Source organism: Phaethon aethereus (genome assembly GCF_964289735.1).
Source record: "Phaethon aethereus genome assembly, chromosome: 2".
Classification (NCBI taxonomy): Eukaryota; Metazoa; Chordata; class Aves; order Phaethontiformes; family Phaethontidae; genus Phaethon; species Phaethon aethereus.
The window spans coordinates 47,294,803-47,366,891 of record NC_138582.1 but is presented as its reverse complement, the minus strand read 5'-3'; the positions used below and the strand labels follow the sequence as shown (position 1 = coordinate 47,366,891).

The window sequence follows — 72,089 nt, the reverse complement described above, 5'->3', positions numbered from 1 at the left end:
TACACGAAGCAATAATTTTTATTTTCTCATTCACCTTCCAATTATCTTCTTTCAGACTTCAAGAGACTGGCAGAAACGTTCCTCTTCCCTTCTTTTTCAAAAGGTTTGCATTTGCCGGAAAAAACAGAATTTGACATTTTACCAATGTAACTGAGGGAGAAAATGGCAAAATGAAAACAAGTCTAGGTTCATTCAGAGGCTACACTGATACTCGAGGGCAAAGAAAAACGTTATTCAACAGGAACTTGAAGTACATAAAGCAATAAGCCCGAGGTCCCTAACAAAGGCTTCTGGCACTGACAGAGTTTAAATGGTAAGGTTTAATAAATATGTGATTAATTAAATTGGACCAGATTTTGCTATAGAACGTTCTGAAGTGTTCAGAAACTTTCCACTGTCCCCTTTTACAAATTTTAGTCGTAGAAACTGAAACAGCTATATTATTTCAGTAGCTGGAATATGAATATAGTCAAGAAGAATGGTCCACTAATTAAGGTATCTTTTGGGAAATTGAGAGACTGGATGTTTACACCTCAAAGTCCAACTGTTAGTGAGAAGAAAGTGGTAACAAAAATGTAGGAGTGATTTAGATCACTCAATCATGGTATTATGAAAATTGTTGCCTATAGAGGCTATCACTCACAGTCCTGAGAGAGGATCTGTGTTTTCTCATCTCAACGGGAAAATTTTCCGTGTTATACTTGGTATTATTATTCATGAAAGGATTAAAAAGGGTATACCTACAATTTATGTGTTGAAAGCATAATTTGAAACACCTTCATGTAATATCTCTGTTCCTTTTTTCCTAAGGTATCAGGAAAGGAACAGTAAGGAACAGGTATCTGAACTAGCAAAGCAGCCACTATAACATTACTGAGTATCTTTTGGGAATACTAAGAGATAAGTGATGTCCTGGAGGAGCAGAGGAGAAAGAAATATAGTGTCTGTCTTTAAGCAAAGAGGGAAAGAAGACTTGAAAAATTAAATCCAGCTGGCCTCATATCAATACTGGGAAAGATACTGAAACAATTTACTGAGCAGTCAATTATAAGTACTTATGGATGATAAGAAAAAGCCAATATGGATTTATCAGGGAAAAAAATGTCAAGTAATTCTAATTACTTTCTTTGACAAGGTAACTGTCCTTGTGAATAAAAGGATGCAGTAGGTACAATATATATTAATCTTGCATTTTGATCCATCCTCATATAACCTTCTCACAAGCGAATTAAAGAAAAATTACCTAAGTGAAAGTACGACAAAGTGTCTGAAAATCAGTGTTTGAGAACAGGTGTGAGTAGTTCACTACTAAAATGGGTAGTTGGTAAATCTATTCTGGTCAGTGTTTTGGATGATTGTATAGGCTGTCATTACAAATTCTTGTGTGTCCCGAGAGTGAGTGAGATTGTAAGTGCTTTTAAGACATAACTGAATTTAAAAATTACTGTGAAAAATTGGAAGAATGATCTGAAACCACTGAAATGAGATTCAATAATGATTAGTGGGAAGTGCTGTTTCCAGGGAGGGAAAATCACACACACAGATACAGAGCAGGGAGTAACAGGCCAGACAGCAGTGCTGCAGAGAAGGAGTTGAGGGTGATAGGAGTACAGACCAAGTATGACTCAATAATATAATGTCTTTTTTGGAACAGCAACTTTATTCTGTGGTAAATTAAAAGAAATGCCATGTGTCAGGCAGAGGTAGGTATTCCATCCTACTTGGCACTTCGAGGTCTCTACTGGGGAACTTGACCGAACTTTGGGCACCACTTTTTCAGAGGGATGTAGACAAATTGGCGAGTGTCCAGAAGAGAGCAACAGGAATGATAAGCGGTTTAGAAAACATGACCTATGAGGAAAGATTGAAGGAATTGGGTTTGTTTAGTCTACAACAGAAGAGCCTGAGAGGGACATGATAACAGTCTTCAAGTATGTAGAAGGTTGTTGTAAAGAAGACAGTGATCAATTATACTCCAAGTCCCCTGACAAAGCACAAAAAAAGGATTACTTTAATTTGAAATAAAGTAGGTTAAGGTTAAATATTGAACACCCTCCCCCCCTGCCCCCAAATCAACATCCTTTTACCCCTCTGAGGATAACTAAGCACTTGAACAGGGTACATAGGAAGTTTCAAGAGTTTTTAAAGAATTCATGAATAAAATAAATACGGGCCAGGGTATTTTCAAACTTCAGGGATGAACAGGTATTTTCAAAACTGAAATACAGGCATTTCCAAACTTCAGGGATGAACTAGATAAAGTACTGGGGCTCCTTTTATCCTATATTATCTGATTTCTATGAAATATGGAAAAATCTGCTCTGCAAAAGAGTTACCTGACCCTCAGCTTCAGCAGTGTCAGAATTAATGAGTTTCCTAGTTTATGCTAGGGTCATTTACTTTAATTGCACATCTGAATTTGTCTTCTGGTTTTGTCTCTGAAAAAGAAGGTACAGTGGTTTAAAAGGATTGCAAGTACTTATTTAAAGAAAAAACCCCAAAACCAAACCTGTGTGTGTAGTAAGCCATTACTACCAATGTTATCAAAAGTTTTTTATGAAGTTAAGTAAATGAGACCTTTAAAGTCTTAAGCTTATCTCTTAAAGTGGAAAGGGCATCAGTGACCTAGTGGGTGTACTTATTTCCCAGAGAGCATTAATTTATTTTTCTGTTTCTGATATACTCATAACTATGGAATTGTCCCTCTAGAATATAAAATATGAAAAAAAATCATAATATCATCTGATCTTCCCAGCACGTTAGCAAGGAAGATATCAGTGAAGGTGAGCTAAACTTAGATTATGTATTGTGGAAACTGATAGGCTGATATTCCCTTCTGCTGAATCTGCTTTGAGAGTACTGTTCCAGCAAAGAGATGGCAGGACAAGTGAGAAAAGATAGCATCTGAAACCACCACAGGATGACCTGCCAGGGCTAAGCTGCCAAAAGCTTATGGCTGAGTTCTTGCCATAGGTTCAGGCAGTATAAAACCAAGGTATCTAATTCTCTTTTTTTGATAGTTTTACACCAGTCAGTACAGTTATTTGTAATTTATAATATTGCGCTTAATTTCAACTGAGGTTAGCTAAGGAAAAGGAGATGATATTTAATTTGTTACAGGGTAATACCTACAGATGGGATTGAAAGGGACCTCCTGGGTGACAGAATCCAACCCCCTGTTACTGCAAATTATCAGGTCTATTTAATGACAGCTGTCTTAAAACTCACTATGAACAGCAGTAAGAAGCTGAGCTAAGTGCATGTCTAGTATTTCCCAACTGTGACTACTGGTCAAAAGCAGGGAAGGTAGTGATAGACACTTAAACGAATGTTTCTCATTTCTAGGTTGTTACATTAAATGAATGAAATTATTGGAGGGAGCCAACTAAAAGGGGTTAGGAAAGCATCTCAATAAACAACAAATAACGGGCATAAGAAGGAAAGTTTTGTTTATAGCTGAGGTGTCTGACATCATTTGGTCTCAGCAATCCATTTATATTCGTGATTGCAAGTATGTGCATGTAATTACAACCAGAGTGGGTACAATTTTGGTTAAAAATGCTTTTCAGATTTTTCAGGTATGTTTGCATAAACTTTCCATCTAATCTGGATGGAGTCCTCTATTATTTAACTTCTCTCATGTTTTACCTGCTTAAAATGCTGTATCTACACTTCCTCACCCTCTGGGGATTATGAAACCCCTAGTAGATATAGCGTCTATATAGGGTATCACTGACAAAAGAGTCAGTAATTAAAAGTGGTCTCCAACCTTGAGCTAGTATAAGGCCTCCCTCTTTCCAGTGCCCTCCTAAAGGTCTACTTTAGCCTACCTATGAGAAATCAGCCATTTACAAATGATTAGGTGGTTAGAGTTACAATTTATCTATAGCAAAAGAGCACAATAATATTGCATCCTCAATTCAGAGACACAGACTTAAACTTTGTCTATTTTAACCTGCAAGCTCCACAGAAACTGTCTTTTACCTCATGTATTACAGAGTATTGCAAAACTGCTAGGCATGACATTGCTGGAGGAGCTGGTTTTTCAGTGATATTGAAATCATTGCACTTACCCACCACGATCCTGAAAGCATCCCTCAGAAACCATGCTGGAGTAGGTGTCCTCGTGGACTTTCAGCTCTCATCTTTCTGACCCTGCTTGAAACCCCTCACTGACTCACGTATTTCAACTCCTTTCATTGTCTGTTCCTTGGTCACTATCCTAGGGCCACTGTTCTCTACATGCCCATATCCACACTTTTCCTTGAGTGTACTGTATTCTTCCTCCAAGTTTAGCTGGCTATTCCTTCCCCCCACATGGACTGCAAAACACCTCTCCCTTGTAAAGAGATAGCACCATATCCCATAGCCAGATCTGCTAATCCTCATCACATGACATGGTTAAAGTATAGGCATCAGCGTTATTCATGACATTTTCCTTTTACATGCTGTTTGGCATAACCTTCTTCTCCCCAAGAAGTCATACCCAGAAGGTCTTCAAGTATCTGAGATATTATAGCTATGTTTATGCTGATAAATATGTCATGGACCGTTCTCTTGCCCCTGTCACACTGGATATGGTGCTATGTCTCCTCTGAGCATATGGTTTCCCAGTGGATCTGAGATATAACCATTACTTTAAGTGTATTCTTTTCAGGTATGTTCAGTAAGGTGAGGGCTAAGTTTCTGCCCATCAGAATCAGGGTTTCACAGTGTGAAAATTGTGGGCTTGTGTTGCATGTCTTGGTGCAAAGATGTGTAGAGAGTATCTGCCTGTGCAGAGAGTATTAGAGGACAGTACAGACAGTACAGAATCTGTTGTACTCTCACCCACATTACCTGCTGGGGCTGCTCCTTGCCACATGTGTTCTCCCGTCATTCATGCCTGGGCATTATTATTGAAAACTGGTAGTTGGCACAGGCCAAAATAGGGCCAGAAGAGGTACTAATAAATAAGCAAAATGAATGATAATAGTCCAGTAATCAAGTTCCCTCCCTGGCCCTGATTTATTTAGCAGTATAGATATAGTCTATGGTTTGGACGTGCTGTACGAAGCATTATCTGTTTTATTTTTGCTCTAATGTACTAAGGCAATGTGTAACATATCAGACACTAACATTTTTTAAGATATTTTCAGCCACCAGATTTTTTTTATGACAGTAATAACAATAATTAAGAAATGAGTGCCAAAATGAAGCTCATGTTTTCATGTTATAACTATTCTCCAAATCAGGCAAATGTCCTGTGCTAGGAAATAAGAACCAAAGGGTGGCAGAGTTCATGGACCGTAACTCTTGCTTTGAGCTGGAGACCTCTCTAGACATGTTTATTATCATTTTGTACTGATTCAACTGCAGGTTTAGCAGCAAACTAAAAAGCTGTCTTGTTTAAAGGAAGATGTAACTCATTTTATGAACAAGAACCGCAAACAGCTGCTTCCATATGTTGCTACTATCAGGACAAATTCTTTGTTAAATAACATCTTTAAGATTAAACTGTGTGCTGAAAATAAACACAACAAAAGCGTGAGATGATTGAGAAGAACAGTGACCCACTCCAGGAGAAAATGCACTTTGTTTCAGTTGGTGGTGACTCTGCATGACCCAGACAGAGCGTTCTAACATTGTCTATCGCTGCATTCTGCACTATTTTGACATATAATATAAATGCCTGTGATAAGGGGTAAAAGGCACATTGGCCCATCTGTGCTAGTTTTAAACCTGTTTGTCCTACTTTATTTTGGGATGTTCTAACCTCCTTTTATTTTTTAAAGTGAATTTTTAACATAGTTTGGACCTACTTCTGCTTTCTGTTGTATCTCTATTAGAAAATGTTTTAAGTGCAACCCTCTGTCAGCCAGATTGAAACACGGTTCACGAAGGTGTCATCATACTCTCTTTGAAGTTGAAGGGAGATGCATCTGTGTTGAATGAGAGCAGGATCAAATCACCTAAGCAAATGGTTGGCTATTCAGATGGTCCCAAGGAAGCTAAATATGGTTTGAGACCTTCTGTAAAGGACACAAAGCTCTGGCTTCAGTTTTAATGATGAAGTATCTTCCCTTCATAACAGCTGAAGCTTGAATCCCCTGCCCTCATTCTCATGTCCCCAGATTTACTCTTACCCTTACGGATCTTTCTTCTCTAACAAATCCATAAAGGAAAGTGAGATTTGCACGCTCAGTTAGGGCTGTCTAGTTCTCGCAGTCTGCTCCTAGTAACCTCTGATCACCCGCTCCTTGCTATACTTTCACGCTAGTGTCTCTTCTTGAGTTTCTATACCTTGCTTCAAAGGGTTTTGTAACACAGCCTAAGGAATCATCTATGTTTGGCATGTAATGTGCTATCACTTATCAATCATTAAATGTCATTTATATGCACATCTTTTATGCAGGGAAAACTTTGCTTCAAAACTGCTGCTTGAAAATTAACTGAAGAAGGTGTAGGGGGGCTAGTGTATGATTATAGATGCTTGCCCAAAAATATACACATGCCAATTAACTAAGTTTCATGATTTTTTTCCCAGACATTTTCAAAAGAGAATTAAATTTGCTTTTGTATTATTGGTTTGCAATATTTTCATGATATAAAAAACTTTTCTTTTACTTTTGGAGGTATATGTTTACTTTTTGGGATGGATGGATGGATGGATGGATGGATGGATGGATGGATGGATGGATGGATGGGAAATCTTGAAAAGATGAGCCACCTACTGACAGTGCAAAGAGCCTGAAATAGTAGCTTTCATGGGTCTGACTTCCCATGTCAGCATCACACTGATTCCTACTGTGGCACCCATCTCAGCACAGCACGCTGGACGGTTTCTTCAGGTCCCTCCCAAGCCCACATTTCTACCAATGCATGATTTCAGAAATGACTTCAGGCACAGTATGTTGCTGGGTTACAGGAACCCCCTCTCTGAGTGTGTTAAAGGCACTATGCAGCCATTTAGCCTTAGCCACAGTATTCAATCGTTTTTAGGATGATCACAGGCGGCATATTTATTACTGTGGGTTATGTCATCTGCCGACTTCTGTTTTGCCAGATTTTGGTTCTTAATCATATCAGTCTTTCTGTATGTTGTATCTGTGCAATCGAATGCATGTCATTTACACTCCTCCTATCTGAACTGAGAACACACATTTCAGGCTTGTATGTATCCAGGCAAAGTGAGCAAAGGAGAAACCAAATGTTAGTAACTACTGCTTTCTGTGTCTCATACGGAAGATTTATCTTGATATACAGTTTTGTGCTGTTTTAAACAGGGAAGTGACAGTTAAAAAAAATCCACTTCGGTGGATGTTATTGAAAGAACTTAAATGCATGTTATGATTAACTTGCCAAAGCTACTAGGAGTAAACACATCCTTAATGTAGACTAGAACGTCTTCACATAAAACTGTTTCCCACATTACCCTCCCTCCCCTTCACCTCCCAAGTTTCATCCTAGCCCAAGGCAGTAAAATCCGTAGGGTGGGGGTTTCCTTAAACACATTGTATATGAGAGTATGTGACTTATCATCTCTGTGCCTCATTTACAGTGAGACTTAGCAGCTGCTTTGCAACCATGTGATACATTGAGCTTTGTATAATAGTTCACTTGAAGGTCTTTGCACAGTTCAGGCATGTCAGCTGAGTACCTTCAAGCAGTGCAGGGACTTGTAATTAGAGTGGCCCGAGGCTGCTCGCCTTTCTGAGGGGCTTTGTCTTCCCCGTGGATCCCAGTGGCATCCTGTTTCCAGAGGCTCACCATCCAAGCGCTCCAGCGCAGGCTCGGCGGGCGGCAAGGGGATCTGAGGTATGTCAGGAACTGAAAACAGGTATGAGAGTTCAAGCCTAGACAAAGGTCTTGTTAGTCATTTGAACACAAAGCATGCAGCACCTTGCCTCTCTGCTGGATCCCGCAGCAGGTAAAGAACGAACCGCCCTGTGCTTTACCTCAGAGAAGTTATGCCCCAGTCCCTTTCCAAAATAAACAATCCACTGTGTTTATCTGTAATGACTTTTGTCACTTTAAGCAAGTTGACTGATGCAGACATTCTTGGGAGGATGTCAAAGGAAGAAACATACTCTTTTCTAAGTCAGCCTTTTAAATGACCGCATCACTTCTGTAACACTCTGAGTGCATTATACCCTGCCTGAAGTTCCCATTCATTTTTCCCTGAGCGTTTTTGGAAGCACAGATTGAACAATTTGGAAGGGATAGGCCCGAACTTCCTATTTCTGCCTTTCCATTTCTGTCATGCCCTAAGACAGAGGGGGAAAAAACAAAGAAAAAAACCAAACCTGAGATTTTTATATGGAAGTGCACAATTTTTGCCACTTAAATTTGCAAGGGGATATTGAAGCCCAGAGGATTTTAAAGAGGAAAGCAACAAGACATTGCTAAAACAGCTGCTCTAGGAAACAGATAATTGGGTTTTACCTCAAAAGAGGGTTACTTTTGATGGTTGGGGTAGGAGGGAAAGGTTCCTCACAAGTATAAGCTGTCACACTGTTTTCACCTGTTACTCTTCTGCACTGACTCTGTAGAAAGTATAAATCAGTGTATAAGAAATGACAGATCTGACTGTATGGAAGCATGTCTGACTGCTCTTGTACCTCTCTCTCATGACTCACTGCAGAAGAAATATGTCTAGTGCCCACACTTACTGCTACATGAGAAAACATGATTTTTCTGTAGAGGTGCAGAGAATCACCATTGTGTTTGGCTGGCACTCACGAGGCACGACAACTCTCCCTTCCCACCACCTCCTACACCCACTGCCTGCTGCACCTGGCCATCCCATCACCTTCGGAGGGGTGGGAGTGTGGTGAGTGGTCACCAAAGTGACTGAGGATGGCACAGAGGTTATCCCCTTTTTAAATAAACCTGGAGAATGGTCATTTTTTAGGAATGAAGAAACGGGTCCCCTGTCACTGCTGCCAAGAGGTACATGGCTCTCCTTCTTCTGCCTCTCTGGAAGAGTAGGGCTGAGGACACCACATGCTCATATCCACTACAGCATATAGCCCTTGTAGCTATATTTATCCCTCTAAAAAAAGAGCGCCATGGACCACCCTCTGGCCCCAAGCCTGCTCAGGCTCAGCTGTCCTCAGAGCAGGAGGGTCTGCTGGGCTATAGCTCTACTAGCAAATGAGATGGTTGGATTAATGAGAAGTGGATTGGCCGCACCACTGCTTCATGAGGCTGGTCCTTGGCTCTGAGCAGTGCCCACCAGCCCTGTCAGACAATTGCCAGAGATGGTCCAGAGGTCATCATGGCCCAAGACTGTTCCCAGTAGGCCAGCTGGGTGCAGCCCACTTCTTCTGGTGCGAATGTGATAGGGGTGCTCTTCCTTGCCAGTTGGCCTCAGAGCCAGAGACAGGTCCCAGGCATGTTTAATTACTGGTATGTGTAGCTGGAGTTTGCACCCCTGCATCTCGGAGAGCAACCTTGGGTTTCCTCTGGGCCATGAGGTGTCCCTGTGACCTTAAGACATAATTATCATGTCACTCTTGGTTATTCAGTTCAAAGTATCTGAAATAGTTGAGGGCTATGTCGCAAGCGAAAACCAGTGTTTTTGAACGTATGCACAGCATACCCAGAGGTATGCCAGGAGGGCACAGGGAGCACTTTAAAGTGCAGCGACTGCTGGGTTAGAGTTGGAGTCATGGAGGAGGTGGAGGGAGACAAATGTGGTGCCGTCTTATCCACACGGCCCTTTGGAATTGATCCCTGAGGGGAACTATCCCTTACTTCCTCCAACACATGCACTATCACCTGCTGCTGCCTTTGCTGCTCCAGCTTGTTGCTGCTGTTGCTTTTCTTGATGTTGCCTCTGCCACTGCTGCCCTGGGTCTGCTGCAGCCTCCAGCGAGCCGGGCAGCGGCAGACGCACCGACGCACTGCAGGCACACAGGGCTCTCTTCACTTTTCCTTGCAGTTGTGCAAGCTCAGCCCATGAGCTGGGCTTGCTGGACAATACAAACCTGACATCAGGTTTATGTTGCTGGCACTCCGAGTAACAGCTGGGGTTGCTACCAGCCCTAAGCTCCTTGCAGCCATGAGAGAATTGCTTGTTAGAGTAAAGCTGGATAATTCAGTATTAATTTTGGAGTGTCTACATTGTGTTCTTGTCATGGCAGTCTAAACAGACATGAGAAACATTCAGCAAGCTTGCTTGGGCTTTTCTTCTGCCTCTAGAAACAGCCTACTAGAAACAGCCCAAACCACTGGGATTGTTTAGCTAGATCTGCGTTTGGATACTGTAATTCACTCATGCTAATATTGTTGTTCACATCCACCAATAATACTCAGTAATATTGATAGATTTTGGCCTGGTAGATCCCTTGTATATTAAAAAAAAGGGAAGCCTGATGAAAAGATTTCCCTGCCTGTCCCTCTGGGTTTATAACTAAAAGTTTTGACTTCAGGCTTTACATTCTCTCTAGTATTTTGAAATCAGTATCTCCTTTTATTAACCTGAATGTTCTGGAGCTTACCTAATTACCTATGACATAAGAATATTGTCACATGGCCAGTTTTCTTCTTAGAGATAGTATTTTATGAAGTTCTACATGTGCATTGCCGAATCACTTCTTGTTTTTCAGTGCTCTTGGAAAAAAGCATTGTATCAAACTCATCACAGAATTAAACTTGCAGGTTCCCAGGCACAGGGTTCATCTAGCAAGCTTGCATCCAGCTCATGTTATTTTAACACTGAATGTGTCTGTGATTGTGCTCTGGCTGGTGTCAGTGACAAAATCCCATTTCCTTTAAATAGGAAAGTAAGATGGGGCCCAAAATGCTAATTCTGTTGTCTTTCTTAATGGGCTTCAGTTTAACCCTACAGCACTGAAGACTTTTTCGTTTCCTATGGCCCAACTTTATCTCTTCATCTCAATAATCCAAGTTTACATGACTCCCTTTTTCGTCCCATCAACAAAGGATTACGCTGAATTACGGCTTTGTTACTAAAGGGGAATTGTGTGTTTGAGGTATATTTTTCATGAGGCATTTTGGCCAAGTGGATGAGGTATTAATATGAGAAACTATAAACAAATCTTGGTTTTCTAAACTGCGGATAGAGTGATTGGCTTAATTTGTTTCTATACACTGCCATCTTGAAAACTAAACTGAAGCATCCAAATTAAACAGGAGATGTAAATATTAGCCAGATGTTCCCTGGTGTCAGAACTCTTTTTTGTTTCTTTTTTTTCTATTAATTGGGTACACTTTTTTACATCTAACATAATGACCTATGTTTTAGATTTTGGTCCTGGCCTAATGGCTTTTTATCGTATGATTATGATATCATCCAATCATGTAAGCGTCATGAGATGCTGTTCAGCTTTTCTGAAGCACATGAGTGTCAAACTGCTTAGTTTAGGCTGAACCATTTGTCTGACTGTCTTAATGTGGAGAGTGAATGTGCTGTTAATTTAGGAAATGCCAGCTGAGGCTGAGGGTTTAGTGAGCCAAGCAAAACAGAGCACTGACCACAGATTGAAACATTACAGAGTTCCTTAATGGTTCTGTCAAAAAGAAATATAACACTTTTTTTCCCCCCTACAGAAGTTGCAATAGTCTTCTGGTGCAAGTAGCAACCAGTAGGATTTTAACATTGATAAACATGGATGGAAAAGACAGGCACTTGACTTAGCTTTTGGTTAATGCTTTTTCCTGAAGACATTTGTTTGAGTTTGATGATAGTGGAGCTTTTGGTCCATTCCTCACATTTAATAGTGCTGGGCAAATGACTGTAGCTACCAGTAAATCAGGATTTAGCAGATACAGATGGAAGATTTTCAATATAATTAAAATTGTAACGCTGACTTTATGGGTTTAATGCAAATGAGAAAAGCAAAATGGTATCTCTCTATTTTTTTCTGTTACCTCAATATAACCTTGCTCAGAAATACGGTCCTTTTTAATTTCCCTCAGCGTAGGTCTGGATTTGTGAAATGCTGAGAACATTTGAAGATCTTTGAATCTTCTGTTAAGCACTGACAATTAAACTTCCATGAATTTGGCACTAGAGCTTGAACAGTTATAGGTTCTGCTGAGAGGGTTTGCTGCAACAATCCTTACTGTAAGACCCTTTTGTTCTTGAGATGTACATCTGCTAGGGCCCTTGTCCTCCCCCGTCTTTTGTTTCAGTCTTGGTTTTTGTTTACTGATCTCTTTGAAACATTGCTGAGCTTGGTTGGGACAAGAAATTGTTTTCTGATGTCTGCTTAGCACCCTGAGGACTTTGGTGGGTGAAGGAGACAAAACTTAATAAGTAAAACTATTATTATTATTCTTTATCTATCCAAAGCTTTGTTAGAGGAAAGAGGCTTGCCTGTGAACTCTTCTCTGCAGAAATTCTCATCACTTAGGCCATTTAAAAATAGATTGGACAAAGCACGAGGGAACACACTGCAGAGGGCAAGTCTGCACTGTTAGTGAAAGGGGCTAGATGACTTTCCCATATCTATGTTTTTTATTATAGCAAGGTAACATGCTACTACTGTGTCCTCTAAGGCAACAAAACAGTATAAATTAATCTCAAATGCATGTCTGCCCTCAGATTTCAACCACAGTCAAGCAACTACACTGAAAATTTCATCTGGAAATGACCGACTAAGAACACTGCTATTAGTGAATTGCAAGATATCCTTCACAGTAAAAAACACCAGTGTTTGAAAGTAAGGCTTTTAAGGTCCTTCCAACTTATGGGAAAGCATTTTCCAAATCATACTTGTGAACATAATGTAAATGGCTTCTTTTTCCCTTCTCTGACAAAAGATGTGAATTGCCTCCAGTGACATTGTCTCCATCTGTCTTGCTGCTATATGAAGTACCCAGCCCTGTAAGACAAAGGAGGTGGAGGCCACTTCCACTCCCAGAAGGCTCTCATCACATTGCAGTATCAGGCTTTATTTTGGTTTATTACTTTATTGTCTGGAGAATGTGAAAGAGATCAGGCTGTATTTCTTGTAGAGGAAAGGATGTCTGTGTTGAAACAAGTGCACCAGAATGAATGGATCAAAATCTAGAGAAGCCTTTAATTTCAGTTACTGAAGTCACTTTATATTCTGTAAAGCATGTTTTATAGCAGTTAAAATAAGCAGAGTAAGCCTTTAAAATCTCCATGTTTGTTTGGCCTCATACATTAAGCAAAAGCCCATCAGTATGTTTGCATTTTGAGTAGCCCCTAGTACAGCTGACTGAAAATATGGGACTTCATGCCGGTGAATTAACCGTTCTGAACAATCCCCAACATGCAAAGCACTCTAGATGAATTAGCAACATGAGCAGGTGCTACAGAAGAGTAACTGGCCAGAATTCTCACAACCTCCCTCATTCCTTTCTCACAATCTCTCTTTATTTCATGTCTACAATGATGTTTCAAGATCTTAACGGCTGGGCCCACCTCTTCATATGCCCAGCAAGATTTGTACTTCACTACTGGTGACTATTAAGTAGTAGCTCCCAGTTCCTCAGCAGTCTTAAGGAAAAGCACTGTCACTCCTTGGCTGATCAGAAGTGCATTTAATTAATATTTAATCTTCATTTATGGTATCTACACAACGTTTTCTGAGATACCATGTTGCATCTTCCAGACCTGGAGTCCCCAACAACCCAAAATATATCCTCAGTCAAAATGTGGTTTGTTCTGGTCTTGTCAAAAAATTACACAGGTAAGGAAATACTTTATTTCACCCTTCGTATAGAGACAGAATATTTGTTTTCCATTTCATATTTTGCAGTCTCTATGCAATATAATTATTTTTGTTAAATATTTTATGGTTCTTTAATCATTCAGAAATACTTCAAGAATCCCCTTGTGATTAAAGTGTGATGAGACTGTCCCTTTAAAAGCCTCTCTATTCAACCATTATTTCTGCAATGGTAATTTTAAATATAACAGCACTTCTATTATCCCAGGTTTGCAATCACAACAGCTGTATATCGGTGTTTCACTTGTATTATTAGTCAAGAATTGCTGCTATCACCAAAACCCTGTGATAACAGAAACTCTGTTACAGTATCATTAGTTCCACATTAAAACATTTACAAGTCAAAGATAAATCACTGGGTGGAAAAAGAAAAAAAAAAAGACAAACAGCCAACCAAAAACCAAATACATGAGGAATGAAGGTCCTGTGAGAAAAATTGCATAGATATGAGGTGGACATAACACTGACCCTCATAACAGTGGCATAACACTTGTGCATATCACCTTGGGTGGCTTCACAACTGCCCTGAGTGGAAGATGTAAAGCAGTCTCGCTTACGTATCTCCCAAGAGTGCTCTGAAGCTGAACTGAGTAATGTCTGGACTATTTTCTGAAACTATCCAAGATAGGGGTTGAAATTCATCCCTGTTCAAAATGCCGTAACCACTTCAATTAAGGTTTTTGCATTCCCCTGGCAGCACCTTTCCCATGTACTCAGGGCAGTTCTGGGGATGAAAGGTGCAAAGGAGCCAAAGGCCACCGGAAGGGGTGCGAGCTCTTAACTTACCCACATCTTCCCATTTCAACATGCTGGACAAATGGTGTGAATTATCTACAGGCTTTATTCTAGCCATAAGCTGCATTGCTGCCCAATGCCGCAGCCATAGCTTGGAGACTGGATTTCAGAGGTTTATAAGTATTTTGCGGAAAATATCCTGGAATTAACTTCCAAACAGGTGGTGAATAGAAAAGACTACAACATTGCTGAGAGAAGAGTTTTTAATGTTTAGGAAAAAGACAATTCAGGATTTAAAAGTGAAAGCTTTTAAGTAGGTGATTTATTGGTATTCTCAAGGGGATGTGTGATTTCTGTTTGTTGATCATTTATTTTATATTATATTTATATTGGCCAGGAAGGAATTCCCACTTCCTTTTCTCCCTTGATGTATACCTTGGCCTCTAGGTTGTTTGTTTGTTTGCATTCTTTTGAAGCATTTAGAGACTGGCCATGGCTAGAGACAGGTGAAAGGGTGCATTAATAGCAGCATCCAGGTGCTTGCATGGGTTGTGGTCCTCACACAGCATCAAACCCATGTGCCGATTTGGCCTCAAAATCCATTGCCCTCTTCCCCCAGGTTGCAGTGACAGGGAATTTTCAGTGTTTATGTTTTGCTTTCCTCCGTAGTGGATTTAATCCCACAAATCACCTGCTGTGACAAGGACTATGGACAATGGCAATGCCTTTAGTTAACCTCCTCATTCTCTTGTCACATCAATCATGTCTTTTAGTCCCTTTCTGTTGGTCTTAAGTTTGCAATAGAATTATAAGAACAGTTCTGAATGGATGAAAATATAGAAAGGCCTTTTGTTTGGCTGCAGTTTCTGAAACCACTTTATGTTTTATGACCATGAAATCTGTACAAGAAATCCCTATCATTTGACAACTTTGCTCTCTTAGAACCTGCATCATGGTATCCCCAAAGAAAGCATAAACCTCTTCCACTTTTAATAAAGGAGTCTTAACCATGTTTGGGGAAAAAAAAGTTCTCTGAGAACCTGGACTAGTCAAATAAGGCAGAATTAATGTATTTGTTACTACTACTGCTTTGGCTGCCTTACAAAAATATAACAAACACCGCTGACCTTAACAAAGCCAACAGGAGTTCAGTATGAGATACAGAAAATGACGAAAAACAGAAAATGTTTTGTTACATTTTGCAATGTAAATTCTCATTAGAAGCTTGTCCCTGCCATGTGATATTGATTGTTGTACAGACACAAAACGACACTTCCTATGACTTAAGCCAATAACTACATCAAGGATAAGTTTATCAGCAAGAGTTAGTCAAGGCTTTTGTGAGTTTATGTCTCTGTAGCTACTAACTAACATTTAGAGAAATTCTGTGGTCAGTTGCCATTAGTATTTCACTGAAAAACACAACAAAGACTTTTAAAAGCCAGTATAAATAGGCACATGTATGCACATTAAAGTAAAACAAAAAATCCTGTTGCAAGACGGAAGTGGGGAGTTTTAATTTATGATAACTGAAGGAATTTGAGATTACTACTGACAGGATTTCCTTCTTTAATAAGATCACAGTAATATAAATAGAGGTGACATATAGCTTCACTGAGAACTATAAAGTCCAGGTCTGTCTTATGCAGTCATTTGTGGCAGTTGTTTGCAGATGGGAAAATGTAGGAGTAAAGCGAGGAGCTGCAGACAAATCTTAACGTCTGCACAGGATTCCAGGCCTTAAGGTTTAGGAAGTCTATTTTTAAACTTAGTTTCTTTGAAAAACCGAGACCTGAGACTAATGCTTGTCATTATGGTTTAATGATCTATCTTTTTGCCAGAGTATTTAGGGATTATGTTTCGCAGAGAAGTAGAGTTATCTGCCAGAGATTATTCTTCATGTTTGTGATCTGTTTTCTCTCTCTTCCTAGTAAAGCCTACAGCCTTCCATAGTTCCTAAGATAACAAAACCAACTGTGCAAATGTCTTCTCTCCCAAATTTCAGCAAACCTTTCTCTGTCCAAGCTGACTGCTCCCAGCAGCCTGCTCGGGGAGCTCGGTGTGGCAGGAGCCAACGTCCTTCTGCTGTTGCTGCTCAAGTAACAATTTGCTGGACAGCTTGCTTAAGACTGACCAAATGGTTTTGGGATCAACAAAGCTCATTGAAAGACTGAACTAATACAACCAACTTCAAGAGAAAACTATAGGAAAAGGAAAAATGCCCCCTGTTCAAGGATACTTAACTAGGTACCACTCCCCAAACACCTCCACCACCAAAGTCCTCTGAGCAAAGGAAATGGATCTTCTCTGCTCTGGTTTCATGACCAGCTTCCAGTTTTATCCAGGGCTGGGTGGGGAGGAGGTGTTAGTCTGTTTGTACACATTTTATTTGTATATGCAATTGTATGCTGTGCTATCAGAAAGATGTCTGCTGTTCTGGGATAGATGACAGCCCTTCAAACCCTCTGGACCGGAGAGCTAAGAAGCTCTGTGAATGTCAAAAGACCTGTCTGCATATCCTATAATCTACATATTGGGTGTAAGTTATGGCAAATGCATGGTCTGCCTACTGGATATGAATATATTCTGAAAATTTTTCACATATGGGGGCTTAGGCTAATAGGTTGCACCATAATATGGTAAGTTACAGATGCCTGGGCGCTGAACAGTTTTGTTTGTGATACTGAGGTGGATACTAGCCCTAATGTCTCAAATCCTTTCCATGAGGCAATGTATCCCTCAAACCCCAAAGAACCTTCCACTCTGAATGAAATGCCTCACAATGATGAAGACCAGTTTTCTGTGGGTTTATTTATAAAAAGGAATTCTTGTATCCCGTGATTTATCTATCTGTTATACAGGCTGACTGAAAAGGATCCTTCATCCAGACAAGGAGACCCACCAGTCAATGCTTGTCATTCCCTTACCGCAGAGTTGTAGAGAAATGTGCTTTATAGCTGTGACTATAAACGACTTGAGAGAAAGATCTGGAACAGTCAGGAGAAGTAACGTAACAAAATACAAATGAGAGAAGCAGATTGGTAAAAAGCACAACTGTTACGTCCTTCCCATCTTGGTACCGTTAAGAGTCCCATACACAAGTTTCTCTGTTCTTATTCTATCTCTTGCTTGACATACAGAGGTTTGCAGCAGTGAAAGGGGAGCTAGGGAGAAAGAAATTATTTATAACTAAGGAGAAGACTTGTGTGTGATAGAAGCATTGTAGGTTTGGTCTACCCCTCCTTACCCCTTGGGAAATAAAATGAACAGAAGGATGCATGCTAAATTTGAAACCAGGGGTCAGACTCCTTCTAATTTACAAGAACTGTTCCAGATTAAATGGTCTGTTCAGGCTGAGAGATTACTTTGGATGGAAAGAGCCAGATAAGCACTCTTGCTGTTTCTTTAAATACTCTTACCTCATTGGTTTCAAAACTCAGAAAGAAAACTGAAAATATGTGTAAAAATATCCCCTAAAATACCTTAACAAGCTAAGTGAAGTGGATCTAGCAATGATATAATCACACATAGCAACTGAAAAAACTACACGGAAAAGAAAGTATTCATTTTCCTTGGTTTTTCAAGACCTTGTTTTAACAATGTGCTTAATAGTCTGCCTACATTTAAGCACATGATTTAAGCGAATTGGGTCTAAATTAAATAGCTGGCAACAAACAGCAAGCTGTGTTTTCAGAAATACATCAACAGTTGTTTAAGATGGTTATTGTTAGTCACGGCAAGGTAGCTCACTGCACTCCTCAGTCTCATCAGTTTGCTCCACTGCAACAGGTTTAAATAGATTGTGTACCAAATTAAAAGAGAAAACGAATGATGAATTTGCCCAATTTATCCAAACCAGAATAAGAATATATTCTTTATAGTGATTTGATGCTGCAAAAGCCATTGGGCTCCTCTACCTCCTTTCCTAAAAAACAGTTCACATACATTTTCATCCTCCAAGTTTTGCTCTTGTTCAAATGAAGGCTGAAAACTCAAAACAACTGCAATTTCACACAGTATTAGTAAAAAACTTTATGGGACTGGGACTAAATCTGCACTTCTGCAGTCAATTGTGGCCACATTAGGGCCATTATCAGCTCAGGCAGTTACTGAAAGCACTAAAATAAAGTTTCACACTACTTGTCCTGCTGATGTGTTTACCAGGCCATATTATCTCCTCTGCATGAATCCCCATATTGGAGGTGCTGTTATCTGGTCATAAAGAAGGAAAACCAAGAGAACAAGAACTACATCCTTCCCCTCTACCCCACCCTTTCCCCTAGCTCTCCCCCTCTGATCTTTAGTGAGCCTCTTTTAGACAGGGATGGAAAGCCAAATTTAGTTCTTGGTCACACTGGTGTGCATCTGAATAAACCCACTGCCATTATGGGAGATATTCTGGTTTTACACTGTTATAGGAGATAGTAAGTTTTGGCAAAGACCTTTATATAGCCATGTCCCGTAGTGTAAACAGCTTGCTTTTATGCAAACAAATTACAAAACTGTGTATAGAGTAAGAGAATCCCTGCTTTTAAACTGTCTTGCTCAGGAAAAGGAATTAAGTCATCCAACTTGGATATGTGTAATCCTCTTGAATTCTTTAAATTTATAACTTTCTATTGCTGTGTAAACTTGAGTTTCCTTGTAGAGATGCTTTTCTCTCTAATTGTTTGCTTCTTGAGGATATAATTTTAAAAGATCATACTGCATCTAGTCATCTGCACCATCTGATGCAATTTAAAGAAAAAAAAAAAAGACCACTAAATATAGTTAACACAGCTTGGTTCTGTCTTCTTGTAACTCCCCTACAGGCAATGGAAAAGGAGCCCAGAAAACAATTTGTTTATTATAAGCAGGTCAGTCCTCCAGGGGATTCATGGAATCACGCAGTGGGAGAGGACAATCACGGCACTGAAATGGTGGGTAATTTTATTTGTTCCACTTGATGGTCACAGTGGCATCATGCTGGCCAATTACTCTTGAGTCAGCAGGTTTCAGAGGTTAAGACCCCCTTGTGGGTTGCAGCACTGCAGGCAAAGTATTCAAGCCAGATTGAAACCGTTTCAACAGCAGAGACGCCAGCCGCCTTCTCCCTTGGAGATCTCCTTTTTCAACTCTGTACGAGACATACATGTGATAAAATAGGCATGTCTCTAACATCGAGACAGCTTAATTATTGAGAGTGGAAAAAATGCCAGCTTCAGATAAAGAAAGGAAGAAAATCAGCCAGAGACAGGCTACGCCAAGGAGGCATGAAGTGAACAAATATTGCAAACTTTGACTGCAGGTTCCAAAGGAAAGATCATGTCCGGGAATAATCCTCATGCCAATAGCCTACTAGTGTTTCAGGGCTGCTGAACCTTTAACAATTTCATCACATTTTTCTCCAGTGGAAATGTTTTAAGCTACTTCTTCGGTGATCTGTAATTCTAGGGGGAAAACCAGCAGCAAAGCATTTGCTTTACCACTAGAGCCTGCCACAAGCGATTGGGCAGAGACGGATATGAAATCCAAGCTAGCAGAAATAACGGGTGTGAGTGTGTGTGTGAGGGAATTGGGCAGGAGGGCTGTCCAGGATGGGCTGAAATTGTTCCATTAGGCTTTGCCATAGATGAAATTCATGAAATGACTCACATTTCATTTGGAGAGGGGTATGGGAAGCAAGGAAGTGGCATTTTATCCTCTTAATTATGATGCTAGTGTTATGATCTTGGAAACAGGGGAGGCTATTCTCAGGCTTAAGCTCCGTTGTGTATGTGACATTTCAGGCTTAAAACATCTCAAGTGTATATTTCCTGTCAGAAATATTATGCTGTGAGAGCTATTCAGTTTCTAAAGGATTCACTGGAGAGTTAAGATCTATGCTTTAATGTTTTTTTGGCTAGTATCATGCCAGTTTGCAGTTTCTGGAAAACATCTCAAGAATCTCAGAACCAAGACATAGATGTATTATTATGATTAATAGTAGTGCTAATTCATCCAGAGCCTGTTCTTGAGAGACAGAAATGATCAGTGGGACTCTAAACTCTGATGTCTTGCTCTGCAGAACTGGATCCAATGACCTCTTAAGTTTAATATAAATGTCAGGCTATTTGAATTTGCAAAAACACATTGGGATGAATTCAAATGAAAGAAAACGTATATATCATTGTGTTTTTTAATACTTTTATTATTAGGAATAATTTTTCTTTCTTTGAATATGACAAATCCTGCAACTGACTTTTTTCAGATCAAAAAGAATTTTGATCTGAAAAATGCTGGAGCATTGTTTTTTTGGAATTGATATCCCAGGGAAAGGAGAAATCCAAGGGGGGAAGTTTTCCTCGTCCTCCTTATTCCTCTAGCACCACTTTATATGACATGAAGACTGGAAAAGTCCTCACTATGGTAAGCATAGACTCTTGACAATATGGCTGTATTCAGCCCTGTGCCTGGGCATCAAAAGTGGAGTAAAGCCCAACCTACAGCAAATTTTAAATCAGGTATATTTTACATTGCACCAATTTGAACACCAGCAGAAAGTTAAGCACACGCTTGTTTAACCAGCTTTGCTAAGCTGTGGCCACTGTGAATGTGCATTCATTGTTACAGATGTGTAATGAATAAAGGGCATGCAAGACTTAATTTTAAAAATAGTTTTAAAATAATTTAAAAATAATTTTAAGGGCTCAGTAATGATCTTTTTAAGAGCCTGGAAATCCTTTTATTTGGAAGTTCAGAATATGAAACAGAGCTTAGGAGGAAGATCAGAACCTGTCTTTGTCAGCTAGGTTTCACTGCTTGAACTAAACATTTGGTTCCCCTGCACAAACGGTTGACCGTTAACCCCTGCATGATGTATGCAGAGGAAGTAAATATATATATTGTCCAGAGGTAGTCCTACACTGAGCTGGATCTAAAGCACTACTTCATCTTCCAGGTTTTGCTGCAGCCTATTTGCCAGCTCTGGAGTTCATACCAGGAAAGATGGTAGGCAAAGAACAAACTGGGCTGTGGAAGGAGCTTCAGGAGGAGGGAAAGCTGTGACAAAACATATAGTTTCTCTTCCCACTGCCATCGATAAAATACCAGGTGGGAACATGTACTTTTTATTCTGAAGACTAGTGGAATAAGTGATATTGATAAGAACAACTTAATTTCATTGGTTTAACTGAATGTGCTATTTAATTAAATATGTATGGTTTACATCTCGTGTTTTAGAGGTTATTGGCAATGACAGTACAGAGCTTGCTGTGCTTTGGATGCTCTGGGAAAAAGAAGGTATGATTAATTGTAAATACTCCAATTCATTTTGATGGCAAATAATTTCCACTTTTGTTGATGAAGCTCTCTTTATGAGAGAAAAGACCTGATGCAAAAAATTATATATGTGGCAAATTTGTAAATCAATAAATGAAGGAACGGGCATTTCTTGCTGTTTGGAAACATACATGCTGCTCCACTGCAACAGTTTTAAATAGATTGTGTACCAAATTAAAAAAGAAAATGAATGATGAATTTGCCCAATTTATCCAAATCAGAATAAGAAACTTCATTTACATCTTTTAAAGGTTTTTGCCATAAATAAATCATAATCCTAAATAAATAAGATGTGGAAATATATTTTTAGTGATAGGAAACTGTATTTCAACATCCAACTTGCCTATTCCCAATGCTTATTTAGTAATTTTACTTAATTTTATGATTTTTCTAGGATCTGGAGGATCTGCTGTTAAGAAACACGACATGATCAATAGAAAGTAGAAAACGCAGTAGTTTGTGGGGTTTCAAATCTTTTCGTAGATACTTCTCATTAAAGATTCTCTAAGACTTTATTATTTGCTTCACCAAATTAAAATAACATCTGCTTTAATTAAATACACCAAGAACACTTCAGGGAGCCATGAAAGTATGTTTCAGAAACGCCTGTCCAAAAGTCATTACTTTTTTTGAATGATACACTGTACAAATTATTAGGGCAAAATCTGTCATGCAGCAAAGATATTTCAGCCCTTAGGTGTACTCATGAATATGCAGAAACAACCTCAGATGTGGAGAGTCTCAGCAATTTGTTGTAAACATGTGTCCTTGCGTATGGATCTTCATGTATATACAGGTATAGATTGATAAAGATCTACTGAACTAAATGCTGCAAGGGAAAACTATTCAGGACTTTAAGAAACTTCAATAAATCTCAGTGGGAACACTTTTATTTCTGAGATTCTGGAAGCCACGTTGTTAATACATGGAATTAGCCCATCTCCTACACATCTCAGACAAATCTGCACCTAGCTCCCTGAGTAAATGTCAGTTACTAGGGACTTCGCCATGATGACAATAAAAAGAAAAAGAAATAGTGCATTGCAGATGAAAACCTATGTGAATAGCTGCCAAAGGAGAAAATACATGATTAATCATTGCTGAAATGCCTCTTCATGTGAGGGGAAAGCACATGATTTCACATCCCAGTCACACTGGTGCCACACACATCCATCAATGCTATTGTACCTCAACAGAATGAAAACAAGGCCAGAATTTAGGAGAGTTCAGTAGCTGGGATTAAGACCGTAACTGAATTTGCCGTTCTATGGCTAAAACAATAAATAATTTTCATCAATCTGATCCAAAATAATTTCATTTTTCTCTAGGGCTTTTTGCCTTATATATAAAACCTTTTATAAAAAGACTTTTTTTTCTTTTTTCTTTTTTCTTTTTTTTTTACCATAGAATTGCAGAATTCTTGTGGTTCAAAGGCATATCTGGAGATCGCCTCATTCAAACCCCCTGCTCAAGCACGGCCAGCTAGAGTAGGTTGTGCGGAACTGTATCTGGTTGGGTTTTGAATATTTCCAAGGATGGAGATGCCACAGTCTGAGCAACTTGTTCCAGTGCCAGTGTTTGACCACTCTCACAGGTTTATGTTTAATATATATGTATAATATAATCTAATCTGTTTAATGCATTTAAAGTATATCTTTGGAGCTGCTTGCAATAAAAGGTGAGAAGGTATAAGACAACATTCATAGCACTTTAGACAAAAATCACCCTCTTGTACTGAGTCATGCAGTGCTGCGAGCGTACGTGTCTGGTTAGCCCCGGGAACTTCCTGGTTTGGGCATCACCCCACCTGGGAGGATCTGAACCAGTTTTCCACCTCCAAGTGGTCTAACCACCAGTCTGCAAGGTATCCAGGTGTAAAAAAGAAAGAGAAGAAGATGGACTATGACTCATAGCACAGAAGTCCAGGCGCGGTCCAGGGAGACGGATTTAAGCCTGTGTTCTACCTGACAGGGGTTTAAACCTGAATTTGTAGCACGACCTTCGTGATGGCACTTTCCAAACTTGCTACTCAAGGCCAGATTTTAAACAGAGCAGCATCTAAGTGTGCTTTTTTCCTGAAAGCTTCTGAAACCCCGTCCCTTTTTAAAATAGCTGTACAGGGGTGGAAAGCTTTTGCTGTTGAGCCACAGGCTGCGATTCTGTTCAGCTCTGCTGTCCTGTGAGTTTTCCACACAAGCTTTGCAGTGTGACAGCTACCTGTGGAACAGAGCAGCCTGAAGGGCAAGCCACAAGGACACACGCACATCTCCTGTGGTCTTTTCCTTTCCCTGACGCACATGCAACATCTTGCAAACCGCACTGTTTCCACGCTGCCTTTGGAAAGCACTTTCTTGACAGAAATGTTTTTGACCTTTGGCCTACGGAAAGGTTATATAATGTTAACAAAATCTGGGATATAATGGCTCTGACTAGACTGAAGCAAATTCACACACTATGGCGTTGGTTATCCCCTACGGTAGGATAGGTACCTGGCCTGTATGCCCGAGCTTCTCTCCATAGGAAAGTGAGGTCGCTCACCGATGTTTTGCCCTGACATGCAGTCAGAATGTAACCACATGTGCACCAAAAGACCAGGACTGTGGGACACACTGGGAAATGCATCCACCCTATCCTGTGGATAGAGCCATGAGAACCAGCTTTCCTGTTAGCCATTGCCCCCTGACCTTTCCAGCATTTGTCTGACATGTTCTGCAGGCATTACTTAGTGGGGAGCCAAAAAAGAGAAGACTGTGTCTATTCACTGGAACCAGGCACTTTGAAAATTCCGGCGTAAAACTAGCTCTGTGCTTGGGAGCTGAACACCGATTGCGTGCAGTACGGGGTGAAAGGTTGTAATCCACAGCTCCTGGGCTGAGGCGCGGATGAAGGATTGGATTTGTGCTGCATATCCTTTGCATATGTAGGCAGAGTCTTATCTCTCACCCTCATCTCTCTTAAGAGGTGAAATTCTCTGCTGCGCTGCCTGGTGCATACAGATTCCCCTTTTTCAGAGCATCTGTGTAGGAGTAGGATTGTGATGTTCTCCTTGATATTCCAGAAGGTTTCTGAATGTATTGAAAATGTGAAACTTTGGAGATGCATGTGACTTCTCACTTAGGTGCAGATCAAGAGCTTGCATTTATGCAGTAGGTCTGGTATGATGCTGTGAGTGCTCTGCACAGCTGTATTGCTCACACCTGGTAAGACCAGTGTTTCCTGAATGCATCAGATTTCCTGAACACGCATAAGTGATATATTCATGTGCACAGAAAGATACCCGGCTCTTTATTTTGCTCTGATGAGGTTGCTGAATATACAGGAGAAACCTAAACCCAAAACCTCAGTTGTGTCCCAAATTAATTTCTGCTAGAGAAAAAGGATAACACAGGTGCATGGTTATACTTGTGCTGCCATTAAAGAGACAAGGAAAAGTCTGAGTAAAGAACACAAACTGCCTGTATTCCATAAGGATAAAGAAGATTTCTTGATTAGTATGGGAACTATGTGCTTGAGTCTCCTTTACAGATGTGGAAAACTGTAGGAAAACCTGTTGCCTGAGTAAATTAATACAGTCCGCTCCTTTTAGGTTTTTTAGCCAGCCTGCAGCATATTGGTTACTCAGCTCCGGAAGCCAGTCCATGGACTGGTTCATTGTGCTGTGCATTTTATGTCACTCAAAAGTGGGAACTGAATGGAAAGGGAAGGTGGAAACAAGAATATTTGTCCAGTGTTGAGAATCTCAGAAATCTTCCTAGGAGATGCCACTCCCAGTGGAATTTTTCTATATTTTTACAAATGTAATGCAGTGGGATCCAAGAGACTTCATGCTTTCATGAGTTTCAGATGTACCTGCTAGCTTTGAAAGGCCCCTGGGATGCAGTGGAACTCCTGCACTCTATTTTTACCTGCTAAGCTGTTGGTTTTGTCTTCTTTTTGCTTTGATTACCTGCTGCTTGCAACACCAAAGTAAAATGCCACTTAATACATAGTGAAGATCTTCACTATGGTGTTCTCCCACTCTTTCCTTCCATGCTTTGGTCAGCCAGAGAGCGGGTTCCTCTGCTAACATTTATCATCTTGAGTACTGTTCCCATTGAAACCTTTCTGAGTGAAGCAGTGCCAATACATCTCTTCAAGACTTGTCTGCCTTTGCAGTACGTTGTTTGGCTGCTTGAAGGTGACTACAGGTGTACTGGTTACACTTGATTACTGTCAAAGCTCTGTTTATTCTGAGTAACTATAGGAACAAGAGACTCGCTGCAGTTTTTTTAATGAAAATTGAGAATTAAGAATAGAGAGAAGGATGGGAATGTGCCACATTAATAGTACCGCTCAAAGAAATGAAGTATCATTTAGAGTGTCATTTTACTTTAATTCTCTGCCTCAGTGCAGAAAAAGTTTCCCTGTATACGTTTGTATATACATACCCCCATTTGTATATATACATATATATATATGTTTAGAAGGACTTGTTTTAATTTAAAAAAATGGGAAATGTAACATAGCTGGAACAGATTAAATCAGAAGAGCTTTAGTGGACCAGAAAACATATTGCACTGATAAGGATTTTTTGTTTTAAATTCAATCCTACCATAAAGTAATTTATTACCCATTGTTTGTTTTTCTAAAAAGGCCAGTGCAGCACCATTTGCTGGCTGATTGACAACGCAACTCTCTTTTTACAACTTGGAATTTAAAACAGGAAGGCTGCCATTCACATCAGTTAAGAAGTCTACATTTTAGATCACCTGGAAAGGTTCATCTTTGGCATATGCAGATGGGAGGTTCAAATGGCTAAAAGCAAAATGCAACATTCCCAGCTCAGCATAGTCCACGCATGTGTTGCTATCTACAAAAACTAAATCAGAAGGAGTAATTAAAGAAATACATTTCACTTCAACTCTCCAGTTCCACTAACTTATTGGTTCCCCCTCAAAGAGCAACAGAAACGATCATTTTACATTCTTCAACAGAAACTGCAACAGTACAGACTCTGCAAGCCTTGCTTGTCAGCTGAGTTTCATACACTGAAATCTGCAGCTAATCAGTCCTGGTCCAACCAGGAAAGGTCACAGCAATCCTGCTGAACTATTACTGAGGTGTTACAAGACATGGACATTATTCATCCTCACTAAAAACAGGCAAGGACTAAACAAAATGAAAGCAAACAGATTAACTCTAGCATATTTGCTGTAGTCCCACTGTGCAAAGGACTGCTTCTGGCTCTTCTGCCACCAAACATACATTTCCCCACCCCTAACTCCCATCACAACTCATCTCAAAATCCTGGCGTTTAAGCATTAATGTCTGGGTTATACTTTAGGCACAATCATGGGAGCAAGAAGGTGTGTAAGCTGCAGTGTCCTGAGTCTCAGGTCAGGTCTGTGTCAGGAACTTTTGCCAAGAGTGTAGGGCTGTTGTTTTGGGCTTTTTTTTCCTCTTTTTTTTTTTTTTTTTAACTGGCAGCACTTCTGTACTGACAAAAACTGAAGTCTAGTTGTAGTTACATTGGCTTGCAAGTTGCTCTTGTGCTTGGGCAACCAGGAGAAGCACTGCTGGCAAAGCACATTTTGTCAATATGAATTGCGTATATGGCAGGAGAGTCTGCTGCACAGTTACATCAGCAAAATCTCCTGGAGGGAAGGCTCATCCTTGCATGCCTAAGTGAAATACTTCCTTGCTTTCTTCCCAGCTGCACCAGGTCAGAGCATGGTGGATTCTGGCAGCATGTTATGCATTACTACCAGGGCATTAAAGAACAGGAGAATAAGGCTAAAGAACAACCTCATCCAACATCCTGAACATTAACATTCATGAGAGTGGCTCTGTGTCAAGGGAGAAGATAGTCCCACTCTTCGACAGGTCATAATCTATCTGTGGAGGAGCAATACAAATGCATGGTTTGACTTTACATGCCACCTCTTTAAAATATTACTTCCTCCTTTCAAAATGAAGGATTGCATGGGTACTGAGCTAGTGTTCATCTGTGTAGGTAATTTCTGTTGCAATTTTAGTTACGGGCCTCTGAAAAAAAGTACTAAGCCAGATTCTAAGATCTTTTTCAGAAAGCAACTTCCTTTATGTTTAGGAAGAAAATGATGGGAGCACGAGAAGACTATCTGCACTAAAAGACCTAACAGCTATTTCCTGTTTAAAGTGGGGGACCAAAATCACACATGTGATGGCAACATATTTTTGTTTTTGCGAATGCCACAGAAGAGGCCCTTCCTCTCCATTAGTGACCTAAGATGCAAACAGGCATTTATTTTCTTTGAGAACTGTGATACCACTTCTTCTTACAGTGCCAACATGCAGCAGCAAGCATTGTACGCGCAGCATTTTCCCTCTTGAGCACATCATCTAAAAGCGCAAAGAGAAGATCCATAATTTCAGGTTGTGTTGAAGAGACCTCTCATGAAATTTTTTACTTTGTGTTTTAAATAGGGAGATATAAAGAAGATGGAAAGGCATTTACTGAAGATGAATGGAAAAAGCTTTGCAAATACATGGGAGTTCAGATTTAATATCATGTCTGCGGTTATCAGAAAACCTGTGGAGAATTGTTTTCAAAAATCACTTGAATCTGACCTAGATGATAAATAAATATGGTACATTCTTTCCATCAGTACAAAACAAAAAACATGGAGAAAGATGTTAAAAACCCTCTAAACTTACCACAGAAACTCGGAATTACCACCTCGTCATTGTTAGCGCAGCAACCTGACATGCAAACTGTAGCAATACAGGAAAAGGCAGGAGCTCATTACAGATGATTCTGGTTCCTTTCCAGCCTGTGTGATTATACAGCAGGAAAAAAGGTTTGCTAGAAGAAAGGACCCATAGAGCTCCAAACAGGTCAGTGTTTTAGGAAGAACAAAACGCCTAGGCTTACAGATTTCTGACTCTACTTCCTTCTTAATACTACAAACCTAAGCAAATAATTCTTGTGATGTTGTACATGGGATCGTACTGCATCAAGAATTACTGAAACTTGCCATTTCTCTTAGCAAATATCCATACAGATTTGAAAATGCTGCTTCTGACAGGGGCAAATGCAAAGTTCACTGGGAGAAAATCATTGCATGGGACAATCCCAGGGTACCCTGTACAGAGGAGAATTTTCACCACCAGAATGCCAGACATTGTAGACATAAAAACAGTAAGAGCATATTATAATGATTTTCAAAATAAGTCAGTTCCCCTGAAGGGAACTGAGTGAACTGAAGTGCCTCTGGGGTCTAAGTAAGTCTGGTAGGAAGGAAGAATACTCTTTTTCTTTTTTTTTTTTCAAAATTGGAAAATAATATTTTATATGAGATAAAATTATCCTGTTTTTAAAAGCTGCCAAACAATGGAAATATATTTTTAGTTAAAAGTTTTAGATTTAAAAAAAATAACCAGAATCGTAGCTGAGCTGTCTTAAAATATTTTCCCAATTTTAATTATGTACATTTAATTTTACATGTTTTACATATATATATATAGTTTATAATTATTTTGGATGTTCCTGTTAAACATAGTTTATATTTGTGTAATCAAAAAAACAACTACTACGTCCTTAGTTCCTACTATATTTTGTGGCAATAAGAACAGTAATCAGACATACCTGATTTATCAGCTGCAGTCTTAGCTGGAGTCAAAATTTCTTCTCAAAGCTAAACAGTGTTGAACTTCTGAGTGCTACAGAAGCCTGACCTGGAAGGTAACTTGTAATTTATATTTACTGCTTGTAAATATGTATTAAATATAATGCGCTCCTATGAAGGCTGACATTTAAACAGTCCTTAAGACCTCTCTTTTTTTTCTTCTATTCCCAGAATCCATGTCGTCCCGCCAGTGTGACACACTGACATAGTCTATGGACAGACAGAGCATTGGGGTTCATATATTCGGCAGCAGCAGCCCTCAGTCATGGCTCTCTGCTGTGACCCCCAAACCAGAACCTACAGTGGTGATTTTGTAACCTGTGAGGAGAATTCTCTGTGAACAAAAAAAATCAGTAAGAGCAACTATTTTTTTCTGACAACAGTTGTTAAGATGGGGACAGGGAAACGGAATGGAGCAGTTTCTTGAAAATACCTAGAAACTGAAAGCCATATTAAAAAAAAAAAAAAGATTTTCTGTCAGTAAGTACAGGCTGTCAAAAAATACTGACTGTTTCTGAGTGTGGGCCTTGTCCAGTCAGAACTAGTTAGGATCTGGACTAAGATGCCAAATGGTTTCACAAACACCACCAAAAAGTCCATCACGAGTCACAAGATTCTTTTTTTAATTTCTCCGGGACATAGCAACCTGGCCCGGTTTCATGTATTACAGAAGAATAGTGAATGTTTTGCTGTAAATCTTGGTGAGCTGTCTTCCAAAATATCTTTTTATAACATTTGAAGATGTAAAAAATTAATGATTTACCGCTAAGTATGATGTATCTTTTACGAGGGGGGGATTTTTATTAGTCTTTTATGCATATTATTGTTACTTTAAGTTGTTGATTGTTATTCATTCAATTTTTGCTGGAGTTACTTAATAACTGTCAGTTTTCATTCTTCTAACTCTTTATTCATTGTCAGCCGTGGATGATCTGCCAGCCCACATGAGAGGGCAGGTTACATTCAAAGGAATTTACTTTGGATTAGGGACATGTGCAAAATCTGAGCTAATTGCAGTGCAACTTTATACTTTAACTGCTCCTTATTAGCGACTTAGCAGATGTCTGTGACTCCGTACTCTGATGTTCAGAGCTTGTATCGGGAACCCACGGGACTCAGTGAGACTTAGGCACCTTCTGTGAGGGATTTGTTAGATCAAGCTCCTGCGTTCCCAGGTCATGGCTTTGAAGAAGATGGTAGGAAAAGATGATGGTCGGGAGCTGCTGCCCAGCATGTGATGGCCGGGGCATGGCCCAGCATGTAACATGTATTTGTTGTTCAGACCCGTGTCTAAAGCCGGCTAGAGGACGTGGCAATGCCCACATCTATCAGTTATTGAAAGATCCATGGTCCTCTGACTCTGATCCCTTGTCAGCCCCATCTGGGAAGAAGATGATTCCTATGGAAGACAGGGAAAGCAGTAACAGAAAGGGTTAGAACACGAGAAGTACAGAGAATGTAGAGGCTTAGCAAGGTGATGAATGGCTTTCCGTAGTCTTCTTCAGCTAGGCAAAAAGCTCTGTTTTATAGTATAAGTAATATAAAGCTAAACTGCTAGGACAGTACTGTGATCCAGAATGTGTAGCATTCTCAGTCCTTCTTGTACTGAGTGGATGGGCAAACAACTTGAAGAACACCCTCCTTTGTCCTTCTAGAAAGCACCTTTGCGCTTGCATTTAAACCTATCTTTTTTAATTAAGGGATGGCTCTAGCAACAAAATGAGGGATTTCTCTGTGGGCATTTCTGAAGCAGATCCCCCAGATTAGGGTTGCAGTGAAAGGACTTACATGTTTGAATGTGCAGGCTGGTCAGTGGCATATCTGCCTGTGTGAAGAGATGGTGTGAACTTCTGCATGTACCTCTTGCTCTTCTGAGCTTACAGGGTGAAGGCGACTAAAAATTATGTGAAGGCCATGTGAATTCAAGCTGGCATTCATATGACTGCTGTTTTCTGTGCCTTCTCTTGACAAAATGGTGCAAAAATATATTTGCATAAATGACAGATATAAAAGGGCATCTATTCTGTCTTGGCAAGGACTGCTGAACTGTGATCTTCATCCACCTCTCGGTTACTTATCCTACAGACCAGACAAGCTTCTGGTGGTGCATATAAAACAGCAAGGAACCAAGACAAGAGATAGGGTATGTTCAATGCCCAGGTAAAAGGGAGAGAGAGAAGAGAGATGTAACAGAAAACAATTATTCCATTTTTCAATAACTTTTGTCTCATAAAGACCTGGGGAAAATAAAAGAAGAAAAGCCATGAAGGAGAACTTAGTTACGTTTTTGTACCCAAAACGGTGAGTGAACAAGAAGAACAAAAAACAGAAAAAAGTATTGGTTTGGATGGCATTCCTGAAGTATTGAAGAGGTAAATGGAAAGGAACAAGGTCACCAACTGCCAAACAAGTAAAAAGAAGACGTCTGTGAATTTTTATTTTATTTAGTTTTTAATCTCTAGACTGGTGTGACTATGTGTTCCTCAGAAGGGACAGCAATGCAAGGAGGCAATCGGGCAGCAGCACGGCCTCAAAGACTTTGCTAAACCATGTGTCACAAAAAGGATATGCCTCTGCAGCAAAATATGCACCCCTTTAAGGAATGCACAGCACCTACTCACCTGAGGCACCCTAATGCTGCACTCTGCAGCAGGACAGGGCAACTCTGACTCTCCCAGAAAAGCACAGTCCCATCCTGCACATCCTTCAAAGTTCCTGATGACTTTGTAGAAATTTGGAATAAATCAAAATTTTGGGGAAGAAGGGATAGAACATGCGAGCATCATTTTTGTTTGTACTCTGCTGTTATACCTCATGTAGTTTCCACAACCTTTATGCATCCTATCAGCATTCCATCAGAAACTGAGTAGTGTTGCCACTTGTACTTAGCAGTGACGAAGCCCATCATCTGCAGTGCTGGGTCCAGTTCTGGCCTCACCAGTACAAGGAGGACATGGCAATACTGAAGTGAGTCCAATGAAGGGCCACAAAAATAATTAAGAGATTGGAACATCTCTCATATGGGAGGGACTGAGACAACGTGAGAAGAAAAAAATCAAGGGAGATCTTATCAATGTGTATAAATACCTGATGAGAAGAAGTAAAGAGGACTGAATCAGACTCATGGTGTTGCCCAATGACAGGACAAAAGGCAGGGTGCACCATCTGAAATACAGGAAATTCCATTTAAACATAAGAAAAAAAATTCTGTTACTGCAAAGGTGATTTTTATTTTATTTATTTTTTAATCTCTAGCCTGGTGTGACTATGTGTTCCTCAGAAGGGTGAAGGTTGCCTAGAGAGGTTGTGGTTCTTTGAGATTTTCAAAATCCAGCTGGACAGAGTCTTGGGTAAACTGCTCTGCTGACCCTGCTTTGGGCAGAGGGGTTGGACTAAGCAATCTCCAGAGGTACCTTCCCCAACGATTCCATGACTCTGGATTTCACTTGCAGTCAGTCTTCTTATTTCTTGCTGCCATCATTTGATATTGCAATATACATAGGTTGGAGGGTGGTTCTTACATTCCACTCTTTATATTTCTGTGCATCAGAATTATAACTTATATAGTTTAACTGTTAAAACACCTACTTTAAAGACACAAACCAAAACATCTGGGACAGCTAGTAAAAAACATTATTTCTAAAGTAGTATTGTTCATCACTGAAAACATCTTATTAAAAAAATATTTTAAGATGAAATACTGATTTGTTTTCGTGGCAGAGAAAATCAGCTGTAGCACAAGACATCAGAATTAAATTACCAGGTTTCCCATTGTCTTTCCTTTTTAAATTGAAATTACAGGATCTTTAGGGTGCTTCTTTTTTATATGATTTTATGAAGCTTTGCGTAATAGGCCCTGAGCTTGCTTAATGATAACAGGAACTATAATAATCCAAATAATAGAGTAAAATACAGAAAACAAATTTCATGGTGCCTTAATCTGAGAGGCACTTATATTAACCCTTTGGTGAGTGCATAAGATGCTTTTCTGAATTCCACATTAGTTAGTAGGATAATTGCAGTGCTTTGAGCATAAATATGTACTTTGTTCTGTCTTCATTTCATGCACATATTACTTCATTCTGCAGCCTCTGAGGTGAAAAGCACACCCAAACGGAAGCAAGGGAAGAGAAAAGAGGAAACCAAAGGGAATCAATTATTGCCTTCAGCCTTGAGAAACTCATACATTTGACTTGTAACCGCACATGTGCTGTGGTGGTTCAGCTCTTCACACACTGAAAGTACACTCAGGAGGTGAAAGTAAATTTCCAGAACATACTAAAGGAACGATCTAGCTCTTATTCCCTATAATGGGCAATCACATAACCAAAAAGGTATATATTTAAAGTATTTGGAGTAACCTCTGGGCAAAAATCTCTTCCCCAGATCTACTGATTTAAAGCAACTCATTAGTGAAGAGTTAAAAAAAGCTATGAAACATGTTGTATATAGGTTACTAACATGCAGGTGCCTTTAGAGGAGAGGCTGGCCTTTTGATAGCTTAACTTTTCACTTAAAAGAATTAAATTTAGCACCGGTATCTAAAATTAAAAATAAAAAAGTGATTGATTTCAGAAAAGATCAATAAAGGTATTTATTTGGAGTGAGGGGAGCATGTTTTCCTAAGAAAGATATTAAAAGTTGATTATTTGGATATAGAATCAGAGATGTACTGTGAGAAATGTAGTAATGGCCAAAGAGATTCCAGGGTTAAATTCACCATGGAGGGAGCTTTTCCCTCACATTTCAAGAAAGGCAAAGGAATCACCAACCAGCAGCTCAGAACAGAATTCAATTTACATTGATAAATAGCTTGTGCAGGTACAGAAGGGCATTTCTAGAGTAATGAGGTAAAACTATTAGTGGAAAATGTTTTGGAGAAATGTCCTGACAGCAAATAGAAAGCAGTCTCACAGGAAAAGCAAGAGAAATTCAGCTGCCTGGGAAGTTTATGCTGCAACTGGACAGAGACCTAGGGATCTGTGATAAAGCGCCCTGTTTCAATTAAAGAGATGAGCCAGAAGAGCTTCTAGCCTTTCCCATCTTTGTGTTTTATGAGTACAGGTGTTACAGGCATGCAAAGTAGCATATCTTAATTGTCATCTCCAAATCAGACCAGTTCCACTTGTGTTTGGTTTAGCATACTGTATTTTGATGAAGTTTTCATCTGATTTCCCTTAAGGACAACAGTAGCATTTCCACTTATTCAAGAAGTCAAGCTCTTATGCTATTTCATTTACTATGGGCGTAGAGAACTTAAAGTGTGAATTAAAACAATGGAAAAGCCTTTGTGACATGACACAGGAGAGCAAACCTAGAACTTTGACAGTACAAATAGCTGTTGACTGCCAGAGCTTTACTCATACACTGGTAAACTTCGCTCTGGGAAGAGAAAGCTGCACAAAGAGCTGCTGGATCCCAAGAACTTCAAAGCAAACGACATGGAAGTGCAAATCAATAGAGTAACCACATGAAATTTTTCAAGGGTATTTCATGCCTTCATGTGTTCATTTCAAAACGTTACCTCACAAATTCCCACTAACGCTATCTTTCTTGAACTCTCTAGCTATTTCCTGAGAAAAATCTAACAGGTCTTAGAGAATCATTGTTATAAGCTTGAGATCTTGTCAGAAGATGCTTGGAGAATTTCATTTGAGCTGAACTTTTTTCAGTACAGTGCTTCCTGTGGGGAAAAGGTACAAAACTTCTGTCATGTGCCTATTGCCTATGTTATTCCAGCACAGTCCGGCTGAAGCAGTCCGCAGGACTCAGCTGGAGGAGACAAAAGGCATGCATGGTCTGTTGCATTATTTTGCTGAAATGTACTCTTTTTCTAGAAATTTGCACCTGGTGTTTATCCAACTGTAATCTTCTCCTTAAATTGTTGGAATTTTGATTTTGCTGTTACTTGCTCCTGCTGGTACCCCATGTAGACATTGGATGCCAACTAGTGCTTATCTGGTTTTAAGCTCTGTGCTTTGTTGAAAGTTGGAAGTAGTGTTGTTTTGCACCGGTCAGTAAAGAGGAGACATGATTTGTTGATGTTGTAATGCTTTTATATAGTTCAGACCTTGGAGTCCTTAGTCAAACCATCTGAAAAAAAATAATTCTACTTTTCATTACTGGATAATTCTTTCCTGTGATATATTAGCTGGTATACAGTTATAATACATTCACTTGACAGTTCTGATATGTAAGATACCTTAGTAAAAATATCTCTAATCTTTCTGAAATGTCCATATAAAGTATATTATACTGTGACTTGACTACTACTTTGAAAGAGCATCATGCAAACGTTACTGAACTCCTGCAAGGCTCCGCTGACTTTAATAAATTTTGAAGCAGGCACAGATTCCCTGATGTCAGAGTCTCAGGAAAAGTACTATAATAAGGCTGCTCTAATAGCATCCTTTTCAACTGTTAAAATGTAAGAAAGAAGTTTCTTAAAAAAGTTTTTGATAAAATATGTTTCACAATGTTGTCATACTGTTGTAAGTAGCAAAAAAGCAACAGTATTTTAAAGCAGTGACTCTAGAAAAATGCTCTGTACAGTTTTAAATGTTTTAAAAAGCAATGGATACACTCCTTTCTACGGTTCAGTACATGTGAACTAGGGATTCACATCCGAAATTCATTTTTGTCTTCATTTGGTCATGTGGAATCACTTGCATTTTTCTATGTTCCAAAGCCTTGATAAACCAGACACAATTTTTTAATTAGAACAAACAACAGAAATCTTACTTAAAAATGTTTATTGTAAAAAAGTGGCTAGAAAACAACATGAATTTCACTTCACACATTCTTCAAGTTATCCATAGATGCTGCTACAGGCAACAATTCACTTTCATTCATAACACATTCAATCATATAAAAATAAAAATATTTACATTATGTCCACATACTTTACAAAATCATCAATAAAAAAAGGCACTTGGAGGGGTAATGCTGAAAGTATTGCATTTCCTTTGTGCATTAAAAAAAAAATAATTGTCAAACTCCCGTGAATCCCCTCTCTTGCACTTATTCCCGTTTTTTAAAAAAGATTAGAGTTTAGAGGAACCATTCCATATTAAAAGATGGTCAAGCATGCACCAGGAATGTTTGAAGCTACAGTCTTTTTTTTTTTTTTTAAAGGCACATGCACAGTTAGTTTGTGGCTTTCAGTTTTTTGTACATTCTCTTACATGGTTTTTTTTTTTCCCTCTCAATTATGCAGTTTTAAAGCATTTCAGATCATTAATGAAGGCCTTGGCTTCTAATAAAATAAAATAAAAAAACACAGCAATGAATAATATTAAACATTTACTAAGGTAAACTTGGAATACTTTTTAAGGCACCTGAGATAAATGGTGTCTAGCAAAATTCACTTGGGTAGTATTTTTATTAAAAGTTCCACTTAAAATACTGTTTCTTTGGTTGAAATGGCTTGGCAGGAATGTATTGTTAACTTTGCAGCCTTTTCTAAGCAAGAAAAGACGACATACATTTGGCTTCATCTATAAAGAAAGCTGATAATGCTTCTTCCTTTAGATCTACTTGAAATGTCATGCATGGTGTCTTTCCCCATATTTCAGAATTCACACTTAAGAATGAGAATGTGTGACTGAACAGGAACTACTTAAAGCTCATTTCTACTGACATTCTAAGTTCTTCCACTATTTTGTTTGCTTGTTTGGTGGTGTTTTGGTTTTGTTTGGCAGAAAAGAAGACGAGAAAACGCCTTTGGATTTCCACTTATCATTTGGAACAGGAGTGGAGAAATGCATTGAGTCCAGGTAAACATTGACTGCATGACTCAGTGTGCTACACAGCAGCCAGATTCCTCGTGTTTGTGCAGAAGAGACATTCTGGAGAAAGTTTTGGAGCAATTTTTGCACTGGTATTTCTTCACATCCGAGTGGGTCTGCAGATGAGCCCTCAGATTGGATCTGTCTGCAAAAGCCCTGTTGCAGTGAGGACAGGAAAACGGCTTCTCTCCTAAAAAGGAAACATCAAGAAAAAATAGGATAAATTTTTTAAAAAAGTAGTACGTGCTTAGGACAGGTAAAACCCACTTCTATCCTAAGAAACAAACAAACAGAAAAGATTTATTGTAATAAAGACTGTGTAATAAAATGTTAATTGGGCCACAGATACAACAGCTTTCAGCACTGCTCTCTGTACTTGCAAAACTCAGTTTTTTCAGAACATGCTGCTTAAGTGCAGTCTCCGAAGAGAAGCTGCTGACACCTTCTGCATCTACAGGTGCAGGCAGTACTTTAGGTTGGGCTCCTCCCAACGTTTTCAAATATTTTAATAGAACTTTTCCTGCTTAGCGCTGTGTGAATTACTGGGGACAAAGGCTTTGACTGAAGGGCAGCAAACAGCAATACATCCATTACATTGTACCCAGTGTTACACTCCAAATCAAGTTTTTGCCTCAACAGAGAAGACAGACTGCTTTGGTGATGATGTGTTTCCAATTCTTAAGGGCTTGAGATAGCACATGCAAAACGTGCCAATTGCTTAAGGAGTCAGAAAGCAGCCCCTCATGCATTGCCTTTCTGTTTTGCTGCTTGATGTCAGAGTCAGCTGGAGCCTTCTCAAAGTTAGCAACTTCCAAAGCCTGAAAGTTAACATAAAATCCTTAAAGCAAAACCTCCAGCTAGTGGAAATGGGCTAAACTGTCCAAAAATTATCGAGGGAGCAATGCTGATTTATGCCAGTATCTAGCCCAAAGTTATGAGACCATGCTATGGTCTCCCTATGATCCCCTTCCTCCTCTCCCCCGCCCCAAGAAGGAGAATTTAGCCTTTTGATGATACATTTGAAATTCTGCATATGCATTTCAAGGTTAGTAAAGAAACACTGCTGGGTTTTTTTTTCCACCTGTGGAGAAAAATAGCAAAAGGGCATCCTGACATTATAGCAAGAAGAAACTGCAGTTGTAATGGTTGTTCTTACCAGTGTGAGTTCTAATGTGTCCTTGAAGTAGCCAGGGTCTAGAGAAAGCCTTGCCGCAGATCTTGCAGACACAAGGTAGCGTGTGGGTCCTGATGTGCATCTTAAGTGCTCCCAGGCTGACATACTCCTTGTCACAGTACTTGCAGCTGAACGATTTCCTAGACTGGGCATCACAGTGCAGCTGCTTATGTTTGGCCAAGCCAGAGAAAGTTGAATAGGTCTTGTTGCATAAACTGCACTGAAACTTTTCAGCTTCGATTGCATGGGGGTCTGAAAGCTTGGACTGGATTCTCTCTTCTTCATCGCTAATGGGACTTTCTGAACCACTGTGATCTTTGGAGGAGGTGTCAGAAGGTGGAGGTGGACTGACTCTTCCCAAAGATGAGGGGTATCCAGAAAGCGGAGAGAGGTCATTGGGTAACGGAGACGGTAGCAGCCCAGTTGTAGTCCACACAGTAATGGGATTGTAAGCTACTGAGCTCAGGATCTCTGGCTGTGGTATGATAGGGACTGGATAGCTTTCATACAGGTATGGGGATATAATCACTGGAGAAAGAAGAAAATTTTAAGGTAAGAGAACCAAAAAGTATTTCAAAAGGCAGCAAAATTAACATTTTTGGCGATTAAAAGGTGCATAAATTAAATACTATGATCATCTGAATATCAGGAGGATTAAGGAAATAGCATTTCATACATATATTCTGATGGGTAGCGACAGTGCCCTTGCACAGACAAATTACAGCTGGAGAGTCTCTTCAAGGCAGCATGCTGTCTCTAAATCTGTGCAGCCTGACACAATGAAGCAGTGAAACTTCCTGAAGGATTTGTACAAAAGTTTCAATTCCACCACCAGCAGATACAGAACAGGAAAACTCTCTAAGTAACCGAGTTCAAGTGGATGAGCAAACTTTATGATTAACTCTGGGCAGCATCGACATATTTCTCAAAACTCCCTCCTTGTAAGCAAAAAGAGAAAGAGCCAGCAATGAGCTAACCCCAAACCCGAAAAGAAATCCCACCCCTCCTCGTTACTGCCACGCGATGACCGCAGCCTCAGACGTAACGCGGCGGCATTAGTCTTCTTTTCGCTACCTGTATGAGTGTCCAGCTCGCTGTAGTTCGGCTTCTTGGATGAATTGAAATGTTTCTTGACCAGGAAGGAGCGTGGCATTTTGGATGCCGCCTTTCTCCCTCTTCCAGACTCTCCCGGTGGGTCGGTGTAGTGGTCCCCGGCTGGTGTGCAGCAGGCGCGCGCACACGCGATCACTGCGAGCGCATCGGTCCTTTATGGCGTTGCCTGCCCCCCGCAGCCCGTCCGCCGTGGTGGTGTAGCGGCAGTGCAGAGGCGCCTTGAAAAGTGCCGTAAATACCCACTAGTCAGGTGCAGGGGGGAAGGGTTTTCCGCTCCTCCAATCACTTCGGGATGTTCTCAAGCACTTTTCCAAACAGGCTGTTTTTCTGGGAGGGCTCTCCGGCCGCTGGCGGCAGGGATCCAATCCCTGCGCGGAGGGTTTGGTTCAGGTTTCAGCTCCTCCCGCTGGAGACAGCTGTGAACGGAGGAGCAAGCCGTGGTCAGTGCGCGTTATCCTGCTGCAAAGCGGGTGTATGTCGCTCTGTAGAATTTCTGTCTAGAAAAATGTGTTGGTCGAGGTGCTTTAAAAAAAGGTCAGTTTACTGATTCAGCTGAATTCTTTTTTTTCTTTCTGGCAGAGACCTGGATAAGTCATAGGCACTGAAACTTCTTGTTTTCTTTTTTTTTTTTTTTGTCTTTTTTTTTTTAAAACAAGTCTGGTTTCCAGATGTTTGATATAAGAATTACAATGGAACAAACTGTTCATTAAGGGCAGAAGGGGGGACATTACAAGATAACAAGTTAGCCGGCAGACCTAATGGAAGCCTTTGAACTGACTGTTTGCCTGCTCCGTTTGGGAACTGCCTTTGAATAGTTGTTTTTAGGAAAGGCTGGAGACAGCAGCCTGCCTCCCTAACCTGCACCCTTCCAGGCAGAAGGGCCAGAGAGATACTGCAAGTGAGTTCAAGGAGAGGGAGAAGCCCTGGAATGATTACATTTCAGAGCAAGGTGATAGGGTTTATATAATACACATACTGCTTCAGACTGTTCATATAAAGAATATTTTATTTTTTCACTTTAAAAATCTGCAGAATGCAAAACCTTGACCTTTCCTTCTTTGGGAGGAGTTATGTCATTCTTTTGCCTATCCTTTTAGAGCACTGCCAAGGAAATTTTCCTAATTATCCAAAGCTGTTAAAAGATACACAGATAAGCAACCCCCCAAATTATAGACTGGAAAATTTAAATGTCTCTTAAACATCCTTCTCCATTAGTATGTTTAGGACCTCTTGATTTCCTATGAAGGTATAATCTGTAATATGTATTTCATTTAGGATGAAAGTCTCTTAAATGTACCACAGAATTTTCTGGTTATCTAGATTGATTTAGAGGAGGTATTTAGTCACAAATAGGTTTTTTAATTTTAAGATGTTTGCATTTTGAAAATATGGACAGCTGAACTCTTGGTCTGCCCACCCCACCACTTCCCACCCCTCCTTTTATATTAACTACACCTGCCTGGGCACATACCGGTATGCCGTGCTGGTGTGCCGCTAGGGCTCTGTCCTGTCGGGAGGAGGCGTGGAGGGGTGTTTTACAGAGACCACCCCAGCCCTTTTTTGCAGCAGGTGTTGGAATAGATGGGGGAAAAAAAAAAAATCCCTCTGGTTCTGTTAAGACACGTAAGAGTAAAGTGCTTTGTCAGGCTGCGTGACTTCTTAATCTCTGGGATGCCCACAAAACAAGTGCAGAGAAAGTTAACCATTTTCAAGAACTGATTAAAAAGATTCAGCTGTTCAGCATCTAACTCTGGTGTCTGTCAGTGAAAGGTGTCACATGGATTTCCAAGCTGCAGGGAACACACCCAGGCTACGGGAGGAAAGGGAAAGTGGCAAGAAAAGGGACTTGCCGGGTACCTGCTTCGCAGCTGGGATGAAGGAACAGATGCAGCTCTTCCTAAAAGGGAGAGCAGCGCTTGCAAAGGCACAAGCTATTGCTTTCCTCAACTCCACAGAAATGAAGAAATCCACAACATGTTTTTTAAAGTTTGCATTTGTGGTCCTGCTCCCCTCTCAGCTCTGTTCCATCTGAGAAGTCCCTGTCCCCTGCCAACTCTGGGAAAGCATTGCATTTCAGGATGTGAGGCATTAGTCTGTATCTAAATAGTCTGTTACAGGAGCTGTGATTCAGACCTTGAGCTGGTCTAAGTTTGTGTGTTGAAATGAATGGAGCCATGCAGATTTTCACTGGCTCGGGATCTGTTCTTTTGTATGTTTGTTAAAAATAAAGGGTCTGATTCACCAGTGAGGTACTCCCTCTCGGGGCATTTTCACCAGCATAACACCAGAGTGATGCAGTTTAAATTAATTGCACTTATATAAATCACAGGAGCGTACGCAGTTAGCCCACTGGCTGAGCTGACTGAAGGATGTTAGGAATTGGATAGAAGGCATGTTATTACATGGTCCTGAAAGGATATTAGCAGCACATACTACCTGAGTGAGGTCTGCTGTCAAAAAAAGGGAGAGTCTGTATGAGGAGTGGGTGAGTCAGAGTAAACAGGTGTTCTGAGTGTTTACGGCAAATGTGGATGAGAGGGCACTCGGAGACGTGCAGCATCCATCCCCGTGCAAGGAAGGAAACACAAAGGTCGAGTGCAGGAGACAGGAGGTTTCCCCTCCTTGGAGGAGCCAGGGAGGCGCGGGGATTGCAGAGGGCGGCGGATGGCTCTGACGGTCGTGCTGCCTGTGGGCAAAGCCTTGCACCCACCGCCGAAAAAACCAGGCCTAAAGGCTTCGCTCTCACATTTTACAAGTAGTTGGTCTTTTAGGGATTCTTTGTTTTTACTTTGAAAGCTTGTGTGAAGCTGTCTTGTTAATGCCACTGTGCTGCTAATTGCCACTCCGCAAAGCAGGTAGGAAATGATCTGAGCAGTTCTGTTGCCTGAAACCTTGGCATGTGTTTTGCACCAACAAAATGGCTAAGACCAAAGTTTCCCAAGCTTGAATCATGCAGATGAAATGGCGTGGTTTTTTGGGGTGGTTTTTTTTTGTTGTTTTTCCACATCAGACCACTTGTTCATGTGCCTAGATAACAACCTGTGAGCCTCGCTTTAGTCTCCCCATTTCTGACAGCTCCACCAAATCCCTTTCCTTGTCAGGTGTTCTGAGAAGGGCATCAACTTTTGTTATTCAGCTGTCTGGAAATGGAAGGGTGCCAGAATTATGTTTGTTATCAAAGAGGGAAGAAGGACCCACGCTAAGACATCACCAGGTTAGTTCTTCTCATGACAGCATTTATGTCCTTACCAAGCACCAATTACTAGCAAGATTGTGGATCAGAAAATATTAAATATCTGGATAAACTACAGCAGAATCAGGAAAAATAGTTTCAGAATATTAAATGCGTTATGCTGGGTCACTGTTCCCAGAGCACAATATATTGCTCTGGCAGGACTGTTAAGCACTTGTTGCCTGGGCCTGCCATGGAGCCCATGGAAGGCAGCACGGCGAGGTTCAGAGGAACCCCCAGGAGTCACTGAGCCCAGTGGAGTATACCAAAAATAGCTCTGCAAGGTTACTGATGCAGGTGGCGGCTTCATCCCAGAAGGTGTAAAAGCACAAGTAACTCACACTTACAGTGTAGCTCTTGCAATTCATCAGCTGCCTACATTTCAAAGGAAAGTGTGAAATGGTTAATATGAGGGGAAAAAAAATTGATCGGTTTCCAGTAGGCAGTTGAATGTAGAATATATCAACTAAGCTTCAGTCTTACCCTTTGCTTTCATATTTCCCCCTTACTACCAGCTGGTATATCTTGGGAAAGTAAAGAAGTGGTGTAACTTTTAGAAGCAGGATGGTTTTAATACAGCTGGAAGATGAGGAGTACCTCAACTGTGATTATGTTGCATGTCAGAGAGGAAGAGACCAAAATTAACAGCGTAGAGGAAAACAGTTAGGGAATGGTGTTCTTCCCACTACCCCAATACCTACGCCTTAAGAAATTTTTTGAAACACATTTTTAGGATACCTCTTCTTTCATGTTTTGCTCATTCTTCCAAATGCTGACCTGAACTGTCATCAGAAATGGCAGCAAATTTAAAGACGAACCATCATGATATCATGTTGAGCTCCAGTCTTGTAGGCTTAAAGTTCAATGAGTCAGAATAAATCTTTGCGTCTTGGAAAGTTTTTCCAATTCAATTAAAAATTCTCCACATTTTGAAGGTTTTGCACCAATAAATACAGCTTATCTAAAATCAGTAACTTTAAGTCAGAGTTACCAGGTACAGTTTTGTAATAGGATCTAAACTTGTGAGATTGAAAGAGATTAAAAAAGAGGTTTGCTTTTTGGACATATTATAGACTTAAGTGTTCCTCCATGTTTTGGTTAATTCAGGTTTGTAATTCCACTTTAAGCATATTAAAGAGGTGATGATTGAACCACAAATGTCTGATTCAGTCTGAACTTTCCAATAGGACAGGGACCTTTGAAATGGGTGTCTTAGAGGTCTAAGCCCATCTCTAATTTTGATATATACATGTAAAAATAATGCCAATAATATCTATGGTGAAGAAACCTGCATTTACTAATAAGATACAAAAAAGTTCCTTTTGGATCAAGTAGGTCAAACAAGGCTGGTTTCTGTGTGCTCTCTCCTTCACACCTGTGTAACTTCACTGACTTAAGAGGATTCAATTTAGAGTCAATTTAGCCCATAACGAAGGAACCTGGTCATAGTTCAATTTTCCTACATTGTTTCTACATGAAGATATTTTAACAGTGGGCCAAATTCCCCTGTCATTCCCATCTGTAGTATCTCCGTTGGCTACAGCTGAGCTATTTCAGATTACTCAAGCAGAACTGAGATGTGATTCTAGTACAATAAATGTAACTCTTGCTTATGTGTGTAGTACTGCGACAAGCATCCATTAAACAGAACTGTGTTATATCCCAGCTAAAGCTATTACACTCCAGAAAGCAACGCTTTATCCATCGTACTACGTTTTCCCGATCTTCCAGTATGCCACTGGTATTATTCATAAGAGGAACAAAAGATTTGAGAATGCTGACCTTGGGATCCAGGGAGCGAAAGCGAGGGCTTGCACAAGCGTTACGTGGTTGGAAAGAGCCATCTGCCGGGCACAGCCACCGGCGGGAAGCGGTTGCTCTCCGGAGCAAGACCTGTGCCAGCCGCCCCACCGTGTGGCCAACCCGTGAACTGGGGACGCGTAAGACCTCTGGGATGCACCGCGGGAGGCAGCTGCCACCGCCCTGCTGATGGGGGGACTTGGGGGAAGAGGAGTAGGGGGGTGATGGAAACGATCAGGAAATGGCTAGGGCACTTCTCGGATTTTGTAGTATGTCTGAGATCTGTGATCGTTCTATGATCTACCCCATCCTGACAGTGGGATGGAATGCACCCTCAGCAAGTCTGCATACAACACCGAGTTGAGTGCTGCAATTGACACGCCTGAGGGACAGGATGCCATCCAGAGGGACCTGGACAAGCTCAAGAAATGGGCCCGTGTAAACCTCATGAGGTTCAACAAGACCAAGTGCAGGGTCCTGTACGTGTAGACACGGCACTTCAGGACATGGTCTAGTGGGCATGGTGCTGTTGAGTTGATGGTTGGACTTGATGATCTTAAAGGTCTTTTCCAACCTTAATGAATCTGTGATTCTGTGATTCTGTCCTGCATCTGGGTCAGGGCATCCCCCAGTATCAATACAGGCTGGGGCACTGAGAGCAGCCCTGCCAAGAAGGACTTGCGGGTACTGGTGGATGAAAACCTGGACATAAGCCGGCAATGTGCGCTCGCAGCCCACAAGGCCAACCACATCCTGGGCTGCATCAAGTGTGGCCAGCAGGTCAAGGGAGGTGATTCTGCCCCTCTACTCCACTCTGGTGAGACCCCACCTGGGATACTGCGTCCAGCTCTGGAGCCCTCAGCACAGGAAAGACATAGACCTGTTGGAGCAGGTCCAGAAGAGGGACACAAAAATGATCAGAGGGATAGTGGAACACCTCTCCTATGAGGACAGGCTGAGAGAGTTGGGGTTGTTCAGCCTGGAGAAGAGCAGGCTCCAGGAAGATCTTATTGCAGCCTTTCAGTACTTAAAGGGGGCTTATCAGAAAGATGGGAATGGACTTTTTATCAGGGCCTGCAGTGATAGGACAAGGGGTAATGGTTTTAAACTAAAGGAGGGTAGATTCAGACTAGCAGTATATAAGACATTTTTTTACAAATGATGATGGTGAAACACTGGCACAGGTTGCCCAGAGAGGTGGTAGATACCCCATCCCTGGCAACATTCAAGGTCAGGTTGGATGGGGCTCTGAGCAACCTGATCTAGTTGAAGAGGTCCCTGCTCATTGCAGGGGGGTTGGACCAGATGACCTTTAAAAGTCCCCTCCAGCCTGAAGTATTGATGATTCAATGGTTCTGTGATTTTGTGACTTTTGGAGGAGTGGTGTGTGTAATTATTTTTTGTTGCTTACAGCAAAGTGAGACATGAAGGCATCATTTGATATTTCCTGCTCTGGGGAATGCATGTCTGTGTGTGTACATCACTTATTTGTCATATATTGTGCATATGTGTTTAAAATGCATTTATGTATCTATATATACTTATGTTTGTATGTATTCTGACATATACTTGTGACCATATTTCAAACACTGACAGTTCAATCACATGACAAATATTTATGTGAAAGTGTCATTATTCCTATTTTACAAATTAGTAAATGAAGCATTAAGAGATTAAGACTGAAATTTTCAAAACATTAGTTCTTAAGTGTATTTTTAGTTAAGCTTTGTGGTGTTCTTCTCTCCAACAGCCTATATTCCTGTCTTTAAATGCTGCACAAGCTGCTGTATCATTTCCTATGTAGAAATTGTTATTGTATTTATTTACAGAGAGTATAATTTGTATTATTCAATTATTATTTAAACTAACATGATATTTATCCACAGTCTGCTGTAGCTTCATAGATTTTCAACTTTCATAGATTTTTTAAATACAATAAAACCTTATTTGATATCTTTTTAAAAATTTCTGCTTGTCCCTTTACTCTGGTTGATGGACTAGAATACTTGGATTGGACCATCTATGTTTTGCCTAGGTTTCCCTTCCGATGTTCTCATACCGAATACTTTACACAATGGCTGAAGTGTTTTTTCCAGAGGCCCATGGTCCACTCTCAACCATACCCTACCTCGCCAAATGTACCTTAAGGTTTCCCACCACCTTGTTGCTTTGACTGAGTGTCCTTGAAGCAGTGACTACCTACCAGAAAATGCAAATGTAAATTCCATCATCATACACTCTCTAATATTGGGTTGAACTGGTCGATATCAACAATGTCCCACCTTTGGACTGGGCTTAAGTATCTGTATGACACCTCCTCTTCTTGGCCACTCTTCCTACACACCTACATAACCACCGACATTGCCCTTTTTCTGATTTCTTCCTTTAAAAGCACAGACAGTTGCTTGTTGCCAGGTAGGCACAACTTACTCCCTCCCCTTCAGGGTGCAGGAAGGAGCAGTAGCCTGTGCCATTCACACACACCATTCACACATACCATTCACACACACCATTCACTCATTCACACAACCTGGCCAGCAGCCACGGCTGTGTCGGGGGCTCTCTCAAGCAGCGGTAAGTGTGTGGGGCAGTGTGCTGCGTGCTGGGGGACAGCAGAGACCTTCCCCTCTGCTGCTGAACTGAGTACTCAGAAATGCTCGGGGTGTATCTGCCACAAAATGTAACTTTCCTGGGCAGTTATCTTAGATTAGTGAATTGGAGAGTGTCTTTTTTATTTATCACCTACATATTTATTTGTGTAAAAGGATTCAAACTCATGAGATCTTTTGTACATCTATCCAACTCTTGGCATCTCAGTGGTGTGCACTGTAGTTGCACTGCTAACAGCTGGGACACTTATCTTTGTGCTCCAAAATGAACAGATTATGTTAGTCCATAGAGTCAGTATCTCTATTTCAATATAAATTCATGATTTTGCTGTGGCAACAGAAGGTGAGAGGTGCTGGGTTTCCATCAGTGTTGCTCTTCTGTTTCATCCTGAGGCCTAATGACCTGTAGCCCCTGCTGCTCAAGATGATAGTAGTGCTACAAGGCTGGTTCACCACCTGTATTGCCTACTCTCCATCCCTCATTTAACGTTATATATTACTTGCACACTGGATCCCAGGAAAACTCTGTAGTTGGCAATTCTTGTGATTTCTTGGATTGCCTTCAAGAACTTGGTCTTTCCATTTCTCAGGGTCTGTTTGGAAGTTACCAGGACCTCAGAGATTTCTGATAGTGAAGATGTCTCTTCTCCTGAGCTCCAGCTCCTTTTTCATTCAGACTAGTACTCTGCTTCTGGCTCTATTAAGCTTGATAAAGACCTCCTGCGCTATCTTCTCCTATCGCCTTAAACAATAACCGTTGCCAGCTGCAGGCCTGATGTCTGAAAGTCCTGTTCTGTCTTTATCTGTTATCGCTGGAATAGCTTTGAGGGCAGGCTGATGTCTGGAGACATTTTTTTTCTTCAGTGGTACCTGGCAAAAGCGTAGCACAGATTGTCAGGGGCTGGGTGATTCAACATGCCAGAACCTATTTTCGTCATCGCAGAGACCTTTTTAGTCCCAGGCAAGTCAAGCAGTATATCTTCAGGATTACGATGTAGTGACTCCTTTGCAATGCTCTGTTCCCTGATGGGAGTTTTCCCAAACATCCAAGACATTCTTGAGGGCTTTCACCACTGTAAAAATGCTAAAGGCTGCAAAAATGAGAAGGCACAGCTGCTAACTCTGGTTTCCATGAGTGTGAGGGTGTCTGGGCTTTCTGCTCTCCTCTGTTCCTTCCTCTGCAGCTCCACCAGGCCGGAGGGATGTCTGCACTTTGGGTTTCTTACTAGCTCCTGTAAGAGCCTTCAGCTGACTACAGCGTGTGGAGTCGATCTCCTTACAGTGTGTCTCAGGCTGCTAGAGAGGGCACAGACTGACTATTATCTTTTTCTTTCATGGTGGGAACAGTCAGACATTGTATTTCAACCAAACTTGTGTCTTGCTTTAGTAACATTCTCCGGCAATGGTACCACTTTTGCATCAACCACTGTACAATTCAAGTGATAGCAGTTCTGGTTGTTTTTTTTTTTAATTTCTGTGTTAACAGCCCATGTCTGCCTACTGGCTTCAAAACCATTTTACTGCATATTGCCAGCACTTGGACACACTTCTTCACCCTCATGTTGTGCTGCCTCTCAGTACCGGGGGAGTGAGCTGCCGCTGTCTCTGTATATTGGCTAGAACTGGATCCATCACTGATCGCGAAGTCCAAATATAGCCGTGATAGTATGGCTGATTTTTGAATCAGCTGAATTTTTGCTGATCCACCTCTCTAATTTTCTTTTCCATGGTCCTGAATGTTTCCTCTGCAATAGTGGCTGTCATTGCTCATCCTGTTCTTCCTGTTTAGAGATGCTTAAGCAGGATTAATGTTTCCTTCAGTAATCATCTCTGCAAGGTAGTATGAAGTGCATCATGAATGACTGTCTCTAGGGAGGTAATTTTTATGCCTCCAATGCTACATGAAGGTGCCAGCTATCTCCATTTTGTGGTACAAGTATCTCATTCCGCTTCCTTTTTGGGGATATAAAAGCAGTGTTTTTCTACAGTCTTGTTCTGCTTAATACTGCTCGTTCTGCCACAGAGCTGCGACCTGGTAGTGTGATCTCACCAGCATCTCACCAGCCTTCCCCACAGAGGCTGTTGAGGATTTACCCACATTCCCTCGCCTCTGCTCAGATTGTGTTTTGGCTCACCACATGCCTGTGCTTGTGGGCAGTCATGCTATACTGCTTTTTCCTCTAGTTCTTGCTCATGCTTTACTTTTTAGTAAGTTACATCTTCCAGCTTCATTGCTATACGAGAGAGACAGACCTTTCCTGAACTGACCACTGCCACCAAAGTTTATGGATAATTTGCTGGATAATAACACAGAGTGCATTGTCACAGATAAATTGTATATGTATAGATATAGATATGTATGTTACTACACGGAAGAGGTTAGAGACTGCCTTGAGGCTCAGCATCAAAGCTGACTCATGTCTTCATGAGTAAACTGATCTTTTTTCCCTAAAACAGGGTGGCTACAGCTAAACTGCCTGTTAGAGAGAGTCTTGTAAAATGTTGAACAATGCCTAGGCCTTAGCTGTGAGGATGCTAATGCTTACAGTCCAAAGCCATGCTAGGAAAACACAAAAAATGAAGCAGTGTAGACATTTGTAATCCTGTGACTTGGTTCTGTTTCATCTGCTAATCCAGGCGTAGCTCATATCCCTGAAATCAGTCTGATTCTTCATTGAAGGAAATGTTTGCCAAGATGTTGAATGCTGATATTAAAACAGGATAAATCTTCTCTCTAGTGCCTCATCTACGCCCTTCTTTATATGCATTGTACTGTGTATTATGTCCTGACATGTATCTATCCAGGGGAATAAAGGAAGAAAAAAGTTATGTATTTTACTCAAATTATGCTGTAATTTTATCATGTGTAACTTCAAAACTTCTAAACCAGTCAGTGATTTTCTAAAATTCAGGTCATAGATTTTTCCACTGCTACCCCTGCTCTTTAATAATTTATGTCAGCTTCGTTTACTCATTATGAAGCATCTATCACAGTTTATTTTCTATCAGTTTGGTCCTAACCTCTTATCCATTGTTATCCTCCTATCCCTCATCCACATAGCTATTGAAAAAGCTCTGGGTACTTAGTAAATGACTTCAAGAAGATTTAGATATTCATGACATATGGGAAAAAACTACTGTTGGTCCCAAATACCTCACTGTTCCTCACGGCAGATGTGATGGAGGCAGATGAAAATGCCGAGTTCCATATTATAAGCATCACCAGGGAGATGAGTAACCACTATGACCAGCTGACATCTTTTGAAGTGGAAGTAATAAAAGGAGGAGGTGGCCTGTTGCAAAATCGCAACTAACAAGCATTCTGTATCTGGTCCTATTTCAGTAAAGAAAACAAAAATTTTGTGGAGACACTAAATATGTGATAGCTTATATTGCAAATGGAGAGATGTTTGAATCTCAGAAGAGTCACATCCTTAAAACTCTAAAGATTACCTACATCTTTTTTACTCAAGATAGGGAGGCAGTCCAAATAGCAGGATTTCAAGATGACAGGTAACTAACTCTATGGTTAAGGCTTGATTCACTTCAACCTGAGAAACATGTTGATGTCCCAATTCTGCAGCAGATTTCTACAATTTGTATTTCAGCTGCTGCTTCCTATTTCTAAAATGGGGCTTATGGCATTTCCCTGTCTTGTAAGAAGGTCTCAGGACTGCTGCTTTAAAGCACAGGCAATATTAATGAGGAGATTAGTAGTGTCTTGGAGTGGTTTGAAGCCTGGAAGAAAATTCAGAGACAGAAGCAGCCGATGATAAGTAAACAGAGGGAGGAGGAGGAGGCAAGACGCAGCTGGAAGGTGCATCCTGAAATTCCTTCAAGGCTGCATCATTTCCCACCCCAGAAGCAAAAGGTGGTGCCACGTTACTGTGCGCTTGTCTTCCTCCTCAGTTCAGCCATTCTGCTCCTGTACCTTTTGTGCACATGTCCTCATCATTTTGGAGAGTAAATCTCTGAGGTACCATTTTGAGAGATTGTGTGCTGGACAAGAAAATATCTCAATCTGGAGCTGAGGCTTTTCATTTTTCTGCCTCCTGGTGAAGCAGTGATATGAATGGATTGCTCCTGTCGTGTTATTGCATAATGCATGAGCTGAAATAACTATGAAATGTTTTGCTGAAATTTTAAAGATCAGCAGAGAAAATATGCATGCAAAATCCAGCTTAGAGCATTGACAAACCCACACTATAGGAAAGAGAGGCCTTCAGGGCCTGTAAGAAGATTGCTTTTCACTTTTTTTCTTTTATTGCAGTTTTGTTTCCTCATTAATTACCCTTAATAAATGAGTCAATATTTATGTGGGTGATAACACTGGCTATACCAGCTGCTAGAAATTGCTCATTTCAGGTAATTACCTATTTTGAAATTGCCTAATCCCCAGTTTATTTATCCCCATGCGGAGGAGATTGCTTTGATGTGAAGTTCAAGCTTTTTCAGTGACTTTAGCTGGCTGTAGATGTTGCTCCTCAAGGAGGCGAAGGGTAACTTTGCATGAGGTTTCACTTGGTCAGTGCCCCTGTCAGCAGTGACTGCCAAATTACCTGTGTTCCACGCAGTAATTTTTCTCACTTGATCGCTTTTTCCTTATGGAATTAAATGAGGTACCCAAAAATAACCTTGAGGTCTAAGGCAGTTTAAAAAAACCAACAATCTAATAAAATGAGCACGTACTGAAACAGCTTTAAAGCTTACTGAATGTCAGACTGAATGGTATAGCATGTAAAAGCAAATATCTGCTGTTCTATTCAGCTCCCAGCTACCACATGGGTTTGATGTACAAATCAGATGATATCACTTTACAGTTTATTGTTTGTGGACTGCTTAGTTGCTCATGCAGCCTTTTTGTTGGGGATTGTTTGTGAAATGTATAATGATAAGAAAGTTTCATGTAGGGGAGTCAGATAAAGAGAGAGAAGCATATCTGTGAGAAGAAAGAATGAACAAGCGAAATAAATGTCAGGTATTGATCTCTCAGATCATGCAAAGCCTTTGAAAAATAGGGAGTCTCTCTCAGATGGTAGAGAAGTCCTTTCAATTCTACTTTACTGACCTCGGAGTGCCAGCGTAGTGCGCTGTGGTAGCTGACAGGACTATTTGCCTCCTGAATTGTTTTAGGAGCAGTATTTCAATTCCTTCAAATTCTCCCTGAACATAACACTTCCCAAAAATTCCTTTTTCTTCAAGCATCTTTGCTAAGAATTTTCCATAGCTTCTCTATCCTAAACTGTCAGGCACTTTTTTTTTATGCATTTCCTTGGCTCTTTACATTTTTTTCTTCCAGGAATGGTTACAAGTTTTCATGTAAGAAAAAGATGACAAATGAATGTACAACACACTGCAAATTACTAAAACCTGTCCTAATGACTTAGGTGACCTTCCCTTGCCAGAGTAGCCAGGTATATCTGCAATGTGATGGGAGAAGGATGCAGCAGGACAGCTTAGGGCTATTTTGCATATGCCTGGCAATAATGTCGAACATGTGCAGTAAATTACTAAATCTGGCGTTTCGAAGAAGTATGGTGCATTACCGTGCCAGCACAGCCCAGCTGATCTGCACGTGCACTGCAGAAATATCCAGGACTGCCAGACGTACTGTGCAATTTGTCCTTCACCAGCCTGGAGGTCACCGATAAAAGTGGAGTCCTCACATTTCACCCAGACAGAGCTTCCTTTTGAGAAAAGAGGTCGTATCTGAGAGGAGCCCACAACATCTGGTGGGCAGGGCTGGGAAGTCAGCTACCTCCATCTCAGTGATGGAGTACTGAGGTACGGGGGAGCTAAAAAACCACACTCAAAGCCGTCAAAAAACCTGTGTAGGAGTGGAGCAGGTTTACTGAGAACAAGGTTAATTATGGAATAATCTTCCCTTTTCTCAGCATTATTTTTAAGCCATTGCTGAAAGAAGGCGATTCCACCAGCAGGCCTTTGGTCTGTGAGAAAGGGGAAAGCCGTCAAGCACAAAGACAGCTGAGATGGGCAGTGACTGAACAGCACATTTTGCTGTGAACCACATAATCAAGTTATTTCTTCAGTTACATGCAGTGTCAACTGATGTTATACCTCATGCATCGTTAAAATCTAGAGAAGTAAGCTACCTGGAGAATTTGAGTAACATTTGAGAAGACATAATAATGCAAAAGATCAAAGGGTTTCATTGTTAAGTACTGTCAGGGATGTTAACAAAATTACCAATGAAGAAGAAAAAATGAATCAATGATGAATAATCAGGTACTATATCAGGTAAGTCAAGCCATTGTCTCTGCAGTAATTAAGTGTTCCAATGATATGGGCTGGCAATGTAATGAGGAAGCAGCAATGAACACGCACTAATTACATTTGCTTTCAAATTCAACAGAAGCTGAACAGCTGTTTGATGCAGTAGGTAAATTAAAGCGTACTCGTCAGATCCAATTTTGAAGTGAATTCTTGATGTCACTCAATGATTAATGTGTAGGCTGAATGCTTAAGGGCATGATTCAGCTAAAAAAACCTGTCACTCGATGTCTGATTACCTCTTGCTGCCTTGATCACACCTTTCCTCTACAAAAACCCATTTGAGGGGGTGTGTGTGGAGGGGGTAAGGACGAAGTAACTTAGGAAAATGGGTTCTGTTGATCCTCTTGCAGAATTTTCTTGTCAGATACTTATTTGCGGAGAGCAGAAGGAGAGAACAGGATTTGTCCTCTCCTCCTGAGAAAACAGCTGCGGGGACAGTTTGTGAGGCTTGCGGTTAGAGCCTGTACTTGGAGCCTGCTGGATTGGAGGTAAACTAGGGCACCCGTCAGAGAAAAGAGCTGTCAGTTCATCAGATGGCCTTAAAAGGTATTTTAAGCAGGAGAGGAAAATTTTAACCGTATTACATCAACCCATGAACTCCTTAGGGACCCACTGAGTGGCTCCATGGCCTACACCATTGCATCTCCCTAGCTTTTCTATTACAGAACCAACCCCTATACTAAGGGCTGTGACCCAGGGCTGGAGTATTAAATTGTAATAACACAAACTTTTCTTCCTGTGTTCCTGCTATATCTGATAAATACACTCCGTATTCTGGTATCACACTCTTTCTCCCCAGCTTGTAGTGGGACATTGAGGGTGTTTAATTTCTGCTGATTTATTCTATGCTCCACATAAAATCCTGGTCTCAGGGTGTGATGTGGAAGGGGTTGGCACTGGTCAGGAAGAGCTGAAGAATTACTACAGCTGTTTCCTCTCTATATAAAGGTTGACAAGCAGTCAGAAATCAAGAGAAAACACGTTTACTCTCAGCCAAGTGCCTTGTTAGAGAGAACCAACCAGGATTTACTTATTTAAGGCCTTTACTTATTTACATTCAGCTTCTTATAATGTATGAGCGCTGTTTTGCTGCTTTGATTTTTGAAAACCAAATAAACCTGTAGAAAAACAGTAAGTGTAATGAATGGGATAATTAATTATCATTGCGTTATCGAAGGGACTTTCCTGGTGAGTGACATGTGACGAGTCATTGCCTTTTGCAATCTGAAGCTTAGATCTTGGTCTTTCTCCATGCCTTGAGTAGCAAGTGCATTTCCTTTATCAATTTACTTCAGCCAGTGCCTTGTTCTGTCTGACACAGTGATAGACTTCCTTTGATCAGTTAAAATACTATTTTTTAAAAGGAAAGAAGAATCGGTCTGGTCTGTTTTTGTAAATGAATTAGTTATGTACAGAGATTCTTGTCTCAGGCCAGCACAGGGAATATATAAGGAGTTACGTTCAGCATTCTTGTCTGGATGCTACTTCCCTCAGAGCTCATCAGCAGTCCTGCTCTGAAGCATGACTTTGATTTAGGTGCATTTGTTAGCTGCATATAGATAAGAATTAGTTTTAGGATTATTAATAAGTCTACAAAGATAGAATCATGGCAGTGAAAGACAGAAAACAGCCTGTCATCCTCCTTTCAATGAAAGATTGTATGGTTTCCAGAAATGAAGTAACATGGGTGAGTCATATAGCCAGTACTCACAGAGTCAGATGCAAATTTATGGTCCCTAAGTCCTCTCTAAATGCAAATACTGGGGTTAGAATCAGTACTTTGCTAAAGAATCAGGTATTGCCAATTTCAGCATGGACTGAAATAGGCTTAGTTAAAACAGTTTTAGTGGGATGAAGCTACATGTTTAAAACTGATCTCCTTGTCATAAAATTATAGTTTCTCTGTCTAATGTCGCAGAAGCATAGAAAGCCAGGAATAAAGTCGCTACACTCAAAACTTCCTAGATCTCTCTTTTCTGGAAGCACAACATGAGTACGGAAGCAAAGTTTATAGAGACTTGCTCAATAAACCCGATGTTGTAGTCAAGGTATGAAAATGTGGTCTGCTTGGCAGCATTGAACCAAATCACACCTATCTCATAACTTACAGTCACTTTGCAGAGCTCCTTGAAAGTTAAACTGAAGGTCTACAGAATTGATCACCAAACATAATCAAACACAGCAAAAGCCGGCAACCACCCCCTCTGCACTAAAATACACATATGTTATAGTGAACTGTCTCTTAGAGGTGTTCATGTGTAGATATGTGCTTTGGTGGTCAGAGAGAACAGACCTTGAACTAAGAAGGCGCTCTCAACCTGTGGGTTGGGATTTCTACCTGAAAGCCAGTCCTTCACTGAAGAGGAAGAAAGTACCTCCAGCCACATCTGGCCCTGCCAAAGTACACTACTTCTGTCACTTCTGATCTGTGACATAGACACACTGGGAGCAATATTGGCAAGACTGAGAGCCTAAAGCCAAGAAGAGTATGTGTGGAGGGCAGCAAGGGAGACCAGAAGGGAGAAGCACCTTCTTTTGTTTCCTTTACAGTTAGATAATTCACTCCATCATTTTTTATTGAATCATCTTTGTATCAGGTACCTTTCAAGACTGCCTTAAAAATATTTGTGTTATGTGGTTTCTCATTCCCCATCTATTGTTATGTCTCAAAATGTCATGAGGAAGTCATTCACTTATATATATATATTCATTCACTTATATATATATATAAAAATTGACATAAAGCATATGTATTGTATCATACATTACTTATGATATCATTCAACAGTGAGAAAGAGTAACATCTCTATGCCAAAAGAAAAGGCTTTACTGACATCTCAAAAATCCTTCCTTTAATCTTGCCGTGTCAACATTATTCATTAAGAGGAAAAGATTTCTTGGAGATGAGGACATAACACCTACGGCTTTGCATTGATGTGCACAGAAAAGATGGACCAAGAGAAAGCAAATGGAATTCAAGGAGAAGCAAGTAGCATTTCTAAGTCAGCAGAAATCCCTATGCTTAACTTCCTTCTCAAGGGCTGATCTTGTCTTGAGGAAGCTAATACACAGTTTGTGAGGGGAAATGGCTATATCATACGGTCAAAAGAACATCTATGCAATAAACTCTGTTTGCATATACATACATATGCTATCCTACTCTCTTCTGTTAAAAATTAGTGACTCGTTTTCACCCATTTGTATAATGTTTACCTTTTGAAATCTACTACTAAATTTACTACTAAATCCAGCAATTTCTAAGTTACATTGTAGATTCTCATTAGGTTTGAAATTTGCATGTAAGTCTTGATACTTTGTCTTAAAACCCAAGGGAAAGATTAGCTTAATGGCAAAAATCCTTTTTGAAATAGTTAAAATATTCTCACATATAAATGTATCCTGTTCTCCCTCCCCACCAAAAAAATGCTTTGAGAATGAAACTGAAAAAATGAGAATCTGAAAGGAACTGAATATAGACTGGAAAAGATTAGGTGACACAGAACATAATAATGCATATGAGTGAGGTGGGTAAAATCACATTGGAGGGAATGCAAATGAAATGAAAGGAAAATAGAATTTAACAAGATAGGTGACACGATGTCAAATGAAAAATATAGACAAAAACATAAAGGATACAGGGTGGAATAATAAGATAATGATTGAAAATGGAGCAATGTATAAGGGTGTAAAAAGGACCAATGACAAAGTGTAAATGAAAGGGAAGGGGTAGGCAAAGAAATTTAAAGAGGCTGATGTCTCATAGCACTAAAATGAATAATTTCAATCATAATGTTAAAAAAATCCATACATGAACACTACTGGAGAAAAGTATGAAATGGACAATGCAATAAAATAACTATGTTCAGGAAGGAGACCTTCTAATTTGTGTCTTCAGAAAGAGACAGAAAGACAAATGTAAAGAAATTAAACAGACCTGTAGCTTCGCTTCCATGAGGGATGTGATAAGTTTATGATTGTATATGGGTTTGGCAACAAGACTTTTGTTAGTAGTCATTATATGTGAAATTTTAAAAGAAAAAAAAAAGCATAGCATATCACATTTTAATAGTTTGACTTCATATAAATTGTACCTCTCAGCTTTACATTACATGAAATGGATTTTGCAATACCAGGGTACTCAGGCATGGGTGAATTCCAAATCATGTAATGTCTGTGTGACTGTGACAATTCATCACTCTTGGGAAATCCAGCCTTTATATGACCTAAGAGTGTAATGAAAGAAGGGAAAGAGACTAGATCTAAGCTGCTGCAGCAGAGTGGTGTGGTGGACAAATCTTGTAAAATATAGCCAAACTGTGTCTACAACTAACAGTTCTTCTGTGGCTTCTTTATTCTAAGCTCTGACAATCATCAAAATTACTCCTTAAAAATTCCAAAAAAGACCCACACCCATCTATCTTGTATGATTAAGAAGAAAAAAAAAAGGAAGGAAAAGTTTTTTTGCTGATAATGAACTCTTATTAGCAAAAAGATGGTGAAACTAGAGTACACTGTTGCAGCTGACCTTTTTCCTGCTAAAGAAAAGGTTTGGAATCTTGCACTTAGTGTTATGAAAGTGAGATATGACTGTATCTGCCAGAATATAACTATCTTGTGATTCTGATAACCAGCAACTTCTGCCTAAACTTTGGAAAATCAATTAATCTTTAGTATGGTTTTATATGTCCGAAGAGACTTATGACTCATAAAATACTTCATCTATTACCATCGTTATACAGAAGTGATGCGTTTTGCATTTTCATGCACATTGTCATACTTTCCATGAATTCACTATAGAAAAGTAACTTTCTGTTTGGAAGCCTTCCATACAAGATCAAAGCATTGAAGAGATCCAAAACAAATGTGCAATTTTTAAGAGAGCATGTAGTATTTACATATCTGTCTGTAACACTGGCCACCTTGAATTCCTTATACTTTTGCTTTTCAAGAGACAGTGAGATTAATTCTTTACATATTTAGCTGCCTTCAAAAAAGAGAGACAAATCAATCACGTACACCAGTCAAGTATTTATACATAAAACTGAAGACAAATGTTCTGCTATGAAACTAGTAAAAGAATGATGAAGAAATAAAGCTTTCTAAGCTACTCAACAATATTTATATGATTAAAATCCATAATCTGTCAAGTTCACTCATAAAGTTTTACCATTGTTTACAATGTAGAGACATGACTAAAACTTGCTCACTATCTGCCTTTCTGCTTTGCGAAAAAACAGGTGTATCTTCTGTTAATATAAAAAGCAATATATAAAATAAAAGTGTATATAAGTTTATATTATCACTGCAAATATTATCCAAAATTCTGAAGGAAAAAAAAGTTGTATAATGCACATAGGTATACCATAACTATAGTATAGTGTAGCACAGCATAGTATAGTGTAGTGTAGTATAGTATAATATAACTTCTGATACTTTAAGTTGCCAGAAACAGTAATTTAAAGCTCAATATCTATGCATAACTATTTTTTTGTACTCTTCCAAAATTTCTTCTATGCTTCTATTGTGATACACTGACATTTAGGTTTTCTGCCAACCTTTTGTGAAGACTATCAGTATACCTCTGGAAAAGACTGAGGAAATGCAATATAACACTCAAATACTTTTTCGTTTTAAGAGTGAGATAAGGACGTAGGACTCGCAGGAAGGGACCTTGCCAATTTGTGCCTTTGAGCATAGATGCAATTTATTTTTGGGACTCCAATTTCATTGGTAATAGTGGCAAGTAAAGTGACACTTGCTGTCTGTTCCCACTCCTGCTTGCTGCCAGGGGCTTTAGAAAAGGGCCAGTTAGACTGGACCAAAGTACATATCATGGTCACATATTGTGGAGCTTAAGACTTGTTCATAGGAGTATTCTATGAATTTTGTAATATTTTACAGAGCTTTTTCAATTAAGTCTTCAGGTTGTGTGTAGTGGCATCTGAGCTGTACACTACTCTGTCATCATAGCAGTGTACTCATTTAACTCAGAAGACTGCGTTGACCCTTGGGCATTGTTTCTTCAGGATTTCTTGCATTGCGGTTTAATGTATTTCCTTCTGGTTGCCCTGTCTTTCCAAAAACCCCTAGATTTTATTGGTCTTCTAGCCCAGAGACATGAACTGCATGTTTCTGAAATTTTTCTGTTTGAAATTTACTCTAATGAGCCTCTTAGAGCTGTTTCATATCGATACCAGTGTTGAGATGCTCCTGCCTTTCATAAAGTGCTCTTTGAAAGCTATCCCATCAATTTTGGTTTTAACAATGAACTAAAGAAAGACCAAAGAATAAAACCAAGAGGAACTTCAACAAGTGCAGAATTATGATTGCATTTTTTGAGCCAGCTAGATCAAAAAGAATCTTAAACAGGCCCTCTGCAAGGCTACTGGCAAAAAAATGGTACGCTGCATTAAATTTTATAGCTGTTTCGGCATGTGACAGAAGCAGCTGCTGACCCACACGAAAATGCTACGCAACACAACACTGTATTAAGAGACTTGAGTTTGGATGTTAGGAGTATAGTCTTTTCTGTGGCTCGACTAACGTAATACTGATATTTCAATATGCTTATATAGTAAAATCAAGGTTTTTTGTAAGGCTTCTCTTAAAAATCTGCCATACTCTGAATTAACTCACTTCTCTGTTCCAAAAAAGTGGTCTATGAATGGTCACAGGTATGGTAGAACCAAACACATATTTATGCAAATTAAAGATACACAATGACAGTTATACACCAAAATAAAATCAAGATAATTTAACACTTGAAAAGCATCTTTCATCCTGAAGTTTACATATGAAGCTTAAACTATAGTGACGCTGAAATGCTACTAGTATATATCAAATGACCACATATTTTTTATTTGTTTTTCAACAGTTTTTCTGTTTGGAGATGGTAAGATAACACACACACATCATTTTAACTTAATGTATAATTTAAAATGTATTTAAAATTTAAATAAAATTAAAAAAAAGGAAACTGTAAACTAACAGAGATGTTTCAATGTCATCAGTAGTTTACCACTATAATGCCTTCTTGGAAAAACACGTAGCACCATTGAAAGCAGAAGTGATGAAGGCTGGTTTTTAAACTTGCTTCCTCTGCTTCATTTGCTGGTGTTAAATAAGCTGTGAGTTCTGACTATAGCACTTCTATAGCTAGAAATTTCATAACGTCTCTCTTAGCAATGGATTTCTGGATGTCTTTTGAGACCTGAGACCAGACTACATTCTCTCAGTGTAGGTACTACGAAATCTATCCTCCTCCAACTGGCTGCCTTTTTTTTGTCTAAATTTTAGAAATTCAGCACATTAGGACTTGTTCTTATCTGTCAAATTTAATAGAATATACTATAAGCAAAAATTACAGGACGTGCAAACTCACATGTGCTATATATAAATAAAAGATGATTGCATATGCCTTGTTTCTTTGGAATAAAAAGGAATTATGGCTTGCCAGAAGCAGGAAGAATAATTTGAGGGGATTAAGAGAAAAAAATGTTAAACTGCTTCATTCATCCACTTGCTGGTGTGTATGTGCATAGTTCCATATACAGAGCTACGGATTAGGTCTTCAAATTTCAGCACATTCAAAGACATCTGAAGTGAAATAGTACATGAGAGCATACTTAGCATGTAACATAGCAGGAAATATTTTTAATGATACTATAAAATGTTAACCAGTAAATCATTAAAGAACATATTTTTATGTTCTTCACTTAACACTCTCTAGCATCTTTTTTACTTATGCAAGCTATAGAAGGTTGCAGTGCCTTTGATACATCCGCTCTTTAAAAGCAGAAGTTTGGTATTCCAAAGGGATAATAATCGCAAGGAAGAATTTTAAGTCTCATTCTCTGGTTTACATCTAGTAATGTGACAAGCGTCTGCAAAAATGAAATCTTGTTACAAGTTAGTTTTCTGTTTGTTTATTTTCCAATGCAATTATTCACCAACTGTCCAACAGGGATGCTAAAATTACCAGTGCAGTAAGACAGAAGAAGAATGTCACAGTTATTTACAAACTCTGAAATATTTGAAGGGCAATCCAAATATAGCAGGAGGAGAACAAAATCAGGAAGAGAAAAAGCATTCTTAGTCTGAAATTTTCTCTTTGAAAACTGTATATGAAGGAGGCTTAAATATTACATTTGATATATTACAACTTATGTTTCCTTTGAGCAGCTCTTTTTACACTACTAGTAAAACCAGTGAAATAAAATTGGATATTTTTTGTTAAAGCAACAAGCCCAAATCAGTGAGAGACACTAATTAATGATAACTAGATTTCCAGTTAATTTTTTTCTGGGTCTTGATTCTGGGTTTCTGTCATTCCTTCCTTCCTTGCTTATATTTTTTCTAGCTTCTTATGGATGAGGTTGAATCTATCTGGTAAATACAAAAATACAATTCTAGCCTAATTGAGAGGTTCTTCTTAAGTTATGCTTTTGCAGCTAAATGTTTCTAAATCGCCAACAATATTTTGTTTCTTCCCATGAATGCCTGTGAATCAATGAATTTGGAAGATTGTGAGAACTTGAGGCATCCTTGGTAGTATTATGTAGATGTGAGAGATTTCATAGTGTATGTTTAATTACACAGAACTGAAGACTTTGGGTGAGATACCACCCTCCTGTAAACTTAGGCATTTTCTTCCTGAATCTACTACCCCAATGAAGAGGAATGGAGAAGGTATTTCCCACCGATTCATTTGATGTTGGTGTGTTCTTGAGCTTATTGGCAGGTTTTTTGCCCACCTTTCTCTGCATCTGAGGTTGACTAGGTAGTTAATCAGGTAGCTCCCACTTGGTAGAGGAGGAGGAAGGGGAAGACTGTGAAGGGCTGGATGGGGCTGTGAAGGGGATGAGGGCAGGCTCTGCTGCAGGCTTGACCCCAGCCCTGCTGTGTTCTATCATGAAGACATGAATGTCACCAGAGTGTGGCTCTGTGGTCCGGGCCTGCCCACAGCCCTGCTGTGGCTGCTTCGTGTACGCTCCTATATCCCACCTTACGGCATGACGATATGCGGGTCTGGGAACCTTGCTTTGTGCAAATGGAGGAGTACCGAGGCGTATCTGGGCTGGGCACACACCAGCAGGATAAAACATTTCCCTCAATTCTAGGTGCATTTTTTTTTAACGTTGAGCGTGTGGTTCTTAAGGATATATCTGAAATATATTGGTGATATACCTGAAAACCTATGAACAACAGACTTAAAAAATCCATGCTAAAAATTAACCTTGAATAAAGAAAAAGCTCATATTAAATTATTCTTTCAATGCAAACTTTCTCCCCCCACATCCACCCAGTTTTCAAAGAGTTAAGTATTTGGAGGGTGTTTTTGATAAATGGTCACCTTAGGTAATTTGCCTAGTGAAAAAGAAAACACAGGTCTCTAAAACATCTGTTTTGGCAGATTATGGCGTCTGCAGCAATTTGTGGCCATTTGAGAATGACTGTAGCGGCCAAAAAGACTAAGGATGTTCTTAGGGTAGCAGAACATTATTGTATTGTAGATGCCTGATCTGGCCACAAGAGAGCATTGTAAATCCGAATAAGGCCAGTTTCAGCAAGTGACATTCCTGAGACCTAAATGTGTTGCTTTTTCCCCACTGTTCAAGGAATTATGACTACGTTTATTGATGTTAGTACCAGACAGATAATTAATTATTTAGGTTTTTTTTTCCCTGAGAAGTGAAAAGGTCACCTTCATTACATATAACTTTGAAAAATATGGTGAGTAGTATTGCAGATCATGAAACATTAAAATGCAAGCAGTGATTGAGAATTTCAGAGCCCATATATTTGTTTTACTTGTCCTTTCAGGTTTGAAATGCTTGTATTTCTACATTACTGAATAGTGTGATTTAAGAAAAATATCATTAACAAACCTGCCTTGAAAAAGCAAATTGTGAATTCAAGGAAGATGTGAAATGCTGAAAAGGAAGTCTAAGAGAGATTACACAGTATTTTTTCAAAAGCCAAAAAGAATAGAAACCTAGTAAACAAAGGGTCAAGACCTGGGAAAAATGGAAGTCAGGAAGGAAAAAGGAGAAATTAAGCTCTAGGCAAGAAATATTAAAAGGGCTAGAAGGCAACATAAACAACCTCATTGCCAGTTGTGCACCCTGCCAGCCTCTGGGCATGCACACAACTGCCCACCACACATCTCTTTCTTTCCAAGCTTCTCCAGTGACCAATGACTGTATTCAATTGCCCGTGGATGAGTGGCTGCCAGATCAGCTCTGACAGCTCTCCCCTGGTTCAGCCTTGGGAAATCCCACATCCTGCTTCGCATGTTCTGCTGATGCTGCATGGTGGGGTTGCTGAGAGAGTCTCACCTTGTTTTCCCCCCTCCTTGGGTTGCATTTACATATATGGAGTTATTTCTTGTGCAGGCTTGAAAAGAGAGCAACACCCTTTCTCCACATTGCCTTGCAATCCCCTTCTCTACTGCCATGGAATTGCAGTGCCATGGAGACCTGTCACCATCTTCAGGATGGGGTTGTTGGAGACACAGTGTCCCACCTGGCCGTGCTGCTGAGGCAGATGTGCAGCTGGGGAAACAGAAGCAGAGCCCAATGGGACAAGTACCTCTGATCAGAGTTTGTGCCAGAGACGCATCAGCTGTTTGGGGTGGGATAAGGTGGCATAACAAGTGGGTTGAAGTCATAATGGAATGGATTTAAAAAATATAAAATCACATGTATTATGTCTGCCAGGGTAATGAAGTCTGTTTAGGAGGGTTAACAGAGAGAAATTTCAGTAAGTGCCTGCCAAACGTGCCAGCTGTAGGATCCTCCAGCAGCAAATCTAGTAACATTTGAGTGCACAAGCAGCTTGATTTTTTTATCCAGGTACTCCCAATACAAGCTTCTGAAACTCACTGAAAGTAAACAATGAAAGATTGTTGTGAATAAAGGGATGGTTCTATGACATCAAACAATGGTGCATACTCTGTAGAGATTATATTTTAGCCATCAGAGAGACCAGGTTAAAATATCCTGTAATTGGCTTCATACTTTATGTCTCTCATCTTCTGGCTGGCCCTAGGCCTTTGGAAGTACCTTGACAAGAAGAAATATAAGGTATAAGACTGTAGGACTGGAGCTGAGACTGAGGAAAACAACTGTAATGATATGGCAAAGACAAAGTTATGCATTATCCACCCGAGAGTACTGAGAGAGCTGGCAGAGGAGCTTGCCAAGCCACTCTCCATCATTTATCAGCAGTCCTGGTTAACAGGGGAGGTCCCAGAAGACTGGAGGCTTGCCAATGTGACGCCCGTCTACAAGAAAGGCCGGAAGGAGGATCCTGGGAACTACAGGCCTGTCAGCCTGACCTCTGTACCGGGGAAGATTATGGAGCGGTTGGTCTTGAGCGTGCTCACAGGGCATCTGCAGGACAACCAAGCGATCAGGCCCAGCCAGCACGGGTTCATGAAAGGCAGGTCCTGCTTGACCAACCTGATCTCCTTCTATGACCAGGTGACCCACCTAGTGGATGAGGGAAAGGCTGTGGATGTTGTCTACCTGGACTTTAGTAAAGCCTTTGACAGCGTCTCCCACAGCATTCTCCTGGAGAAACTGGCGGCTTGTGGCTTAGACAGGTTTACTCTTCGCTGGGTGAGGAACTGGCTGGATGGCCGAGCCCAGAGAGTTGTGGTGAATGGCGTTAAATCCGGCTGGCGGCCGGTCACAAGCGGTGTTCCCCAGGGCTCGGTTCTGGGGCCAGTCTTGTTCAATATCTTTATTGATGATCTGTATGAGGGAATTGAGTGCTCCCTCAGTAAGTTTGCAAGCTGGGTGGGAGTGTTGATCTGCTGGAGGGTAGGAGGGCTCTGCAGAGGGATCTGGACAGGCTGGATTGATGGGCAGAGGCCAACTGTATGAGGTTTAATAAGGCCAAGTGCAGGGTCCTGCACTTTGGCCACAACAACCCCATGCAAAGCTACAGGCTTGGGGAGGAGTGGCTGGAGAGCTGCCTGGCGGAAAGGGAGCTGGGGGTGCTGGTTGACAGCCGGCTGAACATGAGCTGACAGTGTGCCCAGGTGGCCAAGAGCGTCCTGGCCTGTATCAGGAATAGTGTGGCCAGCAGGAGTAGGGAAGTGATTGTGCCCCTGTACTCGGCACTGGTGAGGCCGCAGCTTGAATCCTGTGTTCAGTTTTGGGCCCCTCACTACAAGAAGGATGCTGAGGTGCTGGAGCGTGTCCAGAGAAGGGCAATGAAACTGGTGAGGGGGCTGGAGCACAGATCTTATGAGGAGCAGCTGAGGGAACTGGGGTTGTTTAGTCTGGGGAAGAGGAGGCTGAGGGGAGACCTTATTGCTCTCTACAACTACCTGAAAGGGGGTTGTGGCGACGTGGGTGTTGGTCTCTTCTCCCAAGTAACTAGTGATAGGACAAGAGGAAATGGCCTCAAGTTGCGCCAGGGGAGGTTTAGATTGGATATTAGGAAAAATTTCTTCACTGAGAGGGTGGTCAGGCATTGGAACAGGCTGCCCAGGGAGGTGGTGGAGTCGCCATCTCTGGAAGTGTTCAAAAAACGTGTGGATGTGGCGCTTCAGGACATGGTTTAGGGGACATGGTGGCGCAGGATTAATGGTTGGACTTGATGATCTTGAAGGTCCTTTCCAACCTAGTGATTCTGTGATTCTGTGATTCTGTGATTATAGTCTTGATAATCTTTGTATCTGAACTATAAAAAGACAGAAAATGAAATTAGTCGTGAACTTAAACTTGCCATTCGGGATTGTTTACAATGAATCTCAAGGATGTGCAGTGGGTGCTGAAAAGAGTTTCTGCTAATAAAGCTCCAGTATTCCTGCTCAGGTCAGTATCTGGCCCACAAAGCCACATTTTTATGACTGTAATTGCAAGACTAGTTGGTGTATTCCCAGCCCCAGTGGCAGGTTGGAAGAGGTCCTCAGTAGCACGTGTCGTCACTTGTTTGAAAGATTTTCCCGTTCCAGTCAGTTGACTGGATGTATTGTGTATTATGTTAATCAACTTCTTCCACAAAAAGAAAGTATAAACAAAGTTGCCAGGTTAGAGTTGCATCTGAAAACTAGTTGTAGAGGGAAAGGGTACATTTTGCAGGTAAATATTGAGCAGTAGGGCACATGTGGTAGTTAAGATTGCTGGCACTTCTGTTTTAGACCTGGTATATTTTCCCCTCTACATTAGGTGGTAAGCTGACTGAAATTAAGTGGCTTTGGGTGGGTGCTTCATAATGGAAGATGAAAGGACCATAACTCTTATCTTAAGAAGGTGGTACCAGAAAAGAATGTATAATATTTTCAGTATTTACAGAAAAGAAGATCATCAAATACAATGTGCATTTGAAAGTGATGGGAGGAGGACTTGCCTATTTTCACTTCAGGTGGGATGAATGCTTTGAGGTATTCTGATACTCTTTTGAAAAGCAGGCTCAGTTGCCAAGTTCATTTGTCCAAAGTATAGGGAAGCCTGTAGATTTGCAGAGCAAAATGTGAAAATAAAATTGTATTTATATCTCATCTATACCTCTTATTTTAGATGCTCTCAAAATCCTGCTTGATAACCTGTTTGGTTATAAACTGGGCAAAATACAGACCAGCTATTCTACTTCCTTTCCTCTTGTTCTTAACATATCAGCAGGTGTGTTGTTTACACATCCTTTATCAAATAGTTGTGGGGTTTTTTTTTTTCAGTGAATTGTTTCAAATATTACTTGCTAACTGTCTTGTAAGGGAAAATAAAAAAATCAGTAGCTCTCTAAGCAAAGTGAAGTCAGTGGGGGAAAGAAGAGACCTTGAGGAGAATCTCTAGGATACTTGTGAATCCTTGGCTGTGTTTTTTTGTTATTGTTCCTGAGTGGCCAAGAAAGCCAAGCCCCAAGGGAGGGTCTAAGCCAGGTCTGTATGCCCTGCTGAGGGCAGAGTGGGGACTTGCTGTTCAGATGTGAGTTTTGGCATGGGCAGTGAGGAACTGGCAGGGATCACCAGCACCAGTGGCTTTGATGACAGAAGAGTTATGGCAACTCTCAGTGTGTAAAACCAGGCCAAGGGATATGTCAAAATCCACTTTTGTAACAACAAAACCCATCAAACTCCTGGCTAGTTCCCTGGTTATAGCTGTGGTAAGTGAAACTGTCAGATATTCCTAGCTACAACATTTTCTTGGGTGAAAACAGGGAGCACATTTAGCTTGTTGCTGTTAATCCAGGACAGAAGCTCAGGATTATTTGACTTCCATCTTTTTGCTATTAGATCCCTAATCTTGAACAGAGATTCAGCTCCCAGAACACTACACTAATTTGATACTAATCCATGAAAGGTCATTGCTAGCATAACAATATCCCACAATAGTAGAACAAGAATATGCAGTGGCATTTTACATGTGTTTGCTGCTGTTAAACTAGGATTTAGTGTTGCTATAGATCCTATGCAGTGGTGAACTTTAAAACTAAGTCTTTTCTTTTAGTTCTACTGCCTGATGCAAATACAAAAACAGGCTAAGATAAATACAAATTAAACACGCTGAGAGAGTGATGGATGCACAGTGAATGTAACACTAGTCTAAGTTTGATCTTTGATGAGATGTTATCTGATGAGACAAAACCAAAGTTCTGGATCTTAATAACTGAGCCACAAGGGTCTGTGACAGATGAAAGACTATGAAGGTTGAGGTCTCCCCATAACCCTAAGAAGGTGGAGAAACCACCCAAAGTAGAACTGACAGGGACATTGATTTCACTGAGGCATTGATTCCACTACAGACCCAAGAAGCTCCAGTTTTATGAGAAATGTCAAAAAATCATAAAACCATAGAATAGTTTGGATTGGAAGGAAAGTTTAAAAGTCACCTAGTCCAACCTCCCTGCAAAGAGCAGGGATATCTTCAACTAGATCAGGTTGCTCAGAGCCCCGTCCAACCTGACCTTGAATGTTGCCAGGGATGGGGTATCCACCACTTCTCTGGGCAACCTGTGCCAGTGTTTCACCACCCTCATTGTCAAAAATTTCTTTCTTATATATTGTTAGTCTGAATCTACCCTCTTTTTGTTTAAAACCATTACCCCTTGTCCTATTGCAACAGGCCCTGCTAAAAAGGTCTGTCTCTACACTTCTGATAAGCCCCCTTTAAGAACTGGAAGGCTGCAATAAGACCTCCCTGGAGCCTTCTCTTTTCCAGGCTGAACAATCCCAACTCTCTCAGCTTGTCCTCAGAGGAGAGGTGTTCCACTATCCCTCTGATCATTTTAGTGGCCTCCTTCTGGACCCGCTCCAACAGGTCCATGTCTCTCCTGTGCTGAGGGCTCCAGACCTGAACACAGGACTCCAGGTGGGGTCTCACCAGAGCAGAGTAGAGAGGCAGAATCCCCTCCCTCGACCTGCTTGGCCACACTTCTTTTGATGCAGCCCAGGATGTGGTTGGCCTTCTGGGCTGCACATTGCTGTCTCATGTCCAGCTTTTCATCCACCAGTACCACCAAGTCCTTGGGTTTGGCCTCATTCAGACATAGCACTTATGGATTCTTATCTTCACCTTTTCACTAGATGACCATGGGCTCCCTGACTAGCACATCTTCAAATAGATGGCCAGTAGAAATTGCATGTAGGACTGCAAACAATTGCTGTTCTCAAGTTCATTACATGCCCAGCATGAAAAACTTCACGTGAGACATTTTCCTAATGCTTGGACCAGTATTTGAATAGAAGACTAAAGCCTTTCTTGTATTCATGTTGAGAGAGTGACAGTCATTAAAATGAGCAAGTGCCTGTTACGTATGGAAGTAAGCCTTGGAGCAAGTCTCTCTCTGATCCAAACATCTGAGTGAAGGGGGAGATGAGAAGGGGAATGGTAATGAGAAACTGGGTGGAAGTTAAAAAGCAGTTGCCTTTGTCATGGTTTTATTAATTTTTGGTTGATATGGAGAAAAAGGCTGATGTGTTTAGTGAAGTTTCAGCACTTCACAAAATTATGATGAAAATAGAAGTTATAGCAAATAAGTGTTGAAGTAAAAATTGCTCAGCCGATATTTGTAAGAAGATTGAAAAATCAGGTAGCAAGTACTTTTCAAAAATGGTTGCTTTACGTGGTTATCCCAAACCGCAATAATTAACAACCAAGTATTATAGAGCAGCACTTTGTGCTTTTGTGTCAGAGAAATGTGTTTTCTGTGTGGTTCAATAAAGCCAGTAAGAGAGAGGAAAAACCAGTCACACTGGTGGTTGTTCCTTTCCTAACTTTGTGTTGTTGAATGTGAGGAAAAGCCAGCCTTGCCCTCTGCAACTCTCCTTGCCCCAGGCCGTGACTATATTTGTTTTAAACTTTCTTCCAATATATGTGTAAACCAAAAGACAATATTCTGATACTGCAAATGTAGGGGAGATTTTTTTCAAAAGTAAACTCAGTGTGTCTGAGCCTTCTTTCACTTTTGCCACTGTTATATTCACAGGTTACAGGTCTCTGTAGTGGGCTTCTGTTGCTGCATGGCAGGAAATCCATTTATTCTTTTTGCACTAGGGACCTCCTTGGAAACATCCATTGAAATGTTTGTTTTGTACTTTCTGTTGCAATACCACAAGACTGGAGCTTCTTCAGTTCTTTCAGTTTCTAAAACTCTCAGCAAGAATTTGAACACCAGTAACCTCGTAGTCTGAGCACAAACATACCTGTGCAGCTAATCATCGAAGGCCACAGCATTTTTTTTTGTTCAGATAATCAATTCCTTTCAGCCAGAGCTCCTTTTTCTATCCTCTTTGTCTCAGTCCTATGTCTTTTGCTGGTGCTTGGAAACTCTTGTAAATGGGAGTTGCTCATTGCAATTCTGGTAACCTTTTTTTCCAAATACCAGGCATTGCCTTTGTCTGTGTAGTTACATACTCTGACTCTGTCAATGCCTTTGTGGTTACGGTAGACTTTTGGTAGTGTTGTAGATTCTCTGCTGTGTTCACAGGCAGACATCCACTGTGGAAGATGAATGATGTGAAAAAAATGCAAAACAAGAAAAAAAACCCAATTGCATACACAATAAGCCTACACATCATTCAATAGAATAAGTCACTTCTCTCAGGACTGTGGGATTTCATTAAGCCATAAAGGATTTTATATTTTTTTTTGCTTATCTGAGGTTTGGATTTGTAATCTATATAAAACACATCTGTTGCAGAAGTGAGATGGACACGAATTACAGCAAGGAACTTTTCTTGCATTACAGGAGGAAAGGGAGTATACAGGCTCCTAATTTAAATATACATTGACACTGGATATTATAAATAGTTCACACCTGGAAGATTTTACAAAGGGAAATTTTACAAAGCAAAGGACCTCACAAAGAAAAATATGTTGGGGACTTCAAAATAAACAGCAATCTTTTCAGCTGAAAAATAATGAGCAGCATAATGAAATCATATATTACATATCACTTAATCATGGAAACAGTCTGATGATATTTTCCTTGCACTCAATTTTTTTCCTGTAAATTTGGTTGTCTGAAGCTCAGTCTCCCTGTGTGAACAGTTACGCAATCAGTAGCTGGGCCGAATCTACCAGATACATTACACTTCAGCTGAGCATCTTTGTAACATGAGAGTTCAGTATGGACATTATTGTCCAGTTGGATCTTTTATGTAATTTCACAATTGCATACCAAAGATTCATTAACCTGTTCTCATATTTAATTTAACTTAATTTAATTTTAATATTTTAGGGAGAGTTACTTGAGATTAATGTGTTGAAATCACTGTAAGTTTCCCAATCAAATTATTATCAGATTTGGTGTTAAATAACTTAAACGTTACATTACAGCTATTACATTTCCATGCTTCAAAAATTTTGAATACTCTCAAGAAATAGCCAATGAAATAGGTGAATAATTATTACAAAATTATTATTTATTTTCTTTGAGATTTCCAGGAACATTTGGAATGGTTTTACATTAAAGAGGTGTGCAAAACCTTTCAGTCAAACATGTTAATATAGAATCATAGAATCATTTAGGTTGGAAAAGATCCTTAAGATTGAGTCCATTTGTGAACCTGACAGTACGAAGTCCACCACTAAACTATGTCCCTAAGCCCCACATCTACATGTCTTTTAAATGCCTTCAGGGATGGTGACTCAGCCACTTCCCTGGACAGCCTGTTCCAAAGATTGACAACCCTTTCAGTGAAGAAAGTTCTCCCTAATATCCAACCCCTGGTGCAACTTGAGGTCATTTCCTCTTGTTCTATCACTTGTTACTTGCCCAAAGAGACTGATATCCACCTGGTTACAACCTCCTTTCAGGTAGTTGTAGAGAACAATAAGGTATCCCCTCAGCCTTCTTTTCTCCAGACTAAACAACCCTCAACCACTCCTTGAAAGTCTTATTCTCTATGTTTCTGCCAGCGCACAGTGAAGCCATTGAAGACTACAAGGGCTATGTCTACACTGGCAAGCAGAGCAGACAATAGCACTTAATCTGTAGGGCAAAATAAAGAATCAGAGATTATTTAGATTTGAAGGGGCCTCTGGGGGTCACCTAGTCCAACATCCTGCTCAAAGCAGGTCCATATAGATCAGGTTGCTAAGTAATTTCTATAGTTGTTTTAAGTATCTCTAAGGATGGAGATTCCCCACCACCTCTCCTAGTAAAATAAATAAATAAATAATCTAATAGGATAGCAATACTAGACACTTTGTATTTTGGAGTGCTTCTAGTCTCATCTCAT

The 72,089-nt window shown here is 40.3% G+C and overlaps 1 protein-coding gene across 1 annotated transcript; it reads right to left on the bottom strand.

Moving 5' to 3' along the window:
• Positions 1-37,181: 37,181 nt before the first annotated feature.
• Positions 37,182-40,627, bottom strand: SNAI2 (snail family transcriptional repressor 2; the record flags this gene model as incomplete). The annotated part of the gene is made up of 3 exons (XM_082015104.1): positions 39,422-40,627; positions 38,330-38,875; positions 37,182-37,363 (listed from the first exon to the last, which is right to left on the bottom strand). Exons 1-3 carry the CDS (start codon positions 39,498-39,500, stop codon positions 37,182-37,184), a joined length of 807 nt encoding a protein of 268 aa, XP_081871230.1. The 5' UTR covers positions 39,501-40,627.
• Positions 40,628-72,089: the final 31,462 nt, after the last annotated feature.